Source organism: Lygodium microphyllum, chromosome 1, assembly GCF_053477565.2.
Source record: "Lygodium microphyllum isolate KBCC chromosome 1, Lygodium_microphyllum_v1.1.10, whole genome shotgun sequence".
NCBI lineage: Eukaryota > Viridiplantae > Streptophyta > Polypodiopsida > Schizaeales > Lygodiaceae > Lygodium > Lygodium microphyllum.
In genome coordinates this window covers 144,936,589-145,008,677 of record NC_141135.1, presented here as the reverse complement: position 1 = coordinate 145,008,677, position 72,089 = coordinate 144,936,589, and positions in this window count along the sequence as shown.

The following is a 72,089-nucleotide window of genomic DNA, read 5'->3' as shown; positions in this document are numbered from 1 at the left end:
CTAGGGCTGTCCACGAGATCCTTAAAAAGAAACCCTAGGCCCGACATACATTAGCTTAAAGGATCTAAAACGGATTATTCCATTGCAGGAATTGCGCAGCAAGTACGAAATCATTTAGTCTTGTGATTGATTCACAAGGAGAAAGGGTAAAAACCCTCAATAAGGATGGCAGATCCCTACGCAAGTTATCTTGCAAAAGGACGTATTTTTGGATATCCTTCTAAATAAGGAAAGTTGTAAACCAGAAACTAGCATATCTAAGGAACTTTAGGGTTGACCAAGTTGGGTTAATAAGGTACGCCCTACACCAGAATGTAACGGATCTTGCCAATTTACAAGACACCTTGGGAACGAGTGCTAATATACTCAAAAGGGAAGAACACTTCCTTAGCAGTTTGCCAAACTATACGGTTGATTAATGGAAATGTTTGTGCTTGCTAGAGATTTTAGGGCTTTGTTTGAATTATGAATTACAAATTAAATGAGTACCTATACTTCAGGTTAAAGGCTGAAGGAAGAGGTAGTTTCAGTTACCCTCGACTACCTGCCTAACCCTAACAAAGGGGGTTGTTCACCACGTCAGGAATGTGGACCGAACCCGCCGCAAGAGGTCTTTCCGTTGAGCTCTACTTGGAGTAGGAGGACGCTTGGGTGCCAGGGGGGGCTCTGGCTGTAAATCCCTTGCCTTCCGGCTCCTGCACAAGAGGCTAACGTGACTCGGGATTGGATCTCGAGGCCCGCATACTAGTTTACGAGCGGAAGCTTGGAATAGTGATCCTTGGGGATTACTGGATAACCCTCGGGCGGATTATGGACAAGCCTATGGGCGGAACTCCTTGTATTTCAAAGATAAAATGATGAAATGTAAAAAAAGAACTTGCTTGATATTGTTTTTCTATGTCACGTGATAAGATTACGTGAAGGAACCAGTGCTTAACAGGATTAATTAAAGAAGCTGATTGTTATATGTCAAATTAATGTGTTAGATAATTACATAACTAAAACAAATCGAGGAAAGTGCAGGGGATGGGCCATGGGTCCGTCCTACGGTAGGGTGGTCTCGGTTAGCCGGGGACTTTTCTCAAAAATCTCGAAGAACAGCAGGATGATCATCATCATCAAAACGAATAATGAGAGCGATGACCTAGAGTTACGTCTTACCCGATTTACGTTGTTTTAGGGGAAGAGAATGGGACTATGCCTTATGGCAGAGAGGTTGAGCCTTGCATCCCTCTCGTTTCCCATTCTCCTTGAACCAAGTGCAGCGTGAATCTGCTTAGGACCTGGCGTTTCTGCGTAAAGTAGTTCGCTCGGGTCTGACGCTAGTTGCTGTTAGCTAATGACCAATCAGGAAAACCCTAATTTCGGTTGATCCTAAGTGGGAACGGCCAGGATATTTCCGCTACGTGGCAGACGCGAGAAGACCTAGATCGCAAAACCCGTAACATTCCATGGGAGTGCTGGGCGGAGTTTTCTAGACATCCTTTCCGATGGACTGCTAAGACGTGTCCTGGATGATACTAGTGGACACGTTACAGTCTTTCTTAACGAAAAAAAAAAGGAAAACAAAAAAAAGGAAAAGAAAAGAAAAAAAAAACAAACAAAACTGTTATGGGAGAAAAGGAGAAAATTCCCTGTCATAACAGGCCTTGTTCCAAGAAAAGATGGAAACACCCTTGGGCGGGAAGCTGACTCTAGAAAAGGTGGTAACACCCCACAGTTTAGGATAGTTGACTCATCAGCAGACCCTTTTCAGCAAGTAATTTGAAGCCACCTCCCTTGGTACACTGTCTCTGCAATATCAATCCATCTGCCCTTCTTAACAAACGACTTTTCTTACAAATAATTGAAGTATGAGATTTGTAGGCTGCCTCCCTAGGTACGCCTCGTCTTCAAGATCCTGATGACAACAATAGTTGATTTGATCTTCATCACCAACCCCTTGAGTGATGCGAGATTTCATTCTAACAGGATGGGGACGTGAGTATGGGCTGCCCTCTGTATCTATCAGTGAGTGAGACAGAGGGTGGGGTGAGTGATTAGTCTTTTCCTTCAAATCAAATGAGAGGTGAGATGTGTGAGCAGAGTGTTGCACGCACGGGATGGGCCTCTCCATGCACAATGCACGATCTGTTCCTGTGCACTGCACCATAAGGCTCCTTGGCCTTCCTTCTTGCACTATATGCCGGCACAGGGCGGGATGCACAGTTGCACCATCAATTGCGCACAAGGCATGCACCCTCTCCACAAGTGATAGTGAGGATTACATCAATGGGTTTCAGGAATAGGTTGCCCTTTGTGTCTTTCAATAGGGTGAGACAGAGGGTGGACTGAGTGTGACTAGTGTTTCTTCAATCAATTATTGAGAGGTGAGGATTGAGGGACATTACGACCATTGGAGTCAGGTACGTTTCCATTTCCCTCTATACCCATGGGATGGGTCTCTACCATCAGCACAGGACACGTCACTCTGTTTTGTACATTGCACTGCAAGGCTCCCTGGCCTTTCTCCTTGCACCTATGCCACATGGGGTTGGACGCACTGATGCACCATCAATTGTGCACCCTAGCATTCTCTTTCTACACCATTCCCTTGTCGATTCCTAAACCAGGTGTGAGCTTTGAGTCCCATCATTATTTCCTTGAGTGATGTTAGTAATGGGGTGAGTGACTGCTCTTTCATTCCATTTGAGTGATTGTGCGTTGAGTGCAATATCCCTCGTCATCAACGAATTTTCTACGATTCCTTCCACCAGCTACCTCCCTCGGTGCTGCCGCATGGTGCCTGCCACGAAGGATGTGAGCTATGAAGACACCTTGGTACCTCCTATAGCCGACAACGATACAAGACGCAACCTCGATAGTCAACATTCCTCCTCGGCAATATGGGCCAAGTTTTTCTAACCCTACACCTTCTGTTTCTCAGTCACGGTCATGTCTTAAGTGTGGGGACGTTCATGGTTGGTCTGATGTGTAGTACTAGGTCCTTGATATTCGGTTTACCCTTCCTATTAAGGTTTTAAGTGTGGGGACGCGTCCCTATGCGTCTATGTTGCATACCCCCATGCATATACCCTGTTATGATCATGCATCTACGCTATGACTTCATTTTACCTTGATGGGGGTCCTGTCCCCATTCCTCTGTTCTATTTCACCATGTCCCCGGAGCTGTTCCTTGATCGTTTGCCTTTATTCTTTGTTTTGCGATTTTTTCATGCGAACATACCTTACGTTCACTGAGAATCACATCCAACCTTACAGACCCGTTCATCCCTTTGAACATCTCATTTTTCATTTTTATCAACCCCTATTCCGACAGATGGCTCTAAAGTTATTAATTTTTGAAGCAATTTCCATAAATTGGACGGTTTCCCATGTGAACGCATCTTTATTGCTTCGGAACCTTGATTTGATGTGCCAGCCCTATCCTACCCCTTTCCCCTGACATTTTTTCTTCTTAATGCGTGCCATTTGGATGCATGGTTGGTTCGTTATTAATTTTTGCAAGTTTTTGGGCCTTTTTCCTATCTATTTTTCACATTTTTTCATGTGAACCTACCCTCTTTTCACCAAAATTCCAGTTTAACTTGACAACCGTGTCCTGCCAGCCTTTCCCCCGCTTTTTTCTTTTTTCTCCCCCCTCTTCCAACTGCCATATTTTTAGTTATTAAATTTTTCGAGTGTTTTTTGGTGTGTTTTTCGTGGTTTTTTCATATGAACCCCTTCTATTTTCCCCCAAACTGAGTTTTGATGTGCCAGCCCTGTGACTCCTTTTCCTCTAGACATTTTTCACGTTTACTGTGCTCTATTTCGGTGCATGGCTCTTCCAGTATTAATTTTCAAGTCCATTTTCGGGTCTATTTTTGGGGGTTTTCCCATGTGAACGCATCCTATCTTGATTGGAACTATGTTTTGCCATGATAAGGTTGTTGGACACATTATTCTGCACATTTTTCTTTCTTTCTGCACTTCATTCCGATGTGCGGATTCTCTGATATTAATACACGTATGTGTTTTCAGGCTTGTTTTTTTATGTTTTTTCCATGTGAACATCCTGATTTTTCCTGGAACCCGTGTTGCAATTTTTAGTCATCTTTCGACACCTTTTTCTTTTTTATGGTTTTTCGATCCGACATGCGGTTTGAGTTTTATTATTTTTTCTTTCTTTTTGCCGTGTGGCCGTGTTTTTCATGTTGCACGTGAACGCGACTGTTTTTGGTTTTACATGCCTCAGGACGCCCCCGTGGCGTCTGTGGCTCACGCATCGCCGCCCTTGCCCTGTCTGATCCCACCGATGTAAAATTTTTTTATTCCTGCCTCGCGCATGCACGCAAGATGTGGGTGCGTTCCTTTTTTTACCCCTCATAACTTTTTTTTTTGTTATTGAACTAACAAAACAATTTTTACAAAAACAAAACACAAAAAAAACCACAATTTTTTTTTAAAAAAGCAAAAGAAACAAAAACCCACACAAAACACAAATCCATACACCTCCACTAACCAATTCATTTAACCTAAACAAACTAACCCACGATTTACTTTATTAATTAAAAAAAAACAATTACACAATTTATTTTATAAAATTGGCAACTACCTTACCTGTTGTCGGCGACATCCACTCCCTCCTCATCCTCCTTGTTCTTCCTTCCTCCCTCTCCCTCATCTTTCTCCTCCCCTCTCTCTCCTCGCTGGGTCGCTGAGCCGCCGCCTGCACCAGTCGCCGCCGCCTGCCCCAGTCGCCTCCGCCTCGGCACCTCAGCCCCGCCTCTCCTCCCTTCGCTTCCACTTGTCAGTCGTGCCTCCCTCCGTTAGTGCCTTCCTTCTCGCCTCCGCCTCAGCACCTGTCGCCGCCCTGCCTCCCCTCCTCCACCACCTGTCGCCTCCTCATCCTTCCCCTCCACCACAATCCTCAACCTCCTCTCCTCTTCCACCGCCAACACCACACATTTCCTCCCTTTCCTTCTCCCTTGGTTAGTCTCCACTAACTTCCCCTTACTTAGGTTACTAACTTAACCTCATTCACTTAACTTAATAACTTAACCTCATTTACTTAACTTACTAACTAACCTAATTTACTTAACATACTAACTTAATCTAATTGACTTAACTTACTAACTTAACCTAATTCACTTAGGTTAGTCCACTAACCTACATAACTTAGGTTACTACCCTAACCTAATTTCCTTCCACTAACCCCATTTTCCCCCGTGTTAGCCCCTTCTCCCCTCTCCCTCCCTTGTTCCCATGCCGTGCGGTCACTCTCGGTGTGCGTGTGTACGGGTGTGGTTAGCGAGCGTTCACGCGCGAGGACGCGCTTTCAACTTGTCCGTGCGGTGGTGTGTTGCAGTCATCCGTTCACACATAGTCATCCTCTGCTATTCACACACAGCTTGGGTACCACCTTTTAATTTCCAAACCCGAAAAAATATAAAAACACATAAAACACCAAAAAGCTTCAAAAATTTATTAAAATTCATTTAAAATCCCAAAAAATTGCGAAAAATTTTCTAAAAATTTTCCAACATTGTTGAAATCGTTTGCAATATTTTTTGAAGTGAGAATTCTAGAAAATAAATTGCAAAAAATTCAAAACTTCAAAAATCCTTAAAAAATACATGTAAAATGAGTAAAAGTCATTAAAAATTAGTTAAAATTCAAAAATATTTCAAAAAAGTTAAAAAAATTTCACAACCCCCTTGCCCCTTTTGCCAATAATTTCTCAATTGGAAATGCTTCCATAAATGGTCAAAAGTATTATTTGAAGCCAAAATCCTAAATTTTAATACCTTCCTTCATGAAAATTCATTTTAAATTCCAAAAATCAGCTAAAAAATCATGGATAAATTCAAACACATTGTTGACACTTGTTGGATTGTTGAAATTTCACTCTTACACTTCACAACATATTCATGTATCATATATCCCGTTTTAATTATTAAAAAAAACACAAAAAATAAATAAAAAATAAACAAACAAAACAAAATATTATACACAATAAAAATACACCTAAAATACAATTTTTAAACAACCAAATAAAATAATAAATAAATAAATAAATAAATAATCAAAATAACGCAAAAATACTAAGGTGTTTTATTTTTTCCAATCAATGGTTTTTACTTTTTTGATTGGATTCCTTGCCTTTGGGACTACTCAGTGCGCCTTTAGTCTACAGCATACACATCCCTACCAAGTATTTATTTTTTGAGCTTTATTTATTTTGGTCATTCCTTAACCACAGTTAATTGCTAAAATGAACTTTATTCACCACTTTTTCACACGCGCTCATGCTAAACACACAGTTGCTAATAATTAAAAATCAACCAGCCGTTCACTTTGCACATGCTATGTGCCCTTCAGAGGCACTTTAATTTTTAATAAAAATCAACTAACCGTCACAAAAAGCATGCGCTGGCATAAAAGCGCTCCACATCACCATTAATTTTTAATTAATGAATTTGCATTTAGAGACCTCAGTTTGGGAATCGCAATCTGGGTTCCGTTAAGGCACATTTTCACCCTAATAAATTGTAATTAAAATTTTAAGAAGGAATCACTGTTTCCTTATTAAGGTTTATAACTTAATAAAATGTCACCCATTGTTAATAATTTCTTAAAATAAACCCTTCATTAAAACATTTCCCCTCACTGCACTTTTTTTTCCCCTTTTTAATAAATACGCTTAATGGGTTGGGCACGTAAAGTCCTCTTAGCTGAAATTGTTGGTCTAACTTATGGTTAGGTCATGATTAGATTTTTATGGTATTATTGTTGGCTTATGTGCTACGATTATGGGTGCGCTTTGAAGTTTTTCTTTCTTTTTTGCCTAATACGGGGTCTTGGGTGCCTGTTTGTTGCATCCCATGAAGTTTTCAGTCGCATATATGTAGAGGTCATGCCAAATTTTTTCTAGGATGTGGGTTGTTTGGGATGGTCAATTGGTTAGTTACGTTTGTGTGTGTCCTTCTTTTGATCGACTTCTTTTTTATAGCTATTTTGGTTGTTTTGTAGGGATTCTTTATGATTGTCTGTGTTTGTGGTGTGCGTGTTTTCCATCTGAATGGCGTCTCATGCTCCTCCTCCTATCCAGTATGTTCCGTTGATCAATAGGGATTATTCTTCCCTATTGGCTTTTGAGCCTATAATGAAAGCAAGACTTACAACTTTCATGGCTGCTTCACTCCCATTGATTCTAGATTATCCATCCCTGTGTGATGAGTTTCTTGCATCATACAATAAGAAGTCAGGTTTGGTTCATGGTGCTTCCATGGTATTGACACCCTGAGGCTTAGGGAAGGCTTTGTCTCTTCCCTACAAAGGAGAGCCCTTTGTTACAACGAGACAATTATTCTCCAATGATGAGATTCTCAAGCTATTACAGAAGCAAACCAAAGAGATTCTGGATGTCAAGAAAGTGATAAACACTTCAGGTGTATATTTTTCCATGATCACTGATCCTCTTTGGAAGTTAGTCTGCCAGTTCCTCCTAGATAGGTTTATGCCTGTCAAAACACCATTCCATTATTTGTCCAAGGAACTCTGCATAGCTTCTAGGATGGTATTAAAAGGGGTGGCCATTGATTAGAGTACTTACTTGCTTACAAAGATGGACCAACATTTTGTCAAAGTGACCAGAGAGAATGTCACAAATGTCACTTATGGTTCCTATTTATATGCTTTCTTGACATACTCAGACCTTAAGAAGGGTGTGCTACCACCTCCTCCATCTGATCCAATACCTCCCCCTTCACCTTCAGACGAGTCAGAATCTATTGACATAGAGGATCTTGATTCCCCTCCTTCATTGGTCATTCAGCGGAAGTGCTTGAAGCGTGTAGCAGATAAAACTCCCTCAATCATTCCTTTAGTACAAGTTCCTGCTACATTTGGCGGTGACCTCCCTGCCTACCTCACATGCAACAATTTATTCAGGGCACATAGAGAGGGTTCTTTGGAAATATCAGTTCCTTCACTGAATAGTTTAGTGTCAGGAGATGCCATTCCATTCCTTTGTAATGACATCCAGAGTTCTATTGAACTTTCTGTGATAGCTTGTGTTCAACAGTTATATCCTTCTTTTTATAAAGAATTGATGCAGTCCAAAGACTAGTTACATAAGGCAACCTCAGAGTTAGCCTCTGCTAAAGACACTCTTGCTGATCTATTTAAGCAGATGGAGCAGCAGATCCAAATGATTGAGACCCAGAGTGAAGAAATATCTTCTTTGAAGATTCAGTTAACAGAAGCTCAGTCAGAGGTCACTAGAGTCTTAGAGGAGAAAGAGAGGATGCCCAAAGAAGCTCAAGAGTTTCAAACTCTTTTAGATGAAAAACTGTTAACTTTACAGACTGCTCATAGTATAGTGGAATCACAAGCTTCCTAGATTAAGTAGTTGTAAGATCAACTGGCACAGTCACGGTCCATTCCTCCAAGCCCCAATGTTCCTATTATTCCTTCTATCTCTCAGCAGGGCTTGGTAGTTCTCCAGAGACATGCCACATTATATCCGTTGTTTCAAGATAAAGTGGAAAGATTGCAATCCAGGATGGATTTGTTATGGTCTACATTTGAGCATTTTTAGGAGTATGTTCCTCTGGACCATTCTTTGTTTGTCCACTATTAGTTGCAAAAGTTGGCATTCTATATGAAGCTTTCAACAATGGATCTTCCAGAGGATGGTTGGAGTGGGGCTTGGTCTTTTGATTTGCTTACGGAAGTGGTCCGTATGGTTTTTGAAGATTCTGTGACAACGGATACCATGTTGCTGTCTTACATGTATCTATGAGGTGATCTATTGATTTTCAGATGATGGAGATCTAGCTTGATATGTGGAGAATGTGGTTTTTCAAGCTGTTTTATATGTCAACTATTTGAAGTTGAGGATAGATGACATGTTTTAGTGTTATTCTTCTAAAGTGGCTACTTACCCTAACACTTCATGGCATTTAATGATTGATTCTATGGTCCTGAACCAATGTCAAACTACAACTTCTACTTATGTGCAAAGCACTAAACCAACTAAGGGTGGATCTTCTAGCTTATCTTTCCAAGAACCATCCATTTGATTCATCCTTCTTTGATGCCTATCAGAGACGATCTGTTTTAGGTCCCTTTGTTCTTAGCCTATTGTACTACCAACAAATGGCCCATCGCTATGATACTTATCTTTCCCTTTATCAATCCAACTCAGTAGCTATCTTACCTCTTCTTTTCCAACCTCAAGGCTTTCCTCAAATTCCCATATTTACCTATTGTTCTTTCATCGAAGATCGAGTCTTTTCCCCTTCTCCACCATGCCCTTCTCCATCTATCCATATACCTTCTACTTTTCCTGTTTATCAATTGACACCTTTCCTAACTAATTCACTTAAATTTTCAACCACTCTTTCTTTAGCTTATTCCTCCTTTTATGATTTTTCCTACCCATCTCCTCATCCTCTTTTACTTATTCCACTTCCATCTCTTGCCACTTCTATTTCTCAACCCCCTCAGTTGGTTAATGAGTACGAAGGATTTGATCAACAGATTTCGAGAAGAAGAGGATGGAGCTCGACTCATTCTCTCATGGAACCACAGATTAACTGGCCATTAATTCCAGGGGACTGGATAACTGCTAGTCAAGCATACCAGAATTACCTTCATTTTGCTCACCAATATTCACAATCTCTAGATCCTTCAGAGAGATTGACAGCTCATTTTTCTTGGTATCTAGCATATATGCATAGGCATTCCCATAACGATCAAAAGGCCATTCCAAAGCTTTGTATGAATGTCAATGTGAACATTGATTCCCAACAGTTGGATGTCCTATATTCTCGTGCCCTATGTCTACCTAGCAAATACCTTGTTTTGCTAGAAAGGATGTACTGTCTACAATACTTTCAAAATCCTCCAGAGACATTTGTAGATGAGTCCTTCTCCATAGATCATTTTCGAAACCCCCAAGCTTCAAAAGGGATTACTTTCATTGATGCCTTTGCAATGTATTTTGGATGATTCTTAATTATATATATCTATTTTTGGAGGTGTCATTCAGATGGTTGTGTTTAGTGTTTGTGTTGTGGGTTAATTATGTGTGATGAGTTCGTGCTGGTTGAATAATTTGTTCTAGAGCTCTTTTCAAACTATTGATGGTGATGATGGATGGAACACCTATGGTAGAAAGCTGAAGAAGAACCTCTTATATCCTTTACAAATTTGTTATGACTTTCAATTGTCTATCAGATGAGTTAATGAATAACGAAGTTTTCCTTTAGTAGTTTTTTCTAGAGTACAGGTGATAAGTTGGGGTCGTGGTTAAGAGTGATTGTTGAAGATCCTACGGAAGATAAAATTGAGCTTTTTAATGAACTTATATTCTTCTTTTCCTTAGGTCGTGAGGACGCTTCATTTCTAAGTGTGGGGATATGTTGAGAGTGGAAAAAGATTGAATTTTTGATTGATTTTTGTTGTTTTTGAGGACTGAATGATTGATTTTTTATGGATTTAGAGTGATGTATGGTTGTTAATGGAAGTGTTTGAGAGTGTTTTGAATGATATTGATTATGTTTTGAAAGTTCATGATGATTTTTAGTGGAAATATGAATCTTTGTGATGTTCTGATAGGTTCTGTTGAGGTTTTGATTGGTTATGTATACCTTCTGTATAGCTTCTGTTTTGTTCTGATTTTCTTCTATATATATAATGCATGGATTGATGATTGATGAAGATTTAAATCTTTTGAAGGTTTATTGAATAGTTTTTTATAGTTTGGAATGGTTTTAGTATGAGTTATGAGGTTTTGATGACCTTCTGTAACCCTCTGTAAACCTTTTGTAGAGCCTCTGTCTCTGCTTTGTAACTATTTTGTATCTGCTCTGGTCCTGTACTGTACTGTTTTGTAGATCTTCTGTAAGTGTTCTGTAGAAAGTATGTGTGAATTTGGAAAAGTTTTTTAACTTTTAGAAAGGATGAATCTAAGTTCAAAAGAGCTAAAACAAATGGAAGAAGCAGCTGCTAAAGACTGAAGAGAAGACTGAAGTGATAGTGACAGTAGTGAGCTATGAAGAGACATTGTAGTGGCTCTGGTGCCTCTTCACATCAGACATACCTCTTGGGAGGTGCATCCAAGACCTAAGAAGGATTATTGAGAGTCATTATTGAGTATTGTAGTGAGGAGATGATGTATTATAGAGAGAGAGAGAGAGCCAGAGATAGTAAATTCTATCAAAACAATGTAACTGTATATGAGAGATTGAAAGAGAGAACTATGAAGACATTGAAGACAAATACTATGTGATTGATTTCCATTCAAAAATGGTGTATTATTTTGTTTTCCTTTTTCTATTGAAGTATTTTATGAAGATGTTGAAGATTATGGTTGATTCTATCAAATCCCTGGGAGATATCTACTATGATGCCACATGAAGATTTGCTGTTTTCTTTGTTTTGGTCATCAAAAGAATGAAATGAAAGCTTGTTGATGTTACAATATAGATTTTCTTGCAGTAGAATCTCCTTTTCCTTGGTGTTCCTCTTAGGGCTCTAGCCCACCAGGTGGAGGTACCGCTTAACGCTGAAGTGGTGGAGAAGGCCCTTGGCTTGGCCCCCAAGGCTATGAAGCATCATAGAAGAGACGTATATGCCATGTTGGGGATGAAAAGGAGTGAGGTGCAGACAATGGATGGAGTAAGTTTGGCAAACATCGCAAACCCGGAAGTAAAGATGCAAGCAAAGATGGTCCATGCCCTCTTCTCAAGATAGAGATACAATGCTTTGATGAACAAGATCAATGTCCCGGTGTTGGAAAGCATAGCGGAAGGGTCCTCTGAGGAAGTGGATCGGAATGCATTCATCATAAAGACCATCAAGACAATAGCAAAAGGCCCTTGCTACGAGTGTAGTAGCAGCTGGAGGAGAGTCCCCAACCTCTACAGCGAGATCAGCCCGCAAGAAGTCCTCTGCCAAGGCTTCTACCATCAGATACGGTGGTGTACTGATGGCTATTATTCACGAGGCCACCAAGAAGCAGGAGGAATTGAAGAGATAGTAGCACCCTCCCAGCCATTGCACTGTGAGGAAGAAAAATCTAGTGAATGCACCACTAGTGACAGAGAAGAGCCTGAAGCACCATCCACTCAAGCCAAAGCTAATGCATAAGGAAAGGCGAAGATTGCCAAGATCCAAAAATAGAAGAAGGAAAAGTTAAGCAAGGAAGAGAAACATGAGTTGAAAAGAGCACAAGAAGAGTCCAAGAGAATGGAGGAGGAACGAAGGAGAAGAGAAGAGGAAGAATTTGAAAGGATCAGAGAAGAGTCAAGAAGAGTCGAGGAGGAGAGGAAGTTGCGGATTTGGCAGAGGCAACTCACAGGTCAATGGAAGAGACCCATGGAGGGGGAGAGATGAGCCCACTGAGCCCCCATCATGAGGCAGGTGTTGGTGGGAGTGTAGAAACAGCCCCGATGGTGTAGGAAAGAGCAAGGCCCCACTGCACCCCCTCTCCTCTTCCCTTGTGCCACTCCCAACTAAAACCACACCCCCCACGACATAGAAGTTGGTGCCAACTGCTGTGGACACGTCTCAATTAATGGAAATGATACAATTCCTGGCTAACAAATTGGTGGAGATTGCCCCTGAAGCAGGAACAAAGAGGCCAGTCGCAGCAAATGTAGAATCATGACAAGACCCTAAGCGGCAGAAGCTGGAACCATCAACCACTACGCCCCCTCTCACAGTGTCACCAACAGCATACTATGACGCATATGTGGCTAAACTCCTCACTTAGTTGAGCAAGGCCAGAGAGGAAAAGAAAGCGGCATTGGCAGAGCTAGACATTGAAAAGGAAACCTCGGCAGCTTTGAGGCTCAATGTGTCCAAGCAAGCCACAGATCGTTAAAAAGAGCTTAAGTCCCTAAAAGAGCAGTTGGATGCCAAGACCAAGGAAGCTCAAGAGAGTGAGGATCATTTGAGGCGAATATTGGAGGAGGAAGAACATGATGTATTAGCTCTTCTAAAGAGTCAAAAAATGTTGATTCAATAGTATGATGAGCTAATGGAAAGGACCACTCGCTTGGAGAAGCACCGGCAAGAAGAAAGCTAGGAGTCAGAAGAGCAACGTCAAGAGCAAGAGGACGCCCTAGTGTTCCAATCGTGGTATGAAATAGAGGAGCAAGGAAGACTAGAAAGAGAGATCCAAGTCCTAGAGCAAGAAAGGTAGGATGCCATAGGAAGAAGCACACAGGAGCTGAAAGATGACTTGGAAAACACAAAAAGAGATGTGGAAGCTCTCATGGCTATGGCAATAACAGAAAGAAGACTACATTTTGCAGAGTTAGAAAGCTGTGAGTAGATCCGAGAAGGACTGTTAGAGAGATTTGCAGAGGCACAACTGTAGTTTACCATTGTGGAAAAAGGAAGGAAAATACCAGAAGAGCAGCTAAACCACCGCAATAAGGAGAAGACGTAGATGCTAGACTTAGTGAATGAGCAACAACAGGTGGTAGTGATGCTAGCTCGAGAAATGGAGGAGGGAAGGAAAAAGATGGAAGAGAAGGTACGACAATGGGAGCAACACAACTTCGAAAGAGTGCATGGACTAATAGAATGCTTGGCGGTGAGTGAATGTGAAAGAGTGTTTGCGGAATCAAGAGGAGAGGCTGCCAAAGTGTGCTTAGACTCTCAGAGACAAGCCTTCTTAAGCACAGTGCTGAATGTCACCCAAGTTAAAGGCGAGGACTCAATGGAAAGGATGAAGAGGAAGTTAGAATTGGCATCTTGTACCTTGAGATATGGCCTTCAAGAACGCACCCTTCCAACCAGCATAGGTATTACTATGGCACAACAATACAGTTACCTATGGCAAGCTGGCCTTTTTGTTGATGAGCTCAAGGAACTAGGGTTTGAAGGACAAGTGCAACAGCCACCACCTAAAGACCAGCTAGCGGTAGGGCAAGCCACGGAAGAGGGGATGGACTTTGAGCAAGAATTCGAGGAAGAACAGCACATAGAGCCCAATCCGGCCCTACCTAAATTGCCACCCGAAGAGCTAGAAGGGGTACAAATTCTTGAACACATGGTACAAGCCTGAAGAAGAAGGCAAGAGCTTGCAGAGCAAGCCCAGAGGAGAGCAAGAGTACAGCCACAACAACTCCCTGAAGAGCCCATGCCGATATGCGAGGATCTCCATCCCGTTAACTGGTCTCAGGAGTTGACTATATGGCGATAGCAGGAGTTCCAGATACAACCATTTGAGCTGCCATTTTCTTATCCACGAGATTTGGATCATGTTCTACCCCTAGAGACGGTGGCAAGAATCAACAGAATGGCTAATGATCTCACCAACAGATGGATAGAGGAGAGAAACATTGTAGTTACTAGATGGAGGCAAGGAACTAGTAGATTATTGGCAAGACAAGGTGAACCAGGTTCCCAAGACCGTCCAAGGCTACAAGGCGCAGCTGAAGTGGAGGAGGAGGATTTGGGATACCAACTTTGATGCCTAGATTGCTTTCTGCAGCTCATTGCTTGAGAGCGAAATGACCCCATCTACATGCCTTACCCTCGCAGACATGGAGTCGACCATGACAGGAACCTACATGGGCCCCTTGACTTTCCAACAATCTACAATGTCAATGCACGGACTCCCGAGGGATGCTTGGTTTTTCGATTGGAGTATATCCTTCCATCCATCAACTACTTCATCGAGGATTTCTCCTCATGTATAGACCCGGCATTTATAGTGACATGTAATTACCTTAGGATCATTAAGTTCTTGCTTAAGCAAAAGCCTGTAGCTGAGGAAGCCCACCTTCCCCTGCTCTTTTTTTATATCAACTTATGCATCGATAGTCATGCCATGGCTAGGCTCATGATGAGGGCGACCTTACTCCCCTCCTTCTGCACAAAAATCCTAGAGGACATGAGCGATACCCACTTCACGAGGTGTGACCATCCCTTTTTATCATCAACACCTCTGAAGGTAAGAGCTAGCATCAAAGAATATCTGCAAAGCTGCGCATTTTTGACTAAGTGCCTAAGGCCACCTCGTGGACCATCCGAGGATGAAAGGAATACAACATAAGAACTCTTTTTGTATTCGAATCATAGCCATGATCAATAAGTCATCCCAAAAAAAAAAAAAAAAGAGAAAACAAAAAAGAGAGAGGGAGAAAGAAATATAAAAAAGAAAAAGAAAAAAGGCTAGTACCAGGAATGAAAAGAAAGACGGCACTAGAGGACAAAAAGGTGCAAGAAAGAGAAAAGCAAAGGTTTGAGCTCTCCATGAAACATCTTGAGTGCCACATTCACTGCACCTAGGGTTTCCATTTAGCCCCTTCCCAACCTCAGCTTAGGGCACATCAAGGGTAGGACTACCAGACCTACCACCCTAAGCTTTGCACCGCACCCATGACAATGCATGAACTGGGTCCTCAAGTGTGGGACAACACCGTGGGCTTGCCCAAGGTTCGACCTAACTCCCAGATCCACTGCCATGTGCACTACATGCACCACGAAGAGGTAGACACACCCCTTAGGAAGTGCACAACTTTGCCTTGCAGGTTAAGATTAGGCTGTATCAAGGAGAAAGCACATCACCCAATGGATCCACCCCAACACCATTTTCAATTTCAAGGGTAGATCTTTGTCAAGGCAAAGCAGATCTTTGTCAAGACACCTTTCCAAAGGGACCCAATTCAACACCATTTTCAATTTCAAGGATGAATCAACACCATCCTCGACAAGGGCATGTATACAAACTCAAAAGGCCACCCGGCCACCAACACTACCACCTTCTAAGGTACCACCCATTAGTGCCATGGGACTGGCACTCAGCTAGGAGGGGTTAATGTTTACTGCAACACCAACAACAGGAAAAAAGCAAGAAAATAACAAAATCCGAGAAGCAAGAAAAGGAATAGGGCAGACATGGAGAAGATGCCCAGAAGAATAATAAGTTTGAAAAAAATCCAAAAGCATGGGAACAATTATCAAAAGTCCAAGGTGCATCCGCCAAAGTCTGGAGGAGCTAAAAGCAAAAAAACACACCTTTAAATGCAAAGGCGCTCTCAAATCATTGTAAAAGAGATCCAGTCTCCCTCCTGTGCAAATTGTAAACTTTGAAGGGCGATAGGACTAGCTAGGAAGTGAAAGAATGGAGAAAAAGGGCCTAGGCCATGGCCGGCCATGTAAAAATTGAGGATGACCACCCGTGTGAAGTAGGGCATGTATATAAACTTGAAAAGTGAATGAGAGGCTCATTCTTGTGTGTGGCAAAAAGCTTCTTCTTCTTCTTCTCTTCTTCTTTCCTTCTTGCTTGTGCTTGAGAGAGGGAGTGAGGGAGTAAGTGTGTGAGAGTGAGGGACCGAGGAGAATAAGCTCCCCATCTCCTCTCTTCATCTTCTTCTCTTCTCTACTCTTCTCTTGTCTCGTGCGGCTATGGAGGATGGAGCTTGTTGGAGAGGGATTGAGGTTGCTTGAGCTTTCCTCAAGGATCGTGGAGCTATCGGCATGCACGAGAGAGGAGGGTACTCGATCGGGCATCAAGGTAAGCTCACTACACCCCATAGATAGGGAGGGCACGTCGGCTATGTGAGAGGTAGCCATGGCCACTCGGCTTGAAATGCTTGACCAATAAGTAGTCCGTAGGTCTCGGGGGTTGAGCTTGTAGCTCCTTTCACCTTATGTAGCCAATCCAAAGGAGAATGCCACACTACAAAAGACTGTCCGAACCTAGCTCTCTCCTATGAAAGCCAACATCACTGATAGCTAATAGAAGACCCAAGAGCCTACCTCCGACTTGGTGGAATTGGAAGTTGCCGCAATAATGCATGCTAAGAAAAGAGAACCATAGTTCTAAAAGAGGACATTTCCTTTGTCAAAAGGTGAAGTTCAATCTTCCAAAAGAGAAACAAAATAGTACAGAACAGAGCAGCCTAGTACTAGAGAAGGAGACAAGGACAATTACAGAGATAGGACTAGAGGTCCAAGAGATAGAGGATGTAGAAGAACCCTTAGTGATAGAAGAAATTCAGATGTTCCTACTGCCAGAAGAAAGATGAAAGATAAAAGTGAGTGTTTTCCCATTCTCTAGCCAATTGGAGAAGCCCATGAATCCTATTAAAGAGTATGACTTGGTCAAATATCTACACACCTTCAAACCAAACCTAACATTCTGACTGTTGTTACTGATGTTGTCTCCTAGTTGTCCAAATAAATTTAAAAGTATATTGATAAGAAGGTGAGGCCTAATATTGCTTCTAACTTTGTCACTAGGTCTAATAAAGACCCAACACTTGTGAAAGAAGTCGGTGTGGCTAATGCCTTCCTAGATCCTGGTGCCCTAAAGATTGGTGTTTGGATTGAAGGATGTTTTATAGCAGATGCATTGATTGATGGAAATTCATCAATGAACATAATGACATATGTGATAATGAAGGATCTAGGCTTGTAGGCCCATGCAGCTTACACAATGGCTTAGCAGACTAGTAGATCAGAGCATAATTAAGCCCTTGGATATTCTCCCATATATGAAGACATCTCTCATAAGATGAGACTATTGGATGACTTATTCAGTGGTAAAACTAAACTCTTGCGGGATCTCATACCCTATGTTGCTAGGAAGACCATGGCTTTTTGAAGTGAGAGTACTAATATATTGGTTCAAGGGAACCCTAATCCTAGGAAAATGACCCAATAAGGTGGTAGTCAAGGTAATGGATCCACCTCTATTGAAGTCTTAATGGACTCCTCTATTAACAAAGTTACAAATGGTACATCAATAGATGAAGAAGTTGTCCAATAGATCTTTCCCAAGAAAAAAGAGGCATTGTCCCTAACAATGGACATTGTAAGCCAACTCCCAAAAGAAGCAAAGTCCTTGTCGATGGTTGGGTGAATACCTACTACCTGAACTGGGAATGACCTCTGATAGTGAGATAGAGGCATGGATTTACTGTTCTCTGTATTACATGGCCATAGCAGAGATAGAGACTTAAGCAGAGAAAAAGGCAGAATCAGAGGATACAACAGAGAGTCTATTTTTCTTGGATAGAGGCCAAGACAGAGTTTGTCGAAGGCAAGGATGAAAGTCAAGACAAAGACAATGAAAGCAACATGGAAGAAGCTATACAACTAGAGGAGAATAATAATGAGGATGAAGTTTTAGCCCCATGATATTGGATAGTTTGAAAGTGGTACCTCTTGGATTAGTAAATGCATCGCATTATAGGTAAAATATCCATAAGCAATGGATTAAGCTGAATAAGCCTTCCTTCAGCAGTGTCTCTTGTCACCCTAATTTCCCCTTCTTAAGAAAGAATGATGATGATGCACTTTACCAACAATTAGTCCTACAATCCAAATGAAATTCAGATGGTTCATGTTGTATGACGTTCTTGGAGGCATCCTTAGAAATGATGAGTCTTCAAGTCAAGAGATAAGTAACTCTCCTATAAAATTTGAAGCAACCATGACACCATTTTAGCATCCCAATGAGTCCACCAAGCTCCCATGAAAAGAAGAAACTGCTTCTAGTCGAGCATTAAACAAGGAGGCCATCCCTTAAAGGAGTCGGATCTATATCTAGAAGCAATTCATGGAACCTTCATCTGTGAAGTGAAAGGTGAAAAGCAATTAACTTTTGTGAAAATAGATGGTACTAAACGTCACCTAAAGGTGGGTATCAGTCTTCCAAAAGAGGATCTATTGGTCCTACATTACTTATTGAAGGAGAACTTGGATGTGTTGTATGGTCATATAAAGATCTAAAGGGGATTGATCCCATGGTGTGTTAGCATCACATTGACCTCAAACCCGATACCAAACCTGTGAAGCAAAGATAGAGGTGCATGAATCCAAATTACTCCACTTGGTAAAAGCCAAATTGTTGAAGCTCCTTGAAGCTGAGTTTATCTATCTAGTGGCCAATAGTGAATGGTTTTCGCCCATCATGGTAGTACCTAAGGAAGAATGGAAAGCTGCAAATATGTATGGAATTCCAAAAGTTAAACTCTAAGACTAGGAAGGATCATTTTCCTATTTCTTTCATAGACCAACTATTGGACACAGTTACTAGATATGAGCACTATTCCCTCTTGGATGGATTTAGTGGATATAATTAAGTCTAGATAGCAGAAGAAGATCGATCCAAAAAAATCTTCACAATAGAATAGGGAACCTATGCTTACAAAGTGATATCATTTGAGCTCTATAATGCTCTTGTTACCTTTCAAAGAGTGATGATGGCCGCATTCCAAAATCATTTGCATGATTTCATTGATGTATATTTAGATGACTTTTATATCTATAGCCTAATCCATGAGCATTGGGGATAACTTGGAGAACTACTTTGACAGATGTTGAGAGTATAGGATCTCTCTCTCAACCCTGACAAATGCATCTTTGGAGTCTCTTTAGGGGTTCTTCTGGGCCACATTACCTCTGCACAAGGGATAGCAACAAACCCCGAGATTGAAAAGATTGTAGCTTTAACAACACTAACTAACCTCAAACAATTGAGGGGATTACTTGGTCATGTGGACTATTACAGACAATTCATTGCACACTTTGTAACAAAGGTAGCCCCCTCTTGCATAAGCTCCCAAGGAAAGATGCAAAGTTTACATGGACTGCAAATTGTAATGAAGTGTTTAATACTTTGAAGCTGTGTCTGATTGAAGCATCCATACTACAACCTTCTAATTGGATGAAGGAATTCCATGTGCACACTAATGCATCTATCAAAGGGTTAGGTGCAGTCATATGTCAAAAAGGCTCCACAAAGTTAAATCAACCTATCTACTATGCAAGCCATAAAGTCACTCATTGAGAAAGGAACTACACAGTGATAGAACTAGAGTGCCTTGCGACGGTGTTTGCCTTGGAAAATTTCCAACACTACCTACTCTCAAAGCACTTCAAATTTTATGTGGACCATGAGGCATTGTCCTTTGTAATGAATAAGACAAATGTGAAAGGCCGAATGTTGAGGTGGCTCCTTTTTTCCAAGAGTTTGACTTTGACGTGGTTACCAAACCTGGTCACTCTCATGTCCTAGCTCTTATCATATATCTCGCGAATCCCTTAGATCGATAAAGATGAGCAATATGATACAGACCTCCCCCCTAATGCTCCCTTATTTTTGGTAGAAATTGTAACTCCTTGGTGAAAAAATATAGCTAGCCTCTTGGCAACTCAATAGTATCTCCTCGAATCTCTAGTAGGGAGAAGAAAAAGCTTATGTTGGAATTAGCCCTCTACACCCTATTAGGTGGTGCGCTCTATACAAGAGAGACAAAGATGAAGTATTGCAAAAATGTGTTGTAGGACACGAGACTGGGATAGTTCTAAAAGCATGCCATGACAAGCCTTGTGGTGGAGGACACTACACGAGAAGTGACAACTAGAAATGCTCTGCTCATAAGATACTAGTGGCCTAGATTACACAAAGATACCTACAACTACTGCAAATGTTGTGATGCTTGTCAACAGATGGAAAAGCCTACCAAAACTAGTGCTATGCCACTACATCCCATCCCTTCCCTAAAGAAGTTTGAGAAGTGGGGCATTGACTACATCGGTCCCATTAATCTGCCAACCAAAAGGAAGCAGAATAGATACATTTTGGTCTATATAGACTATGTGATGAAGTGGTGTGAAGCCAAAGCTCTCAAACAAGATGATGGCAATAACATGGCTCTATTTATGTACGAGAATATCATCACCTACTTTGATAGTCATTTAGAGCTGGTAAGTGATAGAGGTACTCACTTTCTCAACAAGATTATGGAAGAATTAACAGAGCTTAATAAAATACGCAATTGCAAGTCCACACCCTACTACCTAGAGCCAACAGCCAAGTCAAAGTTACCAATCACATCCTCTATTCAATCCTGACAAGAATGATTACTGCATATCGTCATGATTGGGATTTCTTATAAGGCTATTACAAGACAAACACATTTTTAATTGGTGTATGGCATAGAAACTGTCTTCCCTATTGAGTTAGAGCTACCCTCTTTGCACATGGCTATGATCGAACACTTGGGAGATGTTGATTTACTACAATGCCATCTTTTATACTTGGAATATTTGGAAGAAATATACTGAATGGCCTAACAATGTATGGAAAGCCACACAAGCTCGATGAAAGGCTTACCACGACAACTTTATCAAGTATAAGCAATTCAAGGAAGGTGACCTAAGTCCTCACCTATAATGTGTGCTTTGAAAACTTCCTAGGAAATCTCCAACATCGCTAGTTGGGTCCCTGCGAGGTACTTGGTGTCAACCCTAATATCTCTATCTAGATACAGGCCATGGATGCCTTTGAAGATCCCTTCTTAATCAATAATATCATCTAAAGAAGTATTATCCTCCTTGGGGATCCTGACAATCACTGCTGATAGCCCCTTCATCCCTTATGCATCAATTGGTAATGCTTTGCATACTACTACTGATAGTTGTCATTTTGCTTTTAACGAGGTAGATAATGCATTTCCCCCCCTCAATTTCACCTCCCACCCATACTCTGCTACCTTCTTGTCTAATCATGTAGCGGTGGCATGGATGGTTCTAATATATAATATTTTAGCCTTATGAACCAAAAAAAAAAAAAGGTTATAGGAGAAAAGGACTTTGGTCCCTGCCATACCAAACTACTCTCTGAAAAAAGGTGGAAATATCCTCAGGAGTAGGCAAAAAGAAAAAAAGAGAAGAAAAGAAAAGAAAAAAACTATTATGGGAGGAAAGGAAGAAATTCCCTATCATAACAATAGGCCTTGCTCCAAGACAAGGTGGCAAACACCCTTGGATGGGAAGTTGGCTATGAAAAAGGTGGTAACACCGTGCTGTTTAGATCAACTGATTCCTCAGTCAAACTTCCAAGCTCCAGTTCTGAAGCTGCCTCCTTTGGTGCACTATGTCCTGCAACTCTCTACAAAGCATCTATCTCCTTTTAGTAAATGCTGTGTTCCTATATTCCAACACAAGGTTTTGATCTATAGACTACCTCCTTGGGTACACCTCTTCGTCAAATAACAGACATTGTTCGACATCAGTAATAAGACAATGTCAATCTTCATCAACAACCGCTTGAGTGATGTGAGCTTTCATCCTAATAGGATGGGGATGTGAGTATGGGATTCCCTCTATATTCATCAACTAAGCATGAGACAAAGGGTGGCATGAGTGCCCTTTAAATCCAAATGAGAGGTGAGATGTGTGAATGGAGCATTGCACGCATGGGTTGGGCCTCTCAATGCACAAAGCACAATCTATTCTTGTGCACGGCACTATAAGGCTCCCTGGCCTTCCTTCTTGTATGTATGCCGGCACAGGAAGAAATGCACTATTGCACCATCAATTGCACAAAAGGCATACAACCTTCTCACGAATGGAAATAAGGATTACATCAAAGGGTGCCAGGAATTAGGTTGCCCTCCTGTATTCATCAATGGAGCATGAGATAGAGGGGAGACTAAGCATGATTAATTTTTTCTTCAATCAATTGAGAGGTAAGATTCAAGGGACATTATGGCACTGTTGATCAAGTACATTTCTATTTCTCTATGCAAACATGGGACAGTCCTCTGCCATCATCATAGGACACATCACTCTGTTCTATGCATTACACTATAAGACTCCCTGACCTTCCTTCTTTCACTTATGCTAGACGAGTTGGGATGCACAAATGCACCATCAATTATGCATGCTAGTATACTTTCTCTACATCATTCCTCTTATCGAATTCTAAAAGGGGCGTGAGATATGGGTCCCATTCCACTCCTCTCTGACCAATGTAAGTTACGGGGTGAGAGTTTGCTTTATCATCCCAATATGAGTGACTATAGAGTTTGAGTGTTGTATTCTTCACCATTGACAACTTACCGGTTCTTCATCAATAATGCTACTTCCCTGGGTACTATTGCATGGTCCCTGCCATGATGGAAGCGTGTTGTGGCAAGCCTTAGTACCTCTTGTGGGGGACAACTTCGACTCCCTAGTGCATTGACGATGATCTACATCGACCACCTAAATGGACCAAGTGTTTCTAAGCTTATCTCTTGCATTTGTTTATGTGTATATCATGTCTTAAATGTGGGGACGCAAAGGTATAGGTTATGGTCAAGTGTTAGGCCCATGTTGATTAGTTAAACCGATTTTTTCACATTTTAAGTGTGGGGACACATCCCTACATGTCTCGCCACTTGGCATGTTTTATCATATTCCCATGGTCTTCTCTTGCTCTTTTGATTAGAGTTTCATCATTTAACTTTTCTTCCATGTGAACATACCCTATGTTCACTGAAATTACAACTACCTTTGCAACCATATTTTCCCCTTTGAACTTGCCAATTTTCCTTTTTATGACCCTTTGTTCTGAGCAACAATTTATCAATTATTAACTTTTGAAGAATTTTATGCGAATCGAATGTGTTTCCATGCAAACTCACCTTTTTCATGCCAAAACTGTAGTTTGATATGATAGTCTTGATCTTTCCCTTTTCATGGACACTTTTTCATTTTTATAGCCCATCTTTTCGATGCACATTATTTATTGCATGTTCACGGATTTGTTTTACGTGTTTTTTATATTTTTTCCATGTGAACATGCTCTTTTCTCGTCGAAATAACATCATGTTTGGATAGCCTCAAGTTGTTAGTCCCTATGGATATTTTTCTTTTTTTCTCCCCCTCCTTTTGATCTTTCAAAATTTTTATTAATTTTTAATTGTGTTTTCCTGTGCATTTTTGTTCCCTTTTCCATGTAAATGTGCCTTTCTTTCATAGAATCACTATTCCTCAAACATTTTTTCTTTTTGTTGCCCCTTGTTTCGTTTGGTGAATTGTTTGAAATTAATTTTTGTTCAAATTTTTGTGTGTCTTTATCATTTTTCCAGGTGAACTATCATGTTTGGTGCGTAGATCGGATGCTGTACGCTTGCGTAGTGAATGCCGGAAGGTCCCCAAGAACAATAGAACTCTACTTTTTGCACAAATTTCAATGTAAAAAGCATGAACGACATGAACAAGAGACCAATTGGGTGCAATCTAGTCTGGCATACCCAATACAATGTCCAAGTAGAAATAACATAATTGTGCGCCCATGCGCATACAAAATAGTAATAAATATCAAACGCCTCAATAAATAGGCGTGACAAAATATAGGCGTGGTGCCCATGATAAATCGAATACTCGCTATTCTCCAATGTTTTCCTCCGCCACTGCTGCTATCTCTACACATCAACTGAAGCATTCACAATCGTTAGTAAAATAATGCAATTAAACCGACAAAAGTGAATACCTAGCAGTCTTCAGCTACATAAATAAATCAACTGGTTAGAAATCAATCCTAACCTTAATTTATTACGAGTGCTCACTCTAAACTCATAAACGCTTATTAATTTAATATGCATTTTGCGGAATCACCTGCTATGGAATCACCCATGTACACACTAAATTAATGAAACACCCGAAAAGGACAGGCATCCCCATCAACTTCTCGCACAAAGAATCCACTTTGTGTATGAGCCCCGATCATCAAAGTTTACGGAATCCACCGTAAAACCTCACGGAATCCACCGTGGCACAGAATCCACTGTGAAATATGCCTCCTGGCATCATACCCCCGGGGTGGGATAGCAATTGACCTCAATTGCTATTAGCTCAATGTGGAGCTAATAGAGTGGGGAAAGCATTTAAGTCTCTAGCGTGCATCCATTGGGCTTCTTCTACAGGATGGTTCTTAAATTTGACTAGATATCTAGAATATCTTCGGCCAGTTCTAGTGGTCATAAAGTCAGTGTCTATGATAGCTTCAGGTTCAAGTATTTCAGTCTCTTCCTCTAACAAAGGTGGGTTTTCATAAACAAGATGTACATGTAATTGGCCTCTAAATGGTCTTAATAAACTAACGTGAAATGTGTTGTGAATTTTCCAGTGAGGTGGTAATTCTAACTTGAATGCATTGTCATTAATTTTATGAATGATCCTAAATGGTCCATAGAATCTAGGGGCTAATTTCACAACTGGGTGTCTATCTACACTTTGTAGTCTACGTTTTTCTATTCTCAACCAAACATAGTCATCAACTTTGAAATTCATTGCTTGTCTTTTCTTATTGGCTTGCTTGGTATATGATTGCTGGGCTTTGGCAATCATGGTTTTAACCTCATCAAAAATAGTATTATGCATACTAGCAATATCATCAGCACTTTGAATTCTATTTGACAAAGATGCAACAGGTGTAGGTAATCTATAACCATAAATCACTTCAAACGGTGCTTTCTTTGTAGATGTGTGTGGTGTATTGTTATATGCAAACTATAATAAATGCAAATGTGTATCCCATGTCTGTGGTTTAGAAATAGTATAAGCACGTAAAAATAACTAGAATAGTTCTGTTAGTAGCTTCTGTTTGTCCATTAGTTTCAGGATGAAATGCAGATGAGAAATCAATCTTTGTGCCTAGGTTAGCAAACAGAGTAATCCAAAAGTCGTTACAAAATCTAGAATCACGATAAAAAATAATAACTTTTGGTAATCCATGGTTAGTGAAAACAGTTTTCAAAAACAATTGTGCTGCTTGTGATACTGTTAAAGTTTTCTTACATGGAATGAAATATGCTTGTTTACTAAACCTGTCTACTACTATCCAAATCATATCATGGTTAGATTTAGTATTAGGTAAACCAGTAATAAAATCCATAGAAATTTGTTCCCATGGTCTGGATGGAATAGACATAAGTAGTCCATACTATTTACCATGATGTCTCTTAACTCTTTGACAAATCAAACATTGAGAAACAAAGTTAGATACATCAGTGTCCATATGCGGCCAATAAAAATCTTCAGTTAATATACGTAAAGTAGATATGATACCTCTATGACCTTGATATGGAGGACAATGAATCTCATTCAAAACAAAAGATCTGAATGGAACTGTAACACATAATCTCTTTTCATAAAACATAAATCCATCATTATAAGATAGTGAATCAATAGGAATCAAGTTATTTTGAACTAATTTATTCCAATTAGCATGAAAAGTAATATCCTGATGATAAGTATCTTTCATAGCAATCAAAGAATCAAAAGATATAACAAAAATATTATGAATGGCAGGTCTTCTACTTAATGCATCAGCCACTACATTTTCTTTACCGGGTTGATATTGAATGATAGGATGAAAACTTTGAATAAAGGATGCCCATTTGATATGTCGGTCAGATATTTGGGGTTGGCTAAGTAAATGTCTAATACTTTGCTGATCGGTCTTAATCATAAATTCTGAACCCATTAAGTAGTGTTTTCACTGTCTCAAGGCTTGAACAACAGCTAATAATTATTTATCATATGTGGAATATTTCAGTTCAAAGGGTTTCAGCTTACAACTAGAATAGGATATGGGATGATTATCCTACATAAGTACGGCTCCTATTCCTGATCCACTAGCATCAGTCACTACTAAAAAGAATGGTCTATTAAAATCAAGCAACTGTAAGACAGGGGCATGGGTTAATGCATGTTTCAATAAGTCAAAGGATTTCTGTTGATTATCGGACCAATGATAGACAATATCTTTCTTCAGAAGTTTGGTTAATGGTAAAGCAAGTAATGAAAAATTACGCACAAACTTCTTATAGAAACAAGCAAGACCTAGGAATGATCATAACTCATGCACATTTTTAGGTACAGGCTAGTTCAATATTGCTTCTATTTTCTTAGGGTCAACTTTAATTCCATCAGATGATACAATATGACCTAAATACTCAATTTCTATTTTAAAGAATTCACTCTTTTCTGGATTTGCATAGAGTTGATTATCTTTTAATAACTGGAAAACCAATGAAAAATGCTCATAATGTTCTTTCTCATTTTGACTAAACACCAAAATATCATCAAAGAATACAATTACACAATACTGATATTTCAAAAATATACGATTCATCATTCTACTAAATGTAGCATGTGCATTAGTCAATCCAAATGGCATCACTAAAAATTCATAATGACCAAACTGTGTCCTAAATGCAGTCTTGAATATGTCTGACTTATCTAGTCTCACCTGATGATTACCAGACTTAAGGTCTATTTTACTAAATATAACAGAACCTTGCAGTTTGTCCATAAGGTCATCGACTCTAGAAATTGGATACCTATTCTTTACAGTGATCTTATTTAAAGCTCGATAGTCAATGCACATACGATAGGTATTATTCTTTTTCTTGACTAACAGAACAGGTGCACAAAATGGAGAACTACTAGGTCTAATCAATCCTCTATTTAGTAATTCCTCAACTTGACTCTGAATTTCTTTTTGCTCTATCTGGTTATGCCTATATGGTGCTTTACAAGGTGGTTGTGTATCAGGAATCAAATCTATTTTATGGTCTTCTGGATGTGAAGGAGGTAAACCAGGTGCTAGATCTTCGGCAAAACAATCTTTAAAATGTGCAAGAAATTCTTTATGCCTAGGATGCATATGATTTTCTTTAACTTGCAGTTCATTCACCCAAATGAGATAAGATTTACTACTTTTGTGTAATGCACGTTTAGCTTGAGTATGCGAAAGCAGTGGAAAAGCATTAGATGCATGCATACCATACAATGTAATATGTTTTCCTTGAAATTGAATATTTATTGAATATGTGGAATAATCTATATCTGGGTTATGCTGATGACGCCAAGGCATACCTAAAATAATGTTACTCGACTGTAATGGAACAACTAGAAAATTTCTTCTTTCAGTGTATTGACCAATTTGAATCTCTAAGTCATGCACTTCCTGTGTACCATTATACCTAGTGCCTAAGAATGCTGCTTTAATGCGATAATGCCTAGGTACAGTCTGTAACTTCAATTCTTTTACTAACTTTATAGAAATAAAATCATGAGTACTACCGTCATCATGCAAAATAATCTTTTCCTTTCCATGCACTAAACATTTCATAGTCAATAAAGAATGTGGAGTTGGCATACCTGGTAAAGTATCCGAAGGAGTAGTAATGTCATCCTCATCTTCCGTGAAACCAGGCATATCTTCATGTTCGTCATCTTCCATTGCTCCAAGGTAGTTGATATGGACAAGTGGCTTTTTCGAATGGCAATTTGCTGCTAGATGTCCAGGTTAGTGGCATTTATAGCATACTATGGGTTTAGCTTTGGTTACATTGTTTGCAATGGCAAGAAGTCTAGGTACATTAGGATTTGGCTGTGGAATAGGCTTGGGGTTTTGGTTGATATTGGATGGTAAAGCAGGTGGTTTTGCCCAATTTTTACGGAAAGATGATGAAAAGAAACGACCTTGATTAAATCTTCTAAAATTTGTGTTGAATTGCTTAGATCCATAGTTACCATTGGCTTAGAATTGCTGTGGACATCTGTCTCTACCTCGCAGCTTGTCTTCAGTGTCGTGAGCTAATGAAATTAAGTCTTCAAGAGTAGCAGGCTTGAACATGCTAACTTCAGCGTAGTAATGCCCAAGGAGTCCAAACATATACTTGCGCTTGTGTGTCGCTTCAGGTACGTCTTCAAGCATGCGTAATTGGAGTAATGCATTCCAAAAGCGCTTTGTATACTGAGGAATAGGCTCACGATCCTGTTGTTGAAGAAGATCCCATTGCTTTATGGCTTTCTCATAAAATTGTGGAGGAAGGAAATTCTGCATAAACTTCTTCTTGAAATTCTCCCAAGTAGTGGGACAATCTATACTCTTGCGTACCACTGTCCACCAAAGAAATGCTCTATTCACTAAATGATTAGTGACACACTTGATTTTATCTTTTTCTACATAGGTTTCCTCATGAAAGTAGTCGTCAAACTGACTAATGAATGCAAGAACATTTTTTCCCTCTCGAGTGCCATTGAAAGTATGGAATTTGAAATTTCTTTTACTTATCTTTGATTCCTTGCAGATGGTTTGAGCTTCGAGAGTTGCGTCGATGGTAAGTCGGATAAGTTCTTCAAATTGAGGTTCCTCTTTGTTGGTAGACGATCTTTGTAAATTTGCCAATTGAACTTGCAATGCTTGCCTAGCTCGTTGTTCTTCATTTAATTGCATCATAATTAAGTCCAGCTTTTGCTCCATCGTAGGTTCAGGTAGGACCGCCTTCAGCCATTAAATCATCCATATGTGGTTCCGTCATCCTGTAAAACTCAAAGGACCTCTCACTCTCAAAATCTAGTGGGACGAGCATAGCTCAAGTTCGGGAATACAAGGCTTATATATTTTTGAGTGTGGCTTTCACAATCTTTGAAAAATCTGCATTTTATCCTTCTTCGTATGCTTAAAATGCTACAGCAAACCTGTGTATGTGTAGAGTATCTTCCAATGAACAACTTTGCAGTTCGGAATTTCTGCGCAGGAACAGTCATTCTATGAGTTTTGAACAGAAGTCAGTTTTGACTTCTGATGACTTGTCTGACTTGCAGAGTACCAGACTAATGTGACTTCCAGAGTTTGTAGACTTGCAGAACTTAGTTGCTTTGTCTGACTTGCAGAACTTGACTTGAAAGAACTTGCAGAATCTGGAGAGTTTGGCAAACTTGTAAGACTTGCTGAGTTGTAAGGCTTGAGTGACTTAGAGCTTTGGTAAGTAAGCTTAAGCTTACTGAACAAAAACGTGAAATCGTGGGGGGGGGGGGGGAGCGTTTTTTCTCAGATAGCACAAATTTCAGAGGTATTGAGATACCTCGCGCTGACATTTTTGAAGCTTTTAGCTTCTTAAAGCTTATAAAGCTTTAATACTAAACTTGATAATCATAAAAGCTTTTAAGCTTTTGGGCTATGGAGGCTTATCTTTGTGTATGAAGATGACTTGATGAAGAAGAGATAGAAGTGGTCCTCCGCCTCTGCAGGCTGGTCCTTTGCAGTCTGATGATGGAAACATGGGTTCTTGATCGCTAGGAATCTGCCTGTATCGACCGTTCGCGACAAGATTGACCGTAGAGCCCGAACGTTCTAGGAGTTCTGCCTTCGCACAAGATGGGTAGCGATTGGAAGCTCTTGATCTTAGCTTTGCTCTGATACCACTGGTGCACAGATCAAATGTTGTACGCTTGCGTAGTGAATGCCTGAAGGTCCCTAAGAATAATAGAACTCTACTTTTTGCACAAATTTCAATGTAAAAAGCATGAACAACATGAACAAGAGACCAATTGGGTGCAATCTCCCCCCCATGCCTTGTGTGAGCGCTCGATAAAGCATGTATTTTATGTATTCATCATCTTCAAGCTCAAATAATAGCCCAAATTACAAAATAGCAAGCTTTTAGCTTTTGAGTTTATTTTAGCACAAAATATGAATAAAGCTAACGGACGGTGCCCAAATAGTCTGGCATGCCCAATACAATGTCCAAGTAGAAATAACATAATCGTGCATCCATGCGTATATAAAATAATAATAAATATCCAACGCCTCAATAAATAGGTGCGATAAAATATAGGCGTAACAAAATATAGGCGTGGCACCCATGATAAATCGAATACTCGCTATTCTCCAATGCTTTCCTCTGCCACTGCTGCTATCTCTACACATCAACTGAAGCATTCACAATCGTTAGTAAAATAATGCAATTAAACCGACAAAAGTGAATACCTAGCAGTCTTCAGCTACATAAATAAATCAACTGGTTAGAAATCAATCCTAACCTTAATTTATTACGAGTGTGCACTCTAAACTCATAAACATTTATTAATTTAATATGCATTTTGCGGAATCACCCGCTATGGAATCACCCATGTACACACTAAATTAATGAAACGCCCGAAAAGGACAAGCATCCTCATCAACTTTTCGCACAAAGAATCCACTTTGTGTATGAGCCTTGGTCATCAAAGTGTACGGAATCCACCGTAAAACCTCACGAAATCCACCGTGGCACGGAATCCACCGTGAAATATGCCTACCGGCATCATGTTTGTCATCGCAACCATGTTTCAGCTTGATAGCCCTATCTAGCTTGCCAACCCAAACTTTTTTCCTTCTTGCTACATTCCATTCCAACTTTTAGCTTTTTTGTTATTAAATTTTTATTACATTTTTGGGTTTTGTTTTTCTTTTTTTTTTCCATATGAATGTGCCCTATTCTTATCAAAACCATGTTGTGACTTGACAAGCCTATATAACATGTTTACCCACACATTTTTTCTTTTTTTTGCACTTCATTTCGATCGATGAATTTTATGTTATTAATGTTTTCGTATATTTTCGTCTACGTTTTTGTCATTTTTCCATGTGAATGCCGGTTTTTGCCTCATCCTACATGTCAACACATCCATTGTGTCATGTGTGCTCTGCACCTGCTTCCCCTACTTCAGTCTGGTGCCGCTACGACAAATTTTTTTACCCCCGCCCCCTAGTGCGAGGGACTGGGGGGACACTTATTTTTATGATCCGTTTTAAAAAAACAATAAAAAAATCCCTCCCCCCAATCATTTCCTCTCATACTGTCCCCTCTCTCATCTCTCATCTCTCTCTCTCTCTCTCTCTCTCTCTCTCTCTCTCTCTCTCTCTCTCGCCTCCTCCTCCTCCCTCTTTCCTCTCCATTTCCTGCTCCTTCCTCCCTCCTCTCTCTCCATCTCCCACTCTCCTCTCCCTTCCTCCTCCCTCTTTTCCTTCTCCTCTCCCTCCTTTCCCTACACTTCTCCCATTTTCTTTACCTCCTTTCCTCCCCCGCCTGTTAGAGAGAGAACCAGGGAGAGAGAAAGAGGAGAGAGAAGACTGCAAAAGAGAGAGAAGAAGAGTGACAAGGAGAGAGAAAGGCTAGATTTAGAGAGAGAAAGACAAGAAAGAAGGGAAAGCCACAGAAGCAGTGAGTAAGAATGGAGCGAAAGTCTGTAATTGTATTAATGTGTCAAAAAGATGTGTAAAATTACATATCCTCTCCTTTTATACCAATGTCAGTGTGACATAGCATAATATCAATATTATTTACACTAATTCCTTATTCTCATCTTCTTACAATCCATCCCCACTCAAGATGAAGTTTTTGTCCTCAAAAACAAATATCGGACTTATTGGTATAGCCAAGTAGGGGACTGTAGAGTACTACTTTGTACAGCATTACAAGTGGTAAAAGAAAAGATTACCTAATATTCAATAGTAGTACTAATCTATACAGAGGGTCAAAATCAGCCTATAGCCACCCGGATCAAAAGGGAAAGTTGTATCGTTGCCATGCATTGGATCAACTTTCATAAGATCAAAGTCAAATACAGCTGGAAGCATGATCATCATGATGGTACTCACTAACGAAGTCACCATTGCATGATGATCATCCAAATCCACATGTTGTCCACCATGATCAGCCTTCTTGAACTGAACTTCTTGTTGTGGACTCATACCAAAATGGTCTTCAACAAGATCTTCTCCATCCTTTGCATCATAATAGTCAAATACCAAGAATATTTTGGCAGTCTTTGCCCTGCATGTGGCTTGGTGATTACAAGATAGTGGCTTAGCACATCGATAGCATAAGCCCGCAGCATGTAGTTCCTGTATCGTATCACTAGTAAGGTGTCTAACACGTTTAGCCTTAGATAGCAATTTACACACTTGCTCATCACCATTGGTCAACTCTATAACAGTTTTGACATGCTGCTCATAGTCATCTTGCTACTCATGTACAACAGATGGCTGTCCATGCTCATCATGTACAATAGATGGTTGTCCATGCTCATGACCATAATGCTCATGCTGTCCATACTGCATACGGTGATAATAGCCCTACTGCGCATCAGAGGGATAGTTTGGTTGAGCATATGCATTTGCTTCCACTGATGTTTGCTACTCACATACATAAGCATGCTGCCTTTGATCATTGATCCCATAGCATTGGTCATAATCACTTGCTTGTTGTTGATCAAAGCTAGAAGTGTACTGATAAGCATAACCATTTCTGTCACATTCATAAGAACTAGGCTGGTCAACCAAGAGAGCTTCACACGTATAATCATAACTATTTTGCTGAAGAGAAGGACGCTCATAAGCATAAGCATGTTGACCATAATAGCCATTTTGCTGCCAAGGCTCAATGGAATGATACTCATCAGCATATACATGTTGGCCATAAGCATAAGTATTTGATTCAAGTGTACCATCAGCATATACATGTTGGCCATAAGCAGAAGCATTTGATTTAGGTCTTGCCATTTTTTCCATAACCGCCTTCATAAGAGCAATACACTGATCAATCAAAACTCCAAGTTTGTCAATTCTAGCCTATGTTTGAAGCCAACCTTGTTCATTAGAGCTGGAGCTATTGGTCTCAGCTGCCATTGCAGTCAAGTTGAAGAGATATGTTGTTCCTTGAAAAGTATAAGTCCAAATAAGGTGTATGATAGCTTGAATCGAAGGTTAGGATGTCTAGTATCAAGTAGAAATATTGGTTTGAATTTAGGAGTAGCAATACCCCTCTTTGTTTAAGAATTTCCAGAACTATCCACAGTGAACTGCTAGTGAGCTGCCGGTACTAAATAGGCTCTAGCTTGAGAAATGTGTGTCCAAATGAGACGTTTGATGGCTCCACTCGAAGCTTATGATGTCTAGTATCAATCCCAGTTGTTCCTTTCTCATTAGAATGATGCTACTAATTTCTGTAGCAACTTTCCCAAATCTGTCCCTATTTGGACTGCACCCTGTTTAGCACTGAAATGACCCTATTTTGCCTCGTAATCATTAATTACCTTTCATCTAGGGAAAGTTGTAAGGCACTAAGATCAATAAGAACACTGATTAGACATGTGCAAAACCTGCAAGTACACCCTTGACACATCCAAGAATTGCTCTACAAATAGTCCAACTGATCCTTACTACATACTCTCAACCACTTGATCAAGCAAAACCCATAAGCATTGAGAACTCCAATAGTTGCTTCAAAATGGAGCTAACCAAGAAACAAAATCCATTGTAAGAAGCTTAGGATCCTAGACCTCTTTTTACACAGAAATCAGCAACATTGGCTTGGCATCTATCAAGAACCTCAAACACTTGTAATCTCTGAGCTTGGTTGCTTGCCACAGCATTGATGTTGAAGGCTTAGCACACCTCCAACATGGTTGCAAATCATTAAAGATGCTAGATATATCCAGAACATTTGGAAGTTGGAAGGCATACAATCAATTAGGCTTGATGCCTATGATGTTGGTGCAGCTGACTTGTCATTAATTGGAGGAGGTTGCAAAGCATTGAAAGAATTGAGCTTGTTGCCAAGGGCTGATAGACCGCTGCTTTGTCTTCCCTTGCAATGTTTGCCTCAGAATTGGTGAGTCAAAAGATGGAGTCATGCCCCAGACGAAACTTCCACCAAGGCTTGCCTGATCGTTGGAAGCTTATGCGGATTGGTGAAGACCCTGTAGTTGAGGCTTGGCTTGCTGATAGGAGAAGGATGCAACTGTAGGAGTCGATCCATGGTGCACGTCAATTGAAACTGCACAACAATGGTAGCAGATTTTTGCAAAGAAAGGGTAGAAGCTTATTCAGCTTGAGAGAAACTTGGTTGATGAAATTTGGGAAGATCGACCTGATCCAACCATCTTTCCCATCTCTGTTCACCCACTACAGTTTGCTGGTCATTCCTTAGAAGAAAAGCTAACAGAACTAAGGACAAAGCTGCTTCAAGAAAAGGCTTATGCGATTGTTATCACAACTCTTGATGAAGTTGCCTGACTGTACAATCTGAGAGGCCGGGATGTTTCATACAATCTAGTTGTGCACTCGTATGCTATTGTGACATTACAATCAACTTTCATGTATGTGGACAAGCAAAAGATCACTCCAGAGGTGGAATCTTACTTGAGCTCAATAGGCGTCCAAATAAGGGATTACACTGCAGTTTTAGATGACATAAGTTTGCTTGGAACTGGTGAAGGATGTTTAACTGCTGCCTGTAATACTGGATTGTGTCAGACATCATCTAGCTCTCTTTAGGATGGTAAAGATGCAGGAGAGGTGCAGGCTAAAGAAAAAGATGGAAATGAAGGGGAAGATGACCTAAGGAGAAAGAGAGAGTAGCTCCAAGATGAGACATATCAGAAGGATACAGAAGAGGTTAAATTAGAGGAGCCAGTTGAAAACAGTCATATTGATGCTGCGAGTACAATAAATGAAAAAAATGGTATTGTTTGGTTGAATCCTGGAACTGGTTGTTATGCGATCTACACAAAGCTCCCTTCTGATAAAGTATTGCTTCAGCCATCACCATTGGCACTGGCTAAGGCATTAAAACATCCTATTGAACTGGAAGGATGTAAAGAGCTTCTTATCCTCCTTCTGCTTCTTCTTGCTACTGCTTTAGGAAATTATGCCTGCCTAATGAAGAACGATTGGCTATGGCCGCTCTCCTGATTGGGAAAATCAAGCATATCCAGCCTCACGCAGGAGCACCTGTCCAGCGATGCAAAGAAGGCTATATAGATGCTTGCGCTGAGCCAGTCTGTGACTCTCTTGAGCGTGCACACAATGCCCAATCCGCCATTGATTACTAGGAAACTGTGCCAGCCTGACTCTCCCGATCGGAAAAATCAAGTGTGTCTAGCCTCACACTCAAATTCTTTCTTCCTTGCACTGCATTTGACTTTGATTTAGCAGAGATTGTTGCTGAGAGCCATGGATAGTAATGAAGGTGTGTCCTAATAGTGTGTAAGGGGGATTGAAGAGATTGAGGTATCCAAGCTGCGAGAGGGGATTTTCATCCAAGAGAACATGCTCAACAACCTAGCAATGAGGCGTGCCCAGGCAAGGAGACTCTTGATGACCAAGAAGTCGCTGATGCGCTATCCAGTTCGAGAGCTTGATGGACAAGATCAAGCTCGACTCTCAGCCAAAGCACATTCTTCGTAGGTTTCTCAAAGCACGTGAGAGAGGAAGTCCTCCTCCTTCCCCATTTGCATCTCCGCAGAAGTCCAAGTCCTGTGCCCCTACTCATTTAGGTTTACTGTCCATGGAAATTGAAAACAGTTCTGCTCTCAACAAAAAGCATCACATTAGGTGATGTGCTGCTCGTGTTACTTCTTGATAGCTTCGTGGAGCACTTCTTGGAGGCTAGCTTTCACACGCTTGCTCTTGATGATTCAGTCAAGAAGAACAGTCTCACTGGAGCTTCAAGAAATGATGTAAAAGCTTCCTTATCATGGCCTTCATCCACCACTAAAATGGTATATGGCATGTAGCTCTTGATGCTTAGAGGCTCTCTATGCCATTTATTCTTGAAGAGTAGATGGATTCATGGAGTAGAGTTGAGATAATGGCTGATCTCCTCCATGGAAGCTTGAGAGGAGCTTGAAAAGAAAGAGAGAGAAAGACTCTCCCTAAAAAGTACTAGTAACTACACCCTCCTCTACTCCTGCTACCACAGTTTTTAGGAAAATACCTTCAGAAAATGGCCTAAAATGACCAACAAATTGCTAACTTCAGCCTTCCTACCACCAAACTTGGTCCAAGACTCCATTAATGCAGACCTGCACTCCTTGTTGTGGTCCAAAAGTCCTTTAGTAACTCCACTGCTCACTTGTCACTGTCTTGTACCATTTTTGTCTGAAATTGATTTTGAAATAGGAAAATGGGACTGAAAATGGAAGAAAATAATGGATCAAAGACTCAAGCAAGACTCCATTAATGCAGACTTGCACTCCTTGTTGTGGTCCTTTAGTAACTCCATTGCTCACTTGTCACTGTCTTGTACCATTTTTGTCTGAAATTGATTTTGAAATAGGAAAATGGGACTGAAAATGGAAGAAAACAATGGATCAAAGACTCAAGCTCTGATACCACTTGTCAGAGAGAGAACTAGGGAGAGAGAAAGAGGAGAGAGAAGACTGCAAAAGAGAGAGAAAGACTGCATGAAGAGAGAGAAGAAGAGGGACGAGGAGAGAGAAAGGCTAGATTTAGAGAGAGAAAGACAAGAAAGAAGGGAAAGCCATAGAAGCTGTGAGCAAGAAGGGAGAGAAAGTCTGTAATTGTATTAATGTGTCAAAAAGATGTGTAAAATTACATATCATCTCCTTTTATACCAATGTCAGTGTGACATGGCATAATATCAATATTATTTACACTAATTCCTTATTCTCATCTTCTTACACCGCCACACCTCAACCTCCGCCTCCCTACAACCATTCCCTACTCCTCTTTCCTCCCACCTACTACACTTCATCCCTCCTTGCCGTTGTTTGGTTGTGTCACCCCCTGGCCATTCTTTGCTGTTGCCAATTCGACTCTCCCCCCTTCCCCACCCCTCCTATCCTTCCTCCCCTACATCACTATTTATCAGCCCTATGTCACCACTTGTTCTAAAACCCCCCCACCCCCCCCTCCAAATCCCCCACAACGACTACTCTACTCCACCTATCAGCCAACCCTCCTAACCCCCCATCCTACTCCCCTAGCCACCCACCCTTGCTTGACCCACCCCCTGACTAGCCTTGCCCCCGAGTAGCCCACTTGCCCATCACCTTTCCACCCCCCACCTTTTCAAAAAAAAAACCTTCCCATTTTTTTTCCCCTTCTCCCCCCCCCCCCTTTATAGCCCACACCCCCTTCAATTGGGCCCCATCCCCTACTTTAGCCACCCCCCCTCCTACATTTGGGCCTTCCCCTACCCCGATTTTTTTAAACCCCCCATCATGTCACAAAGCAAGAGTTTGTGCTTCGACTTATGCCATGTGCCGTGGTTCTTCTTCATGTCATGATTGTGTTCGTGCACATCATGAGTGTTCATGCGAATCGTGTTGATCCCATGCATGTTTGGTCTTTTGTGGTCATTCATGCAGGATTTTATAGCTCGTATGTGTGTGCCATTTATGCACGCACATTCCATGGAGCAGTGGATTTGCTGATGTTCACACACAGTCTACTGTTCATATGCCATGTCACTAGTACCCGCTTTTTACCCGCATCATTATTTAAGTAATTATTTTAAAAAAAATAAAAAATCCAAAAAACCCTAAAACGCATGAAAATTCATTAAATTTTCAAATTAAATGGAAATTTTTACTAAACTTTTACACAAAAAATATTTTTAAAATTTGAGATAACTCATGCAACAAATAAAATTTCAATAAATAATTCAAGAAAAAGTAAAAAATTAATTAAATTTGGTTTAATTCATGAAAAAATCATAAGATTTCATAAAAGCAGCTTTAAAATTATTCAAAAAGTCTAAAAATTTACAATATACTCCTCTACATAAATTCCATCCATTTTTTATTTCTTTCTACCAACATGACATCATCATTAAAAAAATAAAACAAACATCAACACAAACATAACACTCCTAAAATAAAAATAAATTTATTAAGAAAAAAAACAAAAAAACGTAAATCAACATATAAAAACCCATTAAAACATACTCCAACTCACATATAATTTATATAAATCAGATCCACCAAAATAAAAAATTGATAGTACAATCACACTTTTTAAAAACCAAGAAAATCACAAATGAAAAAGAATAGAACACATATACACATTTACCAAGAACAAAAAAATGCCATTTAAACAAAAAAGAGAATTAAAAAGACATTATAATTTACAAACTAAACCAAACCCTCTTATTGTTTTAAATGATGGGTATTAGCCATCAAGTTTTTTTAAATTTTAATAACCATTGTGCAGGCAGTCGATTCTCTTTGGTCAGCCTACTACACTCTTGTTTGTGGATTTTTTCTGGATGTGGGAATTATATTGGTTCTTTTCCACTGTGTCATGCGACTTTGGAAGTGCCATATACACATTACCAAGTTGTATTTTCTTTTTCCTTCTTTACGTGTACCATAACACACATGTAATTTGTAATATAAATAAATTTAATCGGACCATTGTATGCACCCAAAAAATTAATAGAACATATCCCATAAAATTTTAAAATTAAAATCAATCGATCATTAACTTATAAAACGAACCCCCACCATTGCAAGATCACATTGCACAATAACCCACATAATTTTGTAAATTAAAATTTACCCCCAATGATGGTTCACATTGCATGAGCACACACACTACTGACACATTTAACTTGTAAATAAAACGAACCCCTCACTATTAGGCATACATGTGCTTTGCGCCAAACATAATCTAATTTATAATAAGAAATTACATCAGTAGAGACCAAAGTTCAATCTAAGTCTAAGTGGGGTTGGGTTACATAATCTAATTCACCATGCATTAATGGGTAATTTAATAATACATTGCAAAGTAAAATTTTGACCCATAAAAGGAATTTGTGTAGTTCTCACCCACCCACATCACTGCACCTTAGGTTGACAACATACGCTTATCAAGTTGGGATTTACTAATCAAATAGTAGTTTGGTCAAGTCTGTTGTCTATGGTTCTATCATGAGTTTGTTATGCTTTCTTTGCTTTAGTTTGAGTCAGGGATACGGTGCGACTTGATTATGTTTTATTTGGAGTGCTTGATTATGGGGGATTAGGGTGCTTGTTTGTCTGCATACATGAAGCTTTTGGTTGCATGTGTGCGTAGGTCATGTTGAAAATTTTCCATTGGCTATGCATTGCCTACAGTTGTCTAGTTTAGTCTTGTTCTTTTCCTTAAGTTTTTTTCCTATCTTAGTTGTGGTTTGTGTATTGGTGTTTTGTAAGAATTCTTGGGATCCTTTGTTTTCTTGGTTTTTTGTGTTTTTGCTTAAATATTCTGAATGGCACCTTCTAGACCTCCTACACTTCTGATCTAGCATCTTCCCCTTCCAGTCCTATGCTCATGTTGAATGTCCAAACAATAATGGAAACAGCTTGCACTTCCTATCTCCAATCTGTTTACACATGAGTTTCTACCTCTTTCCAAGACAAGGTGGATTCCTTAACCTTTCAATTGAGTAAGGCCTTAGAAGATTTGGTTTCAAAAAGTTCTACCCTCAGTGACATCATTTGCAAATGCAAGGAGCTAATGTTGTCATGGATTCTCAGAAAGATACCATTAGTGAGATGGAGGTTAAATTTGCAAGCTTAGATATAGATAAGATGTCAATCACTAAAGAGAAGGATGATGCTTTGGCAGAGATGCTTACTTTGGCCTGAAGCTTAGTGTTTGTGAGGGTCAATTGAAACATGCCCAAGTGACTATGGAATCTCAACAGAACCATATTGATGAGTTGCAGTCTAAAGTAGTTACCCTCTCTGTTCCCTCTCCTGCTCCTCTTATGCCTTCTATTGTGCCTTCTAAGGAGAAGTTGGAAAATATAAGAACAAGCTAGGCTGTGTGATGCCTTTTCTACCAAGGTGGAAAGGTTACAACACCGTATGGATTGTTTCCCCTCCACCCTCTTTTTGGCTTAGATATCATCAACAAAGGTTGGATTTATATATCTTCTTGAGTACTGTGGATTTAGAGCCTCCTGAGGATGTTTGGTCGAGTGATTTGCTTAAACCAGTGTTTGACAAAGCCTTGGATGACCTACTTGAACCTCAAGTCAGATTTCTCTCTTTCATGTATATTAAAGGGGACTTGCAAATTCCATATGAAAAGGATTAGAACAGTTATGTGGTGATGTGGTTTTGTAAGCTATATTGTATGCACATTCTGTGGAGTTCAATCTTGTGGATGGTTTGCAAAATTTTCATCAATGCACATCATGGTGTAGAGGAGTTGATTGGCATCCTCCTTTGGATGATGTTGTCATGGGTCCACACCATCAACATAGTACTTTTTATAATTCTAATATCTAGCAATTGCATGCCAAAATGTTGCAACACATTGTTGATAATCCCTTGTTTACTGAGGAGTTTCTCTAGAATTTTAAATTCCATTGTTCTATTTATCCTCATGATCTTATTTTCTATTTCCTCATTGCTACTCACCTTCCTTCTTATATTCATATTCTTACCACAAGACTGATTCCATTCCTCTTTTATCTTTTACTCCTACTTTATCACCTCATATTCCACTTTATACTTCTTGACCTTTTATTGTTGATCCTACTACCTCTTCTCCTCCTATAGATCCTTCTCTTGTTGTTCCTCCTATTCCTTCCACCTTTTGTTTAGAATCACTTAAAGCCTTTTTAATATCATTTCCTCCATTTCCAACATCATTATCCTTATACTTTCCATCTTTCTATTATCTGCTATATCCACCACCTCTTTAATGTTCTACCCTCATTCCTATTCCACCTCCTATGGAATATATCAATCTTCCACCTTAGTATGTATTGGATACTCTTGGATTTGATAATGACATTCTCCGTCAATGGGAGTGGTCCGGACCTTACACGATTATATGACAGTATGTGTATTTAATTGGCCTCTCATTCTTGGGTCTTGGGAAACTTTTTCAGCATGTTCAAACTCATATCTTCAATTTGCTTGTGTGCATGCTTAGTCTAAAGATACTTTTGTATGTCTTACTACACATTTTTGTTGGTATATTGCCTTCATGCATCAACGGTCCAATATGAGCACTTGGAAGACCACTCCAAATTTGATAATAAATTATAATGAAGATGTGACTATTGCTCAAATGGATGTGCTCTATTACTTTGCCTAGGCATTTCCTACCAAATTCACTATCTTGTTGGAAAGGATGTGTTGTTTGCAGTTCCTTCAAAATGTACCTCTCCATTTTGTAGATAAAAGAAAAATCCTAGAACATCTCAAGCTTAGCACGAAGATTAAGAAGAAATATATTCATCCTGCATAGTAGTGGTGTAGTATTTGGATGTACCATTGCTTTAAATGAAAAACATCATTTTTAGCTTTCCATTTTTGGGGACTGGTGCCATTCACTCTATATTTTGTTGTGTATTTATGAGTGTTGTGTTCTATGTTCTATGATGTGTTTTATAATATATATATAATCCCACAAGGAGATGATGAAGTTGCTGTTGAAGAAGATTGAAGCTGAAGTTGAATTAAAGTTGATTGGTTGATTGGTTGATGGTCAAAGTTAAAGATTTTCTAGATGATTATGTGCTATAATGCAAAAAACTCTTAATAATACTTTATTAATTTTTTTGGTTCTAGTTTGGCACACTAGGGATTGATCTATACTTAAGGTGTTTTCCTTTCATCACTTTGTTTGCTAGATCCAGATTCTTTTGAAGGTTGATGGGGTCGAGGTTGGTTCTTGAATGTAGATTGATTGGTGATGAAGATAAAGTGACTAGCTAGTATTTTGAGCTTCTATTATCTTTCTCTAAGGTTGCAAGGTGGCCCCCTAATTAAGTATGGAGATATGTTGCATGTTGAAATGACTGTATTTTTTACAATCTTTTGTTGATTTTTGGATGGTTTTTGGTTTGACACAAGGGTGTGTTGATTTAATTTGGATGACATTACAAGTGTTTTGGGATAGTTTGAGTATGTTTGGGAGATTCGTGATGGTTTTTGGTTGAGATTTGCTATTTTGATAGGTTCTATGTGATGAGTCTATTTCATTTTGTTAGGTCTATTTTGCCTCTGTTTTGATATGTTTTCTTTCAATTTGTGATGTTGAGATTGTGAATAAGTCTTTTGAGGAGTAATTGAGAGTGTATTGAATGCTTTTGGATGGTTTGAAGTGGTTTTGGTTGAAGGTGTATGATTTTTATGCTTTTTAGTGACCCTCTATTGAACTTCTATAGAGCCTCTGTCTCTATTCTATTTGCTCTGTGAATGTTGTCTGGAATGGATATTTAGCTTGGGAATGTTTTGTAATCTTGTAAGAGGAATAATGAAAGCTCAAAGTAGCTCGAGGAAGATGAAGAAGTAGCTGAAGAAGAGGTGAAGTGAAGTCTACAGTGACAATGGTAGTAGTGAGCTCTTAAGGTACACTGTAGTGGCTCTAGTGACTCTTCATATTAGATATACCTCTTGGGAGGGATATCCACAACCAAGAGAAGGTTATTGAGGATTATTGATTGTAATTCCATTGTACTATTGAGTGAGGGTATGCGTGAGAGAGATCTAGTATGAGAGATAGTCATTTTCTATGTTTAAAAAAATTATATCTATATGAGAGAATTAGAGAGACTACGAATACATTGAAGATGAATATTGTGATGAAATTCCATTCAAAATGGAACATTATTTTTTGTTTTTTTAGTTCTTTCATGGATTCTAAGAAGAATATGAAGAATGTGATCATTTTTGTTAAAGATAAAGCCATGGGATATTCATTCTATGATGATCTGTGAAGATTTATTGTGCCTAGTGTTCTTTTTCCTATTGTGATTACATAAAGAATGAAAACAAGATTGTTGATGAATACAAGATAGATTTTCTTGCAATAAGATCCTTGTTTCCTTGGTGTTCTCTCAAGAGCTTCATGCACGTGAACGTGTGCTTAGAGGGCATGCATGCACAAACTAGAAAATCCGCTCATGAACGGTCGTATGAATGATATAGAAAAGTTGCCCACATGAATGAGGGCATGCACAAACATGAGCATGGTACGAAGAATAATGCTGCCATGAGCTTGACATGATCCTGTACATTAACGAGCATGAGGGACGCGATGGGGAGGGTCAAAAAATGGCGTGGAGAAAGGGTCGAAATTTGGAGGGGGACTAAATTTGGGGTGGGGGTATCAAATTCAGAGGGAGATTTGCTAATTTGGGGGGAGGGGGAAAGGATAATTTCGAAGGGGGTGGCCAAATTTAAGAGGGGGTCAAAGTTAGGGAGGGGTGGTCTAAATGTCCAGGGTTGGTTGGAAATTTGGAAGGGGAGTGGAAATGTAGGGTGGGGAATGGACATGTAAGGGGAAGGGGGGGCGTTTGGGAATTTGGAGTGGGGGTAAGAATGTAGAGGGGGGTTGGACAGAGGTATGGGTAGGCAGGGGGCTAGAGTGGGTAGGTTATGAAGGTAGGACGAGAGGTTAGGGGGACTAGTGCGCATGGAGGGGGGAGAAGGGAGGGCAGTGGACAATAGGTGGGGGCAGGGGGTCTAGCGATCGAGATTGATGGGAGGGAGATGGTAGGGACAATAGGTGGGGGCGGGGGGGGGGGGGGGTCTGGCGGGCACGAGGCCGGGAGGGAGGGAGGGTAGGGGAGTAGGATGGGGGTTCTTAGGGGGTTAGCAAGCGGGGAAAGGAGGGAGGGAGGATAGGGGAGTGGGACAAGGGGTCAGGGGGGAGGGAGGGTAGGAGGAGGAGGAGGAGGAGGAGGAGGAGGAGGAGGAGGAGGGAGGGAGGGAGGGAGGGAGGGAGGGAGGGAGTAGGTGATGGAGAGAGAGGAGGGGGGAGAGGGAGAAAGGAGTAGGAGATAGAGAGAGAAGAGAGGACAAGATGGGGGAGAAGAGAGAGAGGGAGGAGAGAGGAGAGAGAAGGAAGGAGAAGAGAGAGGAGAGGGAGGAAGGAGAAGGAGATGGAGAGAGAAAAAGATGGCAGAAGAAAAGAGAGAGGAAGGAGAGAGGAGAGAGAAGAAAGGAGAAGAGAGAGGAGAGAGAAGAATATACAAGGGAACAGTTGGGGGGAGATTTTTTATTTTTTTTTGAAATTTTGAGTGTATTTTTTCTTTTTTTAAAAAGAGAAAATTAAAGAATGACAAAGAATGAATGCCCTCGTCATGCGCACCTATGTGGGGCGCAAGTAAAAAAATTTACTGTGATGGGATTGAACGGGAGTGGGAGAAGTAGGCACAGGTCAGATGTGACAATGGATACCTCGACACATAGTATGAGGCAAAAATTGGCAGTCACATGAAAAACCAAAAAAATGGTGTATAAAAATGCACAAAAAATTTAATATCTAAAAATTTGACAATTGAAACAAAGTGTGGAATGAAGGAAAAGTGTCTAGGAAAAGGTGCTTTGAAGGTGTCTAGGTCTTTGACCAAGTTATGCTCTTTAATATGACCCACATGCTTCTCCAATCAGCTAGGGAATGGGGCAACACCCACTTTTATCTTTTCTTTTTCCTCTAGAAGTGGCAATATTTGTACTTTTTCTATGACTAGCGGTACTTTTGCATCTTATATCTCTTAGACCTTTGGTCATGTCTCTGTAACTATCTTTGTATCCTTCTATGATACTGGACTGCTCTATATTGCACTGTTTCATTTCTCTTTTGGTAGATTTAATTTTATAGTTTTAATAGAATAAATGTTCTCTTTTAGTAATGTGGGTTCTCATTTCTTGGCACGTGTTATCACGACAACCACCAAATTGGAGGTAGGTTCTTGGGTCTTCTATTGGTTATTAGTGGTATTGGCTTTCACACATGAATTGGACTAGGACACTCTTTTTTGTAGTGTGGCCTTCTTCTCTGCATCGATTGCATAAGGATTTGTAGTCTATGGACCTTCTAGGGTTTGGATAGTTTGGTGAGATATATCTCTTTTCTCCATATATGTAAGACTCCACTTTTGATCTGTGGCCATGGCCACAGACTATTGTCCTTTGTAACTTTAAGAGGGAAACCTCCTTGGACTAAAATTGGGGCCAAACTCTCTAGACTTTGCTTCGATATCCTAGGTGGTTATCTTGAATTTCAACAAGCTGAATCTTGCTTCCTCATCTTTTTTCCTTCTTTAATGCATCTCTTTTAGAGAGAAGATATCTTATGTATGCTTCTTCCTTGAGTATGAATAGAAGGCTCTAGGGATAGTTGGTTTTTAGGTACCTTTAGTGTGGCTAAATATCCTGCCTAACGGCACTTTCCACACCATGTATTAGATCACATCACATATCTTCCACTCTTGCTATAGGACTAGATATGTTAGTGGTATTTACCTTTAGTGTTTGCAGCCATTCTATAATCACATCTATTAACTCTTTCTTGTTGATGGTTGCAATCGAATTAGACAAATAGTCCTTCGAATTTTCTCCTCTTGAAGTACTTGTAGTGGGATTTTGGGAAGCCTCTATAATCACTGTATAGACTGGTTGGGTTGATCCAGAGGGTGACCCTTTGTTCTAATTCTAATTCAGAGCTCCTATTGAGAGTGGTGCTTGTTAGTTCTAGTTGTGGTAGGTTTCCACTATTGTTGTTAAGTCGCCATTGGGAAAACTATTTGAGGCCACTGTTGTTGTGGTTGAATCATCATTTGAGGTACTATTATCTGCAACCACTGTGGATTTGGTGCATTGTACTACAGCACTATGTGCATCTGAGGATAGGGTAGGGAATTGTCCCTGGGACTACATTTGGTGGGTATATCATTCCTGGCATGGGAGGAGATAAGACCCCTCTTCTTGAGGTCATTGATGACAGTCTTACTTCAACTTCATCATACAGTCTTTCACCTTCCAACCACCACTGTAGCTTGTAGGTTAACTAGTCTTCTCAATTCCACAAACTTATGAACTTCTAGTTGTAGGACTCTAAGGAAAACTCCCTTCTGAATGCCTTCATTCAGATGATGGTTAGTCAATATCTTCAGTATGGATTCCATTCTAGAGACATACACTTCCTATTGTTCACTAGAGGACTGATTAAGTCCATAAACTCCTCTTCCATCCACTCTTTAAAAACGTCACACTTGAATTTGTAAAATATTACACGGCGCAGCGAACAGAATCTGAGAAAGAGATAGAGAGTACACAACAGATAAGAGGAGAATCAGTAAATTCTTTAACTCCAAACAACTGATACAAAGATGGCTCTGTCCACCCGTGCGCTTCCACTGAGTGAAGCTTAGATGGCGATCTAGACAGAAGATAGGTGAAGAGCTTAAGGCTAGCTGGAACAACAACTCTGACTGGGTGAAAGATGAGTGTGTGATGGCTGCGAAGGGGTTTAGCTTTTATAGCCCGCGAAGGTCGTTAGGTCGGCCTGCTGACCGACCTACCATATGAGCCTCCACTAGTCGGCCAGGGAATATTCCAGGGAATATTCCCTTTACCATCGGGCCGGGGGCGCTGCCCCCGGACCCCCGCCAGGGGGGCCGCTGGCCCCCCTGGGACCCCCCAGCCAGGGGCCGCTTCCGCGGCCCCCGGACCCCACAATAGGGGCCCCTTTTAACTCCCTTACCACGCAACTCAATGCAATGTGCCTCGAGTTGCTACCAGCTTAACCACTCCGTCTAACCCAAAGATTAGACCCACAATGGTCACCTTTTTGCCATCCGGTCACATAGACCTCATCTGATATACAAGTCAGGACTCCACCAATGTCCGGGCTCACACTTGGCTTCTCCTCATAATGGGGGCCTTACAACTTTGAGCACCATGGATCATTGGTAGTACCTAATGAGGGTGGGGCATTGATCATATCTAACACCCCCCCTCAATGTCCACCCATAGGTGAACTATCTCCTCGGCCCAATGCCGAGTCTCTGAAGATGAACTTGAAGCAGATCCTTCGTAAGTGCTTTGGTGAAGATATCTGCTCCATTCTCCTCTGTTGGACAGTAGACCAATTCCACTATCCCATCCTCCATCAAATCACGCACATAGTGATACTGGATCTCTATATGTTTGGTGCGTGCATGAAACACTGGATTTTTGGCAATGGCGATGCAACTCTGATTGTCACATCTCAGCACAGTTGGTTCTTCATCCTGCACTCCCATATGCCATAGAATCCTTCTCAACCATACGGCCTCACATGCAGCAAAACAAGCTGCCTTGTACTCTGCTTCGGTAGAAGACAATGCCACTGTTGGTTGCTTCTTACTAATCCAAGAGAAAATTCCTGAACCCAAAGAGAAACAATAACCAGAAACTGACTTCCTGGAATCAATGTCTCCTGCCCAATCTGAGTCACAGTTCCCCACAAGAGAAGTTCCGAAACTGTATGTGATACCATAGTCAAGAGTTTTCTTCAAGTATCTGAGCACCCGCATCCCAGCCTTCCAATGACTCTCATGAGGTTTGTTTGAGAACCTGCTCAAAACACCAACAGCAAAACTGATATCTGGTCTGGTGTTACACAAGTAGATTAGACTGCCGACCAACCTCCTATACCTCCCAATGTCTGCTAGTGCTGATGTATCCTCAACGGATAACTTTACATTCACCTCCATAGGTGTAGCTATCTCCTTGCACTCGGTCATACCAAATGCCTTCAAGATCTCCCATGCATACTTCTTCTGAGAGATGAAGATCTTTCCTGGCTCTTGCCAGACTTCAATCCCCAAACAATAGTGCAGCAAGCCCAAGTCTGTCATTTCAAACTCAAAACTCAAAGCCTTTCGAGTTTGGTTGATCATATCTTCATAGTCACCTGTAATAAGAAGGTCGTCCACATATAGGACAATCACTGCAGACTTTTTACCATCCCTGTAAACATACAAGTTAGCATCTGAGGCACATCTTTTGAAGTTTAGGTTTAAAAAGAACCTATCTATCCGCTGGTACCATGCTCTGGGGGCTTGTTTCAGCCCATACAATGCCTTCTTCAGTTTACACACTTTGTTCTCAGAATGGGGGGCCTCAAACCCTGGTGGCTGAGCCACGTACACCTCCTCCTTGAGGTCACCATTTAAGAACGCTGACTTAACATCCATTTGGTACACTGGCCACTTCTTGTGGGCAGCCACTGCAAGTACCGTGCGAATAGTGGTCATTCTGGCAGTTGGGGCAAATGACTCTTGAAAATCAAACCCTTCAACTTGTGAAAATCCTTGGGCAACCAGTCTAGCTTTGTACTTTTCTAAGGTACCATCAGCCTTGTACTTTACCTTCCAGATCCACTTGGTGCCAATAATCTTCCGCTTTGCTGGCCGATCCACTAGCTCCCAAGTGTCATTCTTCATTATGCTGTCATACTCCGCCTGCATAGCAGCCTTCCATGATGGATCTGCAAGTGCTTCTTCTAAGTCAGTTGGCTCCTTTACTTCTCTCATAATCTCAACCATCAAGGCCATGTTGACTATGTGAGCAGAAGCCCTCCTTTGCTCCTCTATTCTCTGAGACCTCCTTGGTCCGTCTGCCTTCTCCTCAACAGATGCAGGCCTAGGATTATTGTGGTCATAGAGCTGCTTCACCCAGCGCGGCAATGGCTTTTCCGGTGGGGTGATGTCAGGTTGGTGAACTTTTTCCTCATCATCTGAAGATGATGCTTCCTCCTCCTTAAGGATAGGGATAGCTCTCGGGACAGGTTCATAGTGGACTACTTCTTCGCTTGATGATAAAGTGGAAGACCTTGCCTTCTCCTCCTCCACTGTATGCGGCTCCTCCTTGAACACCACATCACGGCTCGCGATGATCTTCTTTGCCTCTTGGTCATATAACTTGTAAGCCTTCTGCTCATCACTATAACCCAAGAAGATACATTTTCTGCTTTTTGGTTGTAACTTGTTTCTCTTCTCATCTGGAACATGTGCATAACATTCACATCCAAAAATTCTGAAATGTGAAACAGATGGTTTCTTACCAGTGTAAGCCTCATGAGGTGTTTTTCCCTTGAGAGCCTTTGTGTAGCTCCGATTTAGAATGTAGACTGCAGTATTAACAGCTTCAGCCCAAAAATGGTTAGGCAATCCCTTGCCCTTTAGCATGCATCTTGCCATCTCCACAATGGTACGATTCCTGCGTTCCACAACACCATTCTGCTGAGGTGTGTGAGGCGTCGTCAATTGACGCTTGATCCCTTTGCTCTTGCAAAAGCCTTCAAACTCCTTTGAGTTGAACTCACCACCACCATCTGTTCTAAATTTCTTCACACTTTTCCCTGTTTCATTCTCAACAAGTATTAGCCATTCTTTAAACTTACCAAAAGCTTGAGCCTTATCACGAAGGAAGTACACCCACATCTTCCTACTGTAGTCGTCGACAATCAACATAAAATAAGAAGATCCCCCCAAGGCCTGTGTAGGCATCTTACCACACAAGTCAGCATGCACCAACTCTAGAGGAGCATGTGCTCTATTCTTGCTTTCTTGTGGAAATGCCTTTCTCTGTTGCTTGCCCATCATACAAGCTTCACATGGTTCCTTCAATTCAGTTATTGTAGGTAGGTGAGCAACCATACCTTGCTTTTGCATCTCCTTCAATACTGCAAATCCGATGTGTCCAAACCTTTCATGCCAAAGCTTACTTGTGCCCACTCCAGCGGTGGCTGTAAGAGCACTTAGCTCATACAGGTTGTTCCTTCTTTCTCCTTTGCCAACAATTGTGCCAGCACTATCAATAATTTCTGCACCTGTCTTCTTGAACCTCACTTCATGACCAAGATCAGTTATGGCAGCAACTGATAAGAGATTTCTCCTGATTTCGGGAACATACAACACATTTGAAAGCTTTTTGACTTCACCATTTGCAGCAACAAAAGAAATAGTACCTGTGCCCGCAGCAGGGCATTTAGCATCATTTCCAACCGTCACAGTGATGGATTCTTGTAGAGGCTGCATAGAACTGTATAGACCTTTCTTGTTGGTCATGTGACGGGAGGCCCCACTATCCAACACCCAAGAGTCAGTGGTAGATTCTTCTTGCGCCGAGGAGCACACTTCCTCAATGGTCGCCATGAATAATTCCAACTCTGCTTCAGCCGTATTGGCTGTCTCTTTCCCTTTAGTTTTAAGGGTACCATTCTTTTCATCTGCCTTCTTGACACGACAATCTGCAATTGCATGTCCTTTCTTCTTACAGTAGAAGCACTCTCCTTGAAACTTCTTCTTGCCGCCCTTTTTCTTTTTGTCACCATCATTTTTGGTGGAGGAAACACCTTTGCCTTTTGCATTGGCAGAGAATGCAGCATCTCCATTGTTGCTTCCTTCTCGGGCTTTCAGCCTCAACTCCTCCTCCATTAATAATGCACAAAACTCCTCAAAAGTCAAAGCTTGAGGTCTCACCTGAGTATTAAGGGCAGTTACTAGTCCATCAAACTTTTGTGGACAAATCCGAAGACACCTCCGAGCTAGCTCTTCGCTAGTCTTTTGTATCCCAGCGCCAGCCATCTGGTCGCGCAGATTCTTAATCCGAGTGATGAATGCTTCAACCGTCTCTCCTTCAGCAAACTTCTCCGCTGCTAGTTGATTCTCCAAGTTTTGAATCCTTGTTTGGTTTCGTGTTTCATACTGACTCCTTAGTACATTCCAAGCCTCTGACGCTTTGGTTGTATGCTGAATCAGAGTCAAAACACTGTCAGAACAGCTTGTAACTAAGGCACACAATGCATCTGCATTCCTTCGTTTCCAAGCTCGTAGAAGATCTGCATTCGGAGGAATCATCACACTAGGATTTGATGGGTCGGGGGTAGGCTGTGGTTCTGCGTCAGTCCCCAGCACAGTCTCCAGAAGCTCATAAGAATCAAGGATAGTAGTAATTTTGAACTTCCACAAGGTGTAGTTTGTACCATCTAACTTGCCTTCGCTGAAGGTTGGTGGACGAATCCTCAGTGTTTGAATAGCCGGTACAGCAGCACCACCTCCTGCACCGCTTCCTGATGCGCCAGAACTGCTTCCCGGAGTCGACATCGTTTCTCTTTGCTGTTGAAGCCTTTGCCTCTTGCACGCTCTCCGATCTCTAGAGCCCCCTGGGCTCTGATACCATGTAAAATATTACACGGCGCAGCGAACAGAATCTGAGAAAGAGATAGAGAGTACACAACAGATAAGAGGAGAATCAGTAAATTCTTTAACTCCAAACAACTGATACAAAGATGGCTCTGTCCACCCGTGCGCTTCCACTGAGTGAAGCTTAGATGGCGATCTAGACAGAAGATAGGTGAAGAGCTTAAGGCTAGCTGGAACAACAACTCTGACTGGGTGAAAGATGAGTGTGTGATGGCTGCGAAGGGGTTTAGCTTTTATAGCCCGCGAAGGTCGTTAGGTCGGCCTGCTGACCGACCTACCATATGAGCCTCCACTAGTCGGCCAGGGAATATTCCAGGGAATATTCCCTTTACCATCGGGCCGGGGGCGCTGCCCCCGGACCCCCGCCAGGGGGGCCGCTGGCCCCCCTGGGACCCCCCAGCCAGGGGCCGCTTCCGCGGCCCCCGGACCCCACAATAGGGGCCCCTTTTAACTCCCTTACCACGCAACTCAATGCAATGTGCCTCGAGTTGCTACCAGCTTAACCACTCCGTCTAACCCAAAGATTAGACCCACAATGGTCACCTTTTTGCCATCCGGTCACATAGACCTCATCTGATATACAAGTCAGGACTCCACCAATGTCCGGGCTCACACTTGGCTTCTCCTCATAATGGGGGCCTTACAACTTTGAGCACCATGGATCATTGGTAGTACCTAATGAGGGTGGGGCATTGATCATATCTAACAGAATTTAGTAAGGAAAACTTCAAATTCTCCCAAGTGCCAAAAGTTCCTATTGCTTGTCTCTCATACCACTAAAACGTTACGCCTTTGAAAGTGGTAGGGAATATTGCGTTCTGACATTATTGGCTACACATGCTACCATGAACTTTGAGTACATGAAGATCAGGGTCTTCACTATACTCTCCCTTAAGGATGGGCAATGGGATTACATTTGTTGGCTTGTTATCATTAATGTTTCTAGGATATGACTAGGAAGGGGACCTTGAGTTGCCATGGGGACTTCTATAAAGAGTACCATAAGGGCATCAAGGAAGCTTCTATTGCTAGCTTGTTCTCGGCTTTGATTTTTGCATTTTCTCTTCTCATGTACCTCTAGACTCGTTCGAGTGCTTGCATCTTGATCGTGTCATTCATCAGGGAGTTAGCTCCACCTAGTTTGTTAGTACTCTTTCAACAAAACAAAATTCTTCTATTGAGCGATGCACTTCTTGTAGAAAGTGGATTTGGAAATGAAGATATCCAATTCTTCAATAGTAACAAGGATTCTCTAAATTTCCATTGCTTTTCTTCCTCTTCAACAATGCCACTTCTTCCATTTTTAGCCTCTATTGGTGCTTATTGATGGCAATTTTCCCCGCTTGCGCACCAAAAACATGGAGCTCTCGAGAGAAAACTAAGGAAATGGGGACGTTCTTGCAAGAAAATCTATATTATATTCATCAACAATCTTGTTTTCATCCTTTATATAACCACAATAGGAAAAAGAACACCAAGCACAATAAATCTTCACACAGTATCATAGAAAAAATCTCCCACATCTTTGTCTTTAACAAAATTGATCACATTCTTTATATTCTTCTTAGAATCCATTTAAGAACTACAAAAAAAAAAAAGAAGCTTTGCTTTGAATGGAATTTCATTACATAGTATTCATCTTCAATATCTTCATAGTCTTTTCCCAATATCTCATATAGATATAATGTTTTCAGTTGAGAAATGACTATCTCTCATGCTTGATCTCTCTCCCCACATATCCTCACTCAATAGTACATCAAAATTAAAATCAATGATTCTCAATAACCCTCTCTTTTTTGTGGCTACGCCTCCCAAGAGGTATGTTTGATATGAAGAGTCACCAAAGCCACTACAATGTCCCTTGAGAGCTCACTATTGTCATTATCACTGCAGTCTTCACTTCGAGTCTTCTTTAGCTACTTCTTCTACTTCTTTGAGCTATTTTGAGCTTGCATGATTCTTCTTCCAATATTAAAAAACATTTCCAAGATAAACACCTATCCCATAGAACATTCACAGAGTAAATAGAACAAAACAGAATAGAGACAAAAGCTTTAGAGAAGCTCAAGAGAGGGTCAACCAAAAGCATAAAAACCATACAGTTTCAACCAAAACCAATTCAAACCATCCAAAAACATTTAAAAAATTATCAATCACTCCTCAAAAGACTTATTCACAATCCCAACCTCACTAAACATAAAGAAAATAGATCAAAACATAGGCAAAATAGACCCTATTAGATTCAAAGAGACTCATCATGGACTGTCAAATCTCAATAAAAAACCATCATGGCTTTTCTAAATATACTCAAACTATCCCAAAAAAATCCCAAAGTCACCAAATTTCAATCAAAATACTCTCATGTAAACCAAAACCCTCTAGAAAGCAACAAAAAATAGCTAAAAATATAGTCATTTCAACACAAGAATTTCAGTGATTCCTATTCAATGCAAGTACTAGATAATCCTAGATGTCCTACTTGATAGTGGATTGAGGATAAATATCTTCACACTGGTGACTTGCCAATAATTGGGATTGATGGATTGGGAACTCGCCCCCTTCCTAGTGAGGATGGCCAATCATCAATGGACAAGACCTCCAGGCATCATCAGGTCTATACTTCTCGAAATGGCCATAGTTCAATTTCTAGTTTTGCTAGTAGTCTTAAACATGGAGCATACTGGAAAAGATTACTACTTGTGATTGGGGAGACCTTAGCTAAGCCAAGAAAGAGTTAGTCATAAGTGGGATAAGGATAAATTGACAATTTCTTGGAATCAACACAAGATAGTCCTCTTCTTGACCAATGTTACCCCACCCGCCTTGTAATGCTTACTACTAAAACAATCAATATGGTTGAGGACTCAAGTGATGATGAAGAAGAGAAGTTGTTGAAGGCTAATGTCAACCTACAACCCTAGTGTCTCATAAATATTCTCCAAATTAGTGAACAATATCTACACCTCAAAAGTCTACAACCTCAAGTCTCAAAAGAATAAGAAAAGGACAATAATCTAGAACTCAAAGCCTAGACTGCACTGAAGGTAACATCAATACTGATCAGATTGTTGATATTGACATCAGTGACATCTTGAATCGAGAGTACAAGTTTAAATTGCAAATTAAAAAATTGATACAAGTAAAAGAAGGTGAATTAGACATAGTCTATCTTGGTCTGGAAAAGAACACCCAGAAAAGACCAAACCAATCAAGATTAGTGCTAAATGGCATTTGTTAGCAACTCATTAGTTTGTTGACCAAATTCAAAGATGTATTGGTGTGGAAATATTTAGACATGAGAGAGATAGATTCTCATTTCCATCAATGATGGATTCCTCTGAAGTTAGATGTTATCCGAACTTAGATCAACTAGTAAGAGTAGGTTTCATCACTCCAATAGATTGAGAGGATTAGATCTCCTCAATTTTTGTTGTTCCAAAGAAGAAAAATAAACTATGGATATGTGTGGATTACAAAGAGCTTAATGTAGCCACCATTTGGATCCCTTCCTTATCCCTTACTTGGATACCATACTAGATGAAGTAGATGACCATGATATGTACTCCTTTCTTGATGGTTTCAATGGATACAATCAAGTGCACCTTACTCTAGAAGACCAAGCTAAAATAGCTTTTATCATTACATAGGGAGTATATGTTTGTACAATGATGTGGTTTGATCTCATGAATGCTCTGACCTCCTTATAGAGAGACATGCATGAGATTTTAGGGCCTTACTTGATTGCTTTTATGAGGGTATTTTCGGATGATTTTAGTTTCTTTAGAAAGGTCATGCTTCACCTCATGCATCTCTAACTTTGTCTGACAAGATGCTGAGAGATACATTTAAGTTTGAATATGCTCAAATGTGTATTTGTTGTTCAAGGTGATGTTTAAGTAGGCTAGATCATTTTGCAAAATGGAATTATTGTTGACCCCACTAAGGTAGTAGTAATCATGCAAGCTACAGTAATGGATTTGCCATTTGCATTACTTTGATTTTTAGGCCAAATATGGTGGTATGGCCACCACCTACGACTTTTGGTACACTTGGCTATTCCCCTCAACAAATTGGAGCATGTGACCAAATCTACATACTAATGGAATGAAGATGCTGACTTGGCATTATAATACCTTTGGCTATTATACTCTAAAGGTCCTATTGTGATCTCACCAGATTGAGCAAAGAATTTCCATGTATTTGTAGATGCATTTGATTTTTCTATTGGAAGTATACCTATGTAGCAGGATGCCAATGGATGGTTGTTACAACTAGTGTTCTATGCTAGAAGAATATTGTCTAATGTCAAGAAAAACTATTCAGTAAATCGAAAGAGAGTGTCTTGACATGATCTACTCCATTAAGAAGTTTTGGTATTATTTTCTCAAACATTTCTCATTTTTTCATGTAGATCATACAGCTCTAGTTTACTTGGTCAAGTAGCAAAATGTCACTGTATTACCTGCCTAATGGATTCTCATGCTGCAAGAATTTGAATACATAGTCTCCTTTGCCTCTTCTTGCTTTCTCTATCTTTGGCCATCCATCCCTCTCCTTGTCATGGCATCCTTCCAGCTTGCCACTGAGGAGTTTATAGCCATAAACCCTATTTCCCTTAGAGATGCTCAACGAGTCCATACACCTCACCTAATTCACCAATCTCCCATGGAGCTCTACTCTTGTTCACCCTGATATCCAATTCATCCTAAAGCAATTAATCAATGGATCCACTATCCAATCTAGGGCAACACATACAAGCTCTCCATACAAGGAGTATAGAGGATGATTTGCTTGCCTTCCCATGGTGAACAAGACCTGCAATCCCTCCCCACTACCACCATGAAAAGCAATCTTCAGCCCATTGTCAATAAGGAGTGTTGGCTAACTAATCTAGTCAATGACCACAAGAGCAAACTCAATACCCTCAGATTATTGCTCAATGCCATCTACCTACAGGCCAAGGCATTCAATGTCTCCAAAAAGGTAGTGACCCTTTTTTTCTCTCCTCCTGATACTCCTATTGCTTGGGTGCATATACTTTTCAATAGCCTCTTCATCAAGGTGAATCACCTATCCCATAGGTACTCTACTATCAAAACTATCTAGGTGATATGTTGACGAGACTTCACCATTCTCTTCCCCCCACCTGCCCTTGTTGACCTTGTTCTCTAGCTTTCCTCATCATCAACAAAAAGGTAGCGTCCCTTTTCTTCTTGCCTCTTAATACTCCTATTGCTTGTGCACATGTACTTTTGGATTTTCTCTTTTTTAGAGGCACTGCATTATCAAATCCATCAAGGTGATGTGTGGATGACACTTCACCATTCTCTTCCCCCTACCTACCCTTATTGACCGTACCTACCAGCTTTCCTCTCATTGGTGGACATACATCTCCTAGTCTCATCCTGAGATAGGAGCTCTGGTAGATCCCATCTTCCCAATCATTAAGGAGACCAAGAGAGCACCAAGGTGCTTGAAAGGGAGGAGTAAACACTCAATTCCATTGCCTAGAAACCTATTGAGCAAGACCACCCACCAAAGGAGTTCCACCATCCTCCATGCCCCAAGAAATCTATCTTTGCCACCATCTTCTCCGCCAAACTTGTCCTCCTCAAATTAAAGGGCCAGAAGTGCCTAAGGAAAGTGGAGACCATAGATGAAACCAAGCCCCTTGCTCCCATTTTTTCCCTCACTAGTCTAGATGTCACCACCCTTGTGGCCACACCCCTCCCTGCCAACTCAAATCAACAACTCGTCATCATCCCACTCGAGATTAGTTGGGAGATGGCTCACCAATAGTAGGACTAGCGACCTATTGCAATATGCAATCACACCCACTCTGTAACCTGTTTGTATGGAACAACAAGGCAAATCATCACATCAACAATAAACCTTAGACTAGGTCACTTTACACATGCTTGATTAAAACCACGGTAGTTGAAATACAATGGTCCCTTTCCACTCTCTGCCACTTACCAATATCACCTACTATAAGTCTATAAAAGGCACTCATCCCCACACATTTTATCCCATCATTCTCATTCAGTTGTACTTGCATTATACTTCAATAATATCAATTGTTCTCTTTTGTCATTACTTACGATCCATTATGATTGTCTTCTTGCTCATTAGTGATCCATTATAGCATGCTTCTTAATAGTTTAACATGGTATTAGAGCAATTATTACTCCTAATTAGTCATTAGGTTCACAAATAAAGTCAAATATATCATTATAGTTTGAATTTTTGGTTCCCCCTTCTCTCCATGAGTCTCTTACCTACCTGCATAGCTACCTACCTAGGTACCTTGGAGGGCTTGGATCTCTCTTTCTAGGAGGTTTCAGCTATACAATGAATGGGAGGATCTTTCTCCACTCAAGATGATTCTCTATATGACTTCAAAACCTGATATTAAGCTCTACTTGCTCTAGCATTGCACTTCTTTCTCATCGCTACCAAGTTTTCACTTGATCCCTATTGTATAGTTCACATTGCTTGTACCCACAATAATATCTCCTACTACCATAGGGCATTTGAAGCCCACTATATGAGCTTCCTCCTCACAAAAAATCTCACCAGATGGGTGCTTCCTTGAGCTGCTATGAATGAAAAACCAATGGCTTCTCAGAAACCTTGAGTAGGTAGCCATAGCCACTTGACTTCAAGCTCAAATATCTCTTCAATCTCTTACTTCCTTTGGTTAAATCATATCAATGACACTCTAGTCTACTCTAGCACTCAGTTTCCAACAAGGCTTAGTAAGGGGAATATTAAAGTTGAAGATTCAACATTGAAGATTCATTAAAGCATAGTATATATTGATACTCAATGTCTCTCGACACTAGAGCTCCTTATGTCTCTCAACACATTCAATTTCAACTCCTTTGCTAGTTTGATCTCAATTATTTGCTACTATTCTTGTAATCAAAATGGGCAAGCATTCACCCTTATGCCATTTCAAAGGTGTTGGGTTCCATACATGGCAAATGAGGATCAAGCTCACCTTGATGGAGAAAGGCTTGTCGTCCATCACAAGTGGTCAAGAGAAGAAGCCAAGGGAAGCTGCACTCTTAGTAATATGGGAGAAAAATGATGAATAGCACAAGTTATTATCAAGCTCAAACTTGATGATAACTACATTCATCATGTTGATGATTGTGAAACCTCCCAAGCAACATGCAATTAGAAACCTTATTTGAAACTAACTCAAAATCCTCCAAATATGGTTTGTTGATTGAAATTTTTAGGCTTGAAATGAAGTGTACTACTTCACTTGCAAATCATTTGAATTATATGGAATCCTTGTTGACACAACTTGCAGGAACCAACTTGAAGATGATAAACAAATTTGCATTAGTGTACTTCTCAAGAGTTCACCACCTAAATATGATCATGTGTCTACCACACTAATCAACATGCCAAATTCAAAGCTAATTGACATTAAAGCCTCTCTCCTTAAAGAGGAAAAGAAGATAAAAAACAAAGGAGAAACAAGTACCTCAAGAGGAGACCAAAAACTCCTCTATGTGAAGGACAAAGGAAAGAATGAGATAATTTTTTATTTCTTTAGAAGACCAAGGCATATTAAGAAGTTTTTTCATGCTAGAAAAAGATCTCAAAGAGCATTCCTTGCAACAGACAAAAAAGATGAAGACAACAAAGAAGAAGAATAATAATAATAAGACACTCAAGAGCAAAATGATAGGGCCCATATGTCCTTCTTTTGCACCTAGATTTTGATAGAAAATTTTAGATTTTGTGTGTGTACTTGCCTAATGTTCTTTCCACAAACTCTTTTACTCCTCATGTAACATGTGCACCACATCCTCTACACACTTAGTGAGGCCTTGTGACAACCTCTAGCTTTATATGGTTGCTTTTCCCATGTCTACACTTAGCAAGGTTCTACTCATAATAGCATGTATATACTCAATGCTTTTTATGGTTGTGATTGAGGAGGGGTATTGAGAAATGTGCAATAAAACCCACTCTATAGCCTCCCTGTATGGATAGTAAGGCAAATGTGATGAACCTACCATGGGTTTGTCTTGGGGTAGGGGTGAGCTGCCCCGTGGAACATGCCTCATGAAGTATTACCCACCACTCGGCAGTCCCACAAGCATGCAGAAGCATAACATGACATGACATTATAGAACACCAAGTGAGCTGGGGCTAGAAAGTAAGGGCCCCTCTTGAGGGTTAAAACTTGTATTTCTTGGAGGCATGAAGGCAAGAGAGCATTTACAAGAGAAACAGAGGGCTAGAGGGACTTGGTTCACGGGCGAGTGTGGAGGTATTACACACATCCAACTCGAATCAATATACTGTGGGGGTGAGGGTTTGGCTCTAAAGGCTCATATTCCTCATACACACCTCCTCTTGAAGAATCCAATGTCCTTGTTGAGTCTCAAAACCATAACTTAGAGCCCAAGGGTGGTTGTATGAGAGTGACATCCAAATTTGGGGGTCTTAACACGACTCACTATCAAGTCAATTAGTGTGAGTGTCTACTTCCTAGACTCTTAAGTACAAAAGTTTGGGGGTCTTTTGCTAATTGGCGATCAAGCCAGTGAAGGTCTGCCGCCCACTAGGTGCCATGCCCTCTAACTTGATTATAAGTGTAAAACATGATCTTTTCAGACTTAAAGTTAGGTAGAATCCACTAACTCAATTTACAACTATGGAGTGGCCAGGGCTAGCTTGACTACAATTACTTGACTCTTTATTGTGCACTTCAATCCATCCACATGCTTACCATATTTACAAGCACAGAGTGGAGGGTAACCTAGCTAAGACAAGTTGTGCACACTTGCCCCAACACATGGCCTGGCAGTATGAGTACGCAGAAACTACCACTAGACTTGGAGTCAAGGTGGGAAGCTTAATGGAGAGCATGCCACATTGACAATGCAAGGGCCTAGAAGGTGGCACCTTGCAAATGGTGGCCCTATTTGGCCACATCAGTCAATCCATGATAGGAGAGAGCATTTGACCATGTTGAAGTGGCTGCATCCCTCCACCTATGTGAGACATCATTTGACCACCACGGGGTAGCTGCATGTCTCACCATCTAAGAAGTGTGCCTTGAGCACACACCTCCCCTTGAAAAGAGTTGGGCCTTAATTGTCCAGATCTTCACTTTAGCACAAGTATTCTTCTTAAAGGGGACAACCAATGTCTTGTGAAGGTGGCATATGCCGTCTCCTTGTGCAGAAGGCGCAATCCCAACACTTCGCACCATCCGTCTTCTTTCTCTTGGATATTTTGGGGATGCAACCCTTGGAATAGGAACATACCAAGGAATATGTGGTGCTACTACATATCTCTTTGTGCACAATCAGAGATCCATTTCTCTTGCATCAATCACCCTTCCTTGCATTAATGCACACCTGGAAACAGAATATTGAGGAGGGGGGCTAGGGCCCATCTTGTGTGGACTAGGTAGTTAGAGCACCTGGACAAAGCATGGTGACTTGACAGGTTGCATCAAATTTCCATGCATGCAATGCAAGGTTCATCTCCCCTATAGTCAAAACCATTGGGCCTTTGTCATCCAGATACAACTTTATCACATGCAAGTTTGGTAGATAGCCCTTAGACAAATATTTCCATGATATGTCTACATGTATATTGTGACCCTTTGTTGAGTATTGAATGACTATATTTTTAGCTATTTTTTGTTGATTTTTGGATGGTTTTTGGTTTATATAAGTGTGTGTTTATTGAATTTGGATGACTTTAGAAGAAATTTTGGATAGTTTGATTATGTTTGGGAGAGTCATGATGGGTTTTGGTGGTTGATATATGATGTTTTGATAGGTTCTTTGATGAGTTTGTTTGGTTTTGTTATGGTCTATTTTTATCTGTTCTCTTTCTGTTGGTGAGGTTGAGATGGTGAATAAGTTTTTTGAGGATTTATTAAGAGGGTTTTGAATAGCTTTGGATGGTTTGAAGTGTTTTTGGTTGAAGCTATATGGTTTTTATGTTTTTTTGTTGATTCTCTATTGAGCTTTTTGTAGAGCCTCTATCTTTGTTCTACTTTTTTCTTGTTTGCTCTATGAATATTGCGAGGGATGGATGCTTAGTTTGGGAATGTTTTGTAATCTTGGAAGAGGAATAATGCAAGCTCAAAATAGCTCGAAGAAGTGAAAATAACTGAAGAAGACTTGAAGTGAAGACTATAGTGACAGTGATGGTAGTGAGCTCTCAAGGGACACTATAGTAGCTTTGATGACTCTTCATATCAGATATACCTCTTGGGAGGGGGTATCCATGATGAAGAGAGGATTATTGATTGTAATTCCTTTGTACTATTGAGTGAGGATACATGTGAGAGAGATCAAGTATGAGAGATAGTCATTTCTATGCTAAAGAACATTGTATCTATATGAGAGATTGAGAGAAGACTATGAAGACATTGAAGATGAATACTATGTGATGAAATTCCGTTCAAACTAGAGCATTCTTTTGTATTTTCGTGGTTCTTTGATGGATTTTAAGAAGCATATGAAGAATGTGATCAATTTTGTTAAAGATAAAGCTATGGGAGATTTTTTCTACGATGTTGCGTGAAGATTTGTTGTGCTTGGTGTTCTTTTCCCGTTGTGGTTATATAAAGGATGAAAAAAAGCTTGTTGATGAATATAAGATAGATTTTCTTGCATGACATCCTTGTTTTCTTGGTGTTCTCTTGAGAGCTCCATGGGTGGGTGTAGTGTTCTATGTTCCATAGAGCTCTCAAGAGAATGCCAAGAAAACAAGGATCTTACTGCAAGAAAATCTATATTGTATTCATTAACAAGCTTGTTTTCATTCTTTATATAACCACAATAGGAAAAAGAACACCAAGCACAATAAATCTTCATGCATCATCATAACAAGAATCTTACACGGCTTTATCTTTAACAAAGTTGATCGCATTCTTCATATGCTTATTAGAATCCATCAAAGAACCACAAAGACATAAAAGAATGGTCCATTTTGAATGGAATTTCATCATATAGTATTCATCTTCAATGTCTTCATAGTTTTCTCTCAATCTCTAATATAAATACAATGTTCTTTAGCATAGAAATGACTATCTCTCATACTTGATCTCTCTCCTCACATATCCTCACTCAATAATACAATGGAATTACAATCAATAATCCTCTCGTGGTCATGGATACCCCTCCCAAGGGTATGTCTAATATGAAGAGTCACCAAAGCCACTATAATGCCCCTTGAGAGCTCACTACCATCACTATCAATGCAATCTTCACTTTAAGTCTTCTTCAGCTACTTCTTTCACTTCTTTGAGCTATTTTGAGTTTTTATTCTTCCTCTTCCTTAATTGCAAAACATGTCTAAGCTAAACATCCATCCCATAGAATATTCACAAAGCAAACAGAACAAAAGTAGAACATAGATAGAGGCTCTACAAAAGCTCAACAGAGGATACACATAAATCATAAAAACCATACAGTTTCAACCAAAACCACTTCAAACCATTCAACACACTCTCAATCAATCCTCAAAACACTTATTCATCATCTCAACCTCACAAATAGAAAGAAAGAAAATCAAAAGAGAGGTAAAATAGACCATAATAGAACCAAACAGACTAATCACAGAACCTATCAGAACATCATATCTCAACCAAAACCCATCATAACTTTCCCAAACATAATCAAACTATTTTAAAATAATTCTAAAGTCATCCAAATTCAATTAACAAACCCCCATATCAACCAAATACCATCTAAAAATCAATAGCTAAAAATACAATCGTTTCAACACTCAACATATCCCCAACTTAGTCAAGGAGCATCCTCATGACCTTAGAAAAGTATAATGGAATCTCAAAATACTAGCTCATCACTTTTTCTTCATCATCAATTAATCAGCATTCAAGAATCAACCTCAACCCCATCAACCTTTACAAGAACTTGGATCTAGCAAAAAATTTGATGAAAGGAAAACACCTTAAAGTATAGATCAAACCTTAGTATGCCAAACTAGAACCAAACAAACTAGTAAAGGATATAAGAGTCTTCTGCATGGCAGCACATAGTCATGCATACAGTCTTCAACTTTAACCTCCAACCAGCTTAAATCAACTTCACCTTCAATCTTCTTCAATAGCAACTTCATCATCTCCTTGTGAAAATGATAGTATATATATACCACAGATATCACAAAACATAGAATATAACACCCACAAATACACAACAAAATATAGTTTGAATGGCACCAATCCCCAACAATAGAGAGCTAAAAAGAAAGAAAATTTTCATTAAAAAGATGGTACATCCAAAGACTACACCATTGCTATGTAGGATTAAGATACTTCTTCTTAAACTTCATGCTAAGCTTGAGACATTCTAGGGTTTTACTTTCATCCACAAAATGGAGAGGTATATTCTGAAGGAACTGCAGACAACACATCCTTCCCAAAAAAGATAATGAATTTGGTAGGAAATTCTTGGACAAAGTAATAGAGCACATCCATCTTAGCAATAGTAACATCCTCATTGGAATTTATTGTCAAATTTGGAATAGTCTTTCAAGTGTTCAAATTGGACTGTTGATGCATGAAGGCAAGATACCAACAGAAATGTGCAATAAGATGTATAGAGGTATCTTCAAATTGAGCATGCACATGAGTAAATTGAGACAGGATCTCAACCATGCTAAAGAAGTCTCCCATGACCTAGGAATGAGAGGTCAATTAAATACTGGTCTCCTGTCATCACATAATCATGTAAAGTCCATTGCAGTAGATGGAGGATGTCATTATCAAATCTAGGAGTATCCAATACATATTGAGGCAGAAGATTGATATATTCTATAAAGGAGGTGGAATAGGAATGAGGGTAAAACTTTGAAGACATGGACATGACACAACATAGAAAGATGGAAAGTGTAAGGATAATGATGTTGGAAATGGAGGAAATTATAGTAAAAAATCTTTAAGTGATTCTAAACAAAAGGTGGAAGGAATAGGAGGAACAACAAGAGAAGGATCTCTAGGAGGAGAACATGTACAATAAAAGGGCAAGGAGTAAAAATTGGAATATGGGGGAATGAAGTAGGGATAAAAGATAAAAGAGGAATGGGATCAAGTTTAGTGGTAAGAAAATGAATATAAAAATGATGGCAAGCATTAATGAGGGAATAGAAAATAAGATCATGAGGATAAATAGAACAACATAATTTAAAATTCTAGAAGAACTCCTCAATGAACAAAGGATTATCAACAATGTGTTGTAACACTTTAGCAGGCAATTGTTGGATATCAAACTTATAAAAAGTACTCTGTCAGGACCCATGATAGCATCATCCAAAGGAGGATGCCAATAAACTCCTTGACACCATTATGTGCACTAATGAAAATTTTACAGACCATCCACAAGATCAAAATCCACAAAATGTACATACAATATAGCTTGCAAAACTACATCCCCCACATTGATATTCAAATCCTCCTCATCTGGAATCTCCAAGTCCCCTTTAATATACATGAAAGAGAGCAATCTAACTTGAGGATCAAACAGGTCATCCAAGGCTTTGTTAAACAATGATTTAACTAAATCACTCAACCAAAGATTGTGCCAACCACCCTCTAGAGGCTCTAAATCCATGTTACTCAAGAAGATATATAAAGCCAACCTCTGCTGATGATATTTAAGCCAAAAAGAGGGCGGAGGGGGGACAAGTTTATTGTAATAGGCAAAAGCTTCCTGCACAAATTCCATACGATGTTATAACCTTTCCAACTTGGCAGCAAAGGCACCACACATCCTAGCATGTTCATGTAAATTTTCCAGCTCCTCCCTATAAGGCACAATAGAAGGCATAACAAGAGTAGGAGGGGAAACAAAGAGGGTAACTATTTTAGACTGCAACTCATCAATATGCTTATGTTGATATTCCATAGTCACTTGGGCATGTTTCAATTCACCCTCACAAACACTAAGCTTCATGGCCAAAGTAAGCATATCTGCCAAATCATCATTATTTTTTTTAGTGATGGATACCTTATCTGTCTCCAAGCTTGCAACTTCAACTTCTAGCTCTCAAATGGTAGCTTTCTGAGAATCCATTACAATAGTAGCTCCTTGCATTTGTGTATGGATGTCATTGAGGGTAGACCTTTTTGAAGCCAAATCTTCTAGCGCCTTACTCAACTAACACATCAAGGAATCCACCTTATTCTGGAAGGAGGCAAAAACTATCGTGTAGACAGACTGGAGGTAGGAAATCCAAGATGTTTCCATTGTTGTTTGGACATTTGATGAGCTGGGAAAACAAGGTGCCAGTAAAATCAATGTCTAGAGGGATTTGTGAATCTAGTGTCCCTTCATTTTTTATCACAAACAAATTAGGACATGCAAGGAAAAGTGGAAGGGAGCTACTTGACACCTCAGGTATCAGAATCTGTACCACATGGGTTGGAACAGGGACATGATCAAAAGGACCATGTGTATGGCACTTCTTTCAAATGATCTTAATAGGGGAAACATATGCTAAATCGGAATGGGCTTGAATAGGAGGAGAAGGAATAGAAGGAGGATATTTCTAATGGAAGTGGAATAGGATCAGGCATAGGAATGCCACCTAGGGGAGGTGCTAATTGAATGATCTTCTATAGAAAAACCCCATAGGAAGTAGTGCTGAGTTAACCCTTCTTTACATGCTATAAATGCTTATCCATTTTAGCCAATAGAAAGGTTGTCTAGTTAAACTTAAGCCCCTCAAGAATTCTGATAAACAAAGTGAATCGTCCTCTAGACAAACAGTTGGATGCAAGCTTACTTGACATGAATCGGTCCTAGAGGAATTGACATAACTACTTCCATAAAGGAGAGACAAACTGTTGGATGCAAGATTACCTAACATGAATCGGTCCTAGAGGAATTGGCATAACTACTTCCATAAAGGAGAGGAAATATGTGCCACTGAGACTCCTGAACTGGTGATAACCTTATTTGCTACCAAAGGATTAGATGTCTCCTTCTGCAACAAGGCAATGATCTCCGCAGTGGATAATAAATGGTTGCACTAGGCATAGGGGAAGCTACAAAAGGCATGAACAAGGTCTCGTTGATAGTAGCAGGGGATAAATAGAACTGATGGCCATAAACCAAACCCGAAAGCTTATTGTAAGTCTCCAGAAAAGAGTAACACAACTTGGCATCCATTGAAGGGAATTTCAAGGCCACAAAGAGATGAAGACTAGCCTTATGAATGCAATCTGCATCCAATAAGAGAGAATAATCATGGACTAGAAGAGGAAGATGTTGAATAATAAGCATTGGAGGTTCAAAAAGGTGCCATTTAGACTATTTAAGCAAAATCACACAAAACCAAGAAAACAAAGGAGGAAATTCCTACAAAACACCAATACACAAACCACAATTGAGATAGAAAAATGGAAGGAAAATAACAAGACTGACAAGACTAAACCAGACAACCCCAAGCAATCAATCCACAGCCTACGAAAAAATACATGACCTATGTACACGTGCAATTGTAAGCTTTATGCTATGTAAACAAATAGGCACCCTAATCCCCCATAATCAAGCAATCCAAATAAAATATACTCGATTCACATCGTATCCCTAACTCGGACTAAAGTAAAGAGACAATAACAGAATGATGATAGAACCATTGACAATAGATTGGACATGACCAAACTACCATTTACTTGATTATTCCCAACCTCATAAGCGAATGTTGTCAACCTAAGGTGCGATGAAGTGGTTGGGTGCGAACTACATGGATTCCTTTTATAGGTGAAATTTTTACTTTGCAATTTATTATTAAATTATCCATTAATTCATGGTTTATTGAATTATATAACCCAACCCCTCTCACATTTAGGCTGAACTTCGGTCTCTACTAATGCAATTCCTTGTTACAAATTGGATGATGTTTGGTGCAAAGCATATGTATGCATGATGGTGGGGGGCTCATTTTATTTACAAATTGAATGTGTCTACAACGCGTATGTGCATGCACTGTGGACCATCATGGGTAAGTTTTAATTTACAAAATTATGTGGGATATTATGCCATGTGCTCGTGCAATGCGGCGAAGGTTCCATTTACAAGTTAACGATCAGTTGATTTTAATTTAAGATTTTATGGAATGCACTTTATTAATTTTGTGGGTGCAACGGTCGAATTACTTTTATTTACAAATTACATGTGTGTTATAATGCACTTGAAGAAGGGAAAATAAAATGGAACCTCGTAATGTGTATATTCTAGTTGCAAAGTTTGATGGCACGGTGGAAAAGAACCAGTACAATTCCCATGTCTAGAAAAAATCCACAAACAAGAGTGCAATATGTTGACCATCATAGAGAATTGATTTAAAAAAAAAAACTCGAGGATTAATATCCATCAATTAAAACGATAAGAGGGTCTGGTTTATATTGTGAGTTATGCCTTTTTTTTTGTATTCTTAATAAGTATGCTTATGTTTTTTTTTTTCTGTTTCATTTTCATTTGTGATTTTTTTCTATTTTTAAAAAATATGATTATAATGTCAGCTTGTTTGTTTTGGTGGATTTTATTTATGTAAATCGTATGTGAGTTAGGTTATCTTTTGTTGGGTTTTTATACGTTGGTTTGTGTTTTTTTTTGTTTTTATTTTTTTTTAAATTTTGGCTATTATGTTTGTGTTGATGTTTTTTTTTTCAATTATGATCTCATGTTGGTAAAAATAAATTAAGAATGGGTGGATTTTGGTAGGAAGTATGTTAAAAATTTTAGGTTTTTTTTTTTTGAATTTTAGAGCAGTTTTATGCATTTGTATGGATTTTCCATGAATTCCAGTTTTGATGAAATTTTCAATTTTATTTTTGATTTTTTTATTGAAATTTCCCTTTTTGAATGAGTTGTCCCAATTTTCAATTGTTTTTAAAAAATATGTAAATTTTTAGTAAAATTTTCCATTTAATTTAATTTTTACGAATTTTATGGGATTTGTTTTGTTTTTTATATAAAAATAATTATGTAATAAAAGGCGGGTATTAGTGACATGACATGTGATCAACAAGCTGCGTGTGAATAGTAGCAAATCTACAACTCATGGAAGACTGACACACGTCCTCATGCATGAACGGGGCCTTAAATGGCACGCATGCATGAACCAGAAAATTTGTGCACGAGAACAACCACGAAAGAACAACCACACACGAGACCAACATGATCCACATGAATGAGGCATGCACGATCATGAGCACAACACAAATAAGAATTGTGGGACGCAACACAAGATTGAACATGAACTCCCACGATGTGTTTGATGGGGGGGGGGGGGGGTCAAATTAAGAGTGAATAGCCCAAACATGGGAGGGGGGACTAAATTAGGGGTAGGGGGAAAATTTTGGGAGTTGGGGGAGAATTTATGGTGAGGAGAAGGGAGGATTTTTTTTTTATTTGGAAGGTGGGGAAGGGGAAATTTTATTTATTTTTAGGGGGGCTAGAAATAGTTTAGGCCAGTGGGGGTGGAATTATGGGGGGGAAAGGATTTGGGGGGGGGGGGGGGGGGGGGGGGGGGGAGGGGGGGGTGAAGGGTTTGGGTAGCTTGGGGGGTAGGCGGCTTGGGGGCAAGGGTTGGCATGCCGGAGGGGAGGGAGGGTAGGATAGGGGCAGGTGGTGGGAGGTTCGAGTAAGCTAGCGAGTGGGGGTACGGTTGGTGGGGCATGGTAGGGAGGGTGTAGGGTAGTGGCGGGGGGAATGGGGGGTGTGGGAGGTGGGGGATCCATTGGTGGCTGCGGTGGGCTAGGTGGGGAAAAGGCAAGGGGTCGGGAGGATGGGCGAAGGGGGGAAGGGAAGAGTCGAGGAGGAGGAGGAGGGGGAGAAGGAAAAGAGGGAGGAGGAAAGGAAGAGAGGGAGGAGGAGAGGAAGGAGGAGGAGGAGGAGGAGGAGGAGGAGGAGGAGGAGGAGAGAGAGAGAGAGAGAGAGAGAGAGAGAGAGAGAGAGAGAGAGAGAGAGAGAGAGAGAGAGAGAGAGAGAGAGGGAGAGAGAGAGAGAGAGAGAGAAGGAGAAGAGAGGAGAGGGGTGGGGTGGGTACAAGAGGGAACGAAAAGGGGAAAACTTTTATTATTTTTTTAAAATTAATTATTGTTTAAGATTTTGTGTGTTTAAAAAAAGCATAAAAAATAAGAGTGCCCTCCGTCCTGCGCACTAACGTGGGCCTGGGGTAAAAAATTTTAAATTTACCGTGAGACAGAATCAAATGGGAGTGCAAGGGTAAAAAAATTTGACATGATGGGATCAGACGGAAGCGGAGAAAGCACACATGGACCGGATGTGAAACGGTGGACACACTGACACGTAAGAAGAGGCAAAAACTAGTGTTCACATGGAAAAAGAATAAAAACGCAAATGAAAATACACAAAAAAACAATAATGCAAAATTCGTTGACTAGAATAGAGTGCAAAAAAAAGAAAAAATATTTGAGCAAAGGTGCCACACATGCCTTTCAAGTCAAAATATAGTTTTGACATGAATGGGGCATGTTCACATGGAAAAAATAGAAAAACAAAACTCAAAAACATGATAAAATTTTTAATAACAAGAATTTAAAAAGTCAGAATGGAATGCAATGAGAAGGAAAAATGTTCGAATTAGTGAGATGGATAGGAATATTGAGTCGAAACATGGTTCTGAGGACAAATGGGGTGGTTCACATTGAAAAATGATAAACATACACAGGAAAATCCAAACAAAAATTAATTTGAGGCAATCCATCAGGCAAAAAAAAGGAGCCATGAAAAGTAAAAATGTCCAAGGAATAGTATTAGACAGGATTGCTAAGTCAAAATGCAATTCTAGTGGAAGAAAGATGTGTTTACATGGAAAAAGTGGCAAAAACATGTAGAGAAATACAATTAAAAATTAATAACAAAAATTTGATAATTTTAAAGGGGAGAGAAAAAATGAAAATTATCCACGAGGATCAATAGCTTGAGACTATCGAAATGATAAGCCAAATGATAAAACTATTGAAATGGCCAGAGAAGACCGCACAAACAGGTTAGAATAGGGCAGGTGGATTAGAAAGGGACCTCAAAAAGACATAAAGAAAACAAGATATCATGTAAGGATCAATTCATAGGATGGTCATGAATGTATGCTGAGGAGACGTGCAGTGATGCATCTCTACACTTAAAACGTGAACAAATTGATTTAACTAATCAATAGGGGCCTGACACTTGACCATAACCTATACCCTTATGTTCCCATACTTAAGACATGACAAACACATAAATAAACGCAAGGGGTAGAGTTAGAAACACTTGGCCCATTCGGTTGGTCAATGGAGACTATCATTGACATGCATTGGGGAGTCGAAGTCATCCATAGGAGAGGTACCAAGGCTCACCACATCACTCTTCCAACATGGTAGGGACCAAGCAGCAACACCTAGGGAGGTAGCTTTATTGATGAAGATTCGCGAAGCCATTGATGGTGAAGAATACAATACTCAATATTGACAATCACTCGCATTGGGATGATAGATCAGTCTCTTGTCCCATACCTCACATCATTTGGAGAGGAGTGAAATGAGACCCATATATCATGCCTATTATAGAATTCTACTTGGGGAATGATGTAATGGAAGTATGCTAGTGTGCACAAGTAATGGTGCATCTATGCATCCCAACCTGTCTCACATAGGTGCAAGAAGGAAGGCCATGAAGCCATATAGTGTAGTGCACAGAACAGAGTGATGTGTCCTATGATGATGATAGAGGTTCGACCTATCTGTGGATAGGGAAATAGAAATATACATGATTTCCAGTGTCGTAATGCCCCTCGAATCCTCTCAATTGATTGAAGGAAAAATCAGTCACACTCAGCTCTCCCTCTATCTCGCGCTTTGTTTATGAATACAGAAGGGCAACCCGATTCCTAACATCCATTAATTTAATCCTTACTACCCACTTATGTGAAGGTTGTATGCCTTGTGCGCAATTGATGGTGCAATAGTGTATCCTACCTTCTGCTGACATACGTGCAAGATGGAAGGCCATGGAGTCTTATAGTGTTGTGCACAAAAACAGATCATGTTTTGTGTATTGAGAGGCCCCAACCCGTGCGTGCAATGCTCCATTCACGCTTCTCAGTTCTCAATTGATTTAAGGGGCAAGGACTAGATACTCACCCCACCCTCTATCTCACACTTTGCTGATAAGTACAGAGGGCATCTTGTACACGCATCCCCATCTCATTAAGATGAAGGCTCACATCACTCAAGGGGTTGTTGATGAAGATCGGTGTTGGCTTGTTGATAATGTCAACTTGTGTCTACTGATGAAGAGGCATACCCAAGGAGGTAGCCGATAGATCAAGAACTTATATTGGAATCTAAGAACACGTCATTTATTAAAAGAGATAGATGCTCTGCAGAATTTCATAGGACATAGCACACCAAGTGAGGTGTCTTCTTCAAGAACTGGATCTTGGAAGGTCAATTGAGGAATCAACTGATCTAGACATGAGGTGTTACCATCTTTTCCATAGCCATCTTCCCACCCAAGAGTGTTTGCCACCTTTTCTCAGAGCAAGGCTTGATATGACAGGGAATTTCTTCCTTTTCTCCTATAACACTTTTTATGTTATTATTATTTTAAAAAAAAATTATTCTCTCAAGGATGTTTCCACCTTCTCTCGAAGACTAGGTTGGCATGGCAGGAACCGAAGTCCTTTTCTTCCATAATCTTTTTT